Below are 72089 nucleotides of genomic sequence, written 5' to 3' on the forward strand. Positions count from 1 at the left end.
AGAAACATAAATCCAAACACCTCAACAGTGTAGACCACTCATGGTCACAATCATGATCCAACACAACAAAAGATCAACAAGGTTGCATCCATCAGGATGACTTATAGAAGTCAAATGGGAGAGGCACTACATCATCCCCCCCAAAGACTAGGCTTACTCCTGGAAGTTTGCAATCCAAGAATAGAAACCAAACACACCAAGAACAAAATCAAAAGTGAATGACTCAACAACTCTCTACAAGTCAAACCCAAATCACTCCAACATTCTCAAACTACCAGGTTAACCCCCAAATTGGTTAACCACAAGAGAATGGGTGTCACACATACACAAGGTCCTCCAACAAGGAACCTTCTATGCACTAGGAAAAACCCATCTAGCCATAAAGTCAATAATACAAGGTAAGGAAAAAGCCCACTCTACCTCGTCAACAGGTGCCCAACTAGGAACATGCACCAACTACATGACCACAAATCAAGGTCAAAACACAAAAAACTTCCAACAAGAGTTGGAATCATGAGGAAAAACCATCCCAATTTCTAAAGAATACTATCATGTCACACATGATCATTCTGGAATCCACGTAAACTCACCCTTAGAACAAAGAGGATGAAAGTTTACCAACAAAATTACACACACCAAAAGACTACTCACCACCAAGCGTAGGAGCACAACGCCTCACCAAGGCACAAAAGCTCAACTACCACTAGAAAATAGGGTAACACAACCCAACCAAACATGATATCACCTTTCCACAAGGTTGCACAGACTTTCGTTTGAGATTTTCATGAGCAATGTTTCCCTTGAAAAATCCTAGTTCATAATTCATTCCATGGCTTCCACTAGAAACCTGAGTGGTTGGTATGTTTGTAAGACATGTATATGTGATGCAAGTGTCAACTTATTCAAATAACTTATATTCAAGGTTGTATTATAGACAACAGCGAACTATAATTGTATATATTTTTGATAACTTTACTTTATGTTAGTTCTACACTTTTTTAGTTGTGAGCCTTAAATTGTATTTCTAAATCATTTTTAAACCCTAATTTATTATATCCTAACTTCAAAATCAAACCATAATCTAAGTTCTCAAACTAGATCTAATGTTACAATCCTAACTAAAAAATCAAACCCTTATCTATCTAGAAATGCCACCCTTTAATCTAACTCAAACTCTAACATGTAAGATTTCAAGTAATTGAAAACTTAAACCCTAATATCTTTAACTCAAAGTCTAATGTAATCCAGAACTGAAAACTCAAACCCTTTTTAATATAAATGAAATCTTAATCAAACCCAAATCTAACTCATTGAACCCTTTAAGTCAAACCTAGGTACTAATCTTTAATTCCTAATGTTTTGAAAACTCAAGTTCCCTTCAATTCTAACTCTAACTCTCATATGTATGTGATCATATAAATTTTATTGATATGTACATGTTACAGATTATCTAGACATGTTATGTACGTGATTACATATATCTTTTAATTTAAATAAAAATTTGTGTGTACTAGACTTAAAGAGACATGTGTATGTGTTATTGGATGTATTATATAAAATTTACAAATTTTATATAAAGTAGCTCCATCAAATGTTGTATAGATATGACTTCTCACAATCAGCTTGCTCATCATCTTGCTATGGCTCCTCCTATAGCTCCTTTTATAGTTCCTTCTATGGCACCTGATGCGGTTTCTATTGCGGCACCTGATGCAGTTTAGGTGTTCCAGCTCCTCGTGTAGCTTTTTATGTTGCTCGTGATTAGGCTCGTGATGCAGCTTGTGGTGGGGCTCTTGTTGTGCCTCGTTGTAGGGCTCATCATGGGGCTCATGTTGTGGCTCCTGGTGTAGCTCCAAGTAGTGTAGGTCTTGGCGTGGCTCTTGGTGCAGCTCCTTTTGGAGGCCCTGCACCTGAAGCTCCTACTAGAGGTCTTGCACCTAAAGGTCCTATTGGAGGTCCTACTACACCACCTCCACACATTGATATCAATGCATTATTTGCATTTTCAGAGCAGGAGGTTTCTAGATTACAATAGTCTATATTGTCCTCCAATGATGGTCTATACAGAGACATATGTGCTACCATATGTAGGAGTTTACAGGATTTGACTGCTAGATTTAGAGCTCACCATTCATTTACCCCTGACATATTAGCTTCCATATCTAGGGAGCTTAGGGCTAAGATTTTAGGAGATGCATCTTGTGATGATGTCAAGAGGGTGGCCCCCAAAGACATCATCAAATGAGATCTCTTTCCATTATATGAGGGTGCATAGGGTAGGGTGAGAGGCTACTGAGTAACACAATGCAAAGATCCTATTATTGCTAGCATGATCTATCCCCATTTTTAAGTCACACATGGTTGTTATCCTAATAATGAATAGATACCTCTTTATTTTACACATCAGTTGTACGCTGAGTTCTACATAGGGCTCCTACTTAGACATTCCAAATTATTGCAGACAGGGGCATGGTCAGATCACAGATTATGACCAGTATCACAGTGCACAATGTTTGCCACCTCCAGATGTGAGACAATTTTTTGAATAGAGATTACCTCCAGTGACTCCAACATTAGCACCTATTGCAGATAGAGTTGTCATTGCTTCCCAGAGGGGACCAATTGAAAATATTGGACACATTACATCTATGACTGCTAGTATCACATCTGATTCTCTTAGTCGTTATATTCACAGTTGACATAGTCATCTAGGTTGACCATCTTTAGAGGCATCTAGTAGAACTTCAAGCACCTCCTCTGATGAGGCATATAGAGTTGCTGGATTACCAGTACCAAGCGATGTTTGTGTTCTTTCAGGATAGCATACGCATATGGATTTAACACTATATTTTTTGGAGGATATGTTGCACAATATCAGTTATATTTCCGATACACAGGGGATGCCAGTTCACTTAATGATGGACACCATTAGACACCATCAGAGCCCCGTAGTTCCACAAGCACAGACCACACTAGTGATAGTCGATACACGTGTGCATAGCTCACAACATTCTGCACTAGGCTCATGAAACTCTACAGATGGTTCAGGCATATGAGTTGGAGATGTTAGGATCATAGCTGAGGGCCTTGATGATTTTGGTGAGTGGTTACGAGGGCTTTCTGAGATTGATACTAGTCTGAACATGGGATTATCATCATACATGGACATGTTATTCGGACCCAACACTGATTCTACACCATTACCAACTAGTTATACAACCCATTTCACTCATCATTACTAGCAGTTTGAGATTGTGGTGCTGAGGGTGGTTTAGTACGTGTCAGAGTTTCAGGAGATGATGCTAGAGTATTAGGATGCACTGATGTTTCAGACAGTAGAGGTGCATCGATAGATGATATGATGGAGTCTACTTTAGATCATCCTCCACCTCCGGAGACCCAGGTACACACACATATATAATTTATTTTTAAATTTAAATATATGAAATACTTTTTTTAGCTTAGATAGATATTTAATTTAAGAACTATAATAAATCATGCAGGCACAGGTCGTCGAGCACATGATTACATCTAGTGTTGGGTTAGGGCATGTACATCAGAGAGATGATTCTATTGAGGCACCCAGTATTGCTCAGCTACAAGTTTTAAATAGTTTGTAAAGTTATTTATGTTTCAAACTAGATATATGCACTTGTATTCAATTTGAATGTACACACGTGTATATATATATATATATATATATATATATATATATATATATATATATATATATATATATATATATATATATATATATATATATATATATGTTTAGATAGTTCTATTGTGTGTGTGTGTGTGTGTGTGTGTGTGTGTGTGTGTGTGTGTGTGTGTGTGTGTGTGTGTGTATTTGCAAGGCTCGGTTTATGCGTCTTAGCCACATGATGTACATGAGACTCAATCAGAGGGTCATTCTATTTGTATGCATCTTGAAGGGTACCTCTAGTAGTAGTAGATTTATATATTAGATGCATGCATTTATATATTGGAGACCTTGTATATATTCTAGAGACTTACATACACGTGTATTTTAGTACCTCGATGGCATACATACATGTTTCACTATTTATTTGACTATTTAGTACTTCAGTAGTTGGATGGTCACATGTATATGACTTTTTATATTTTGTTACATGTATACATGTTTATTCAAGACTTATAGTTTGCATATGTATACATTTCAATATCTAGTCTATATTAGATGTAGATGTTTATTCTTGAGACATACATGTATGTGTATTTAAAAAAAAATTTTAGTAGAACATTCTTCATCAATTAGATTATAGATTTTAAACTTTAGATTTTATTGTGATCATTATAAAAATTTATTGTGAACATATTTAAACTTTAGATTTTACATTTTATTGTGATCATTATAAAATAATCAAATAATCAAATTTGTTAAATCAATTACTATGAAGTTAGAAGGATGCATATTTGTTAAATTAAATTATCAATTAGTAGGGCTAAAGATAAATATTAGTTTTATGTAGATAAAAATATGCTCTAGAACTAGGTAAGTCAATACATTATTTTAAAAAACTTTTACAAAATATAATATTTAAAAACACATTAATAAACTAATTTAAACTAAGAGTATGACCCTACAATAAACTAACATTAATATATAGTTTTTTTAATAAACTAATGATAACTAAGAACTTATGATTGTACAATTTTAAAAACACATTTAATTCAAGATGAAATTCAATAGTTTGAAAAGAAGTTGATAAAAGAATTAGAAAAATAAAAATAAATTATCTTTGATACATGTCTATCTAATTATTGTGTAAGTTCCAACTAACTTACATAGATCAAGCCTATTTAGATCAAGTTATTATTAAATTCATCCATGGTATGTAATTAATATTATTAATTTATATAGTTTTTTAATAAACTAATGATAACTAAGAGTATGATTGTACAATTAAAAACACATTTAATTCAAGATGAAATTCAATAGTTTGAAAAGAAGTTGATATTTAAGAATTCTAACATATTAAATTATCTTTGATACATATCTATCTATGATTGTGTAAGTTTTGCCTATTTATATTAAGTTGTTATTATTAAATTCTTCCATGGTAATTAATATTATTAAAATGTATGTACATTTAAAAACACATTAATAAACTAATAAACTAAGAGTTATGACCCTATACAGTAAACTAACAACTTTAAATTAATTCAAATTATTATAAAATAAATCTCTAAGGTCAGTTCAACCATGATGTACACTTATAACATTTAATATCTTCTCATGATCTTCACACTCTACTCTCCACTTGCGATGTACATGCTTAAGTTTGATTGGATGTAGACAAAGCCTAGTAGCAATGACTAGGTGGCTGTATTGTAAAACCTTGTTGTTAAGTTGATAATCAACAAGGTGTATTCCATGTTGGACTATTTTTTCTTGCTTCAAATATGTTCCCTCTATCACAACAAAACTTGCACCACAAATTTAAATATTTTAAAATTTGATAGATATAAAGTTACCTAGATATATATATATATTTATTCATATATGTACGTGCACACATGTATGTATAATACCTATGGGGAACAACATTCCATCACTTTCTTTAGGATCATATAACTTTGTCCTCTCTACAGTACATCACAATAAATAATAACTGATACCTTCATGATTTCCAGGCTCATTAGTCACTACAAAGACATCTCCTGCATAACAAGTATACATACATGTGTACAATATATATAAGATAGTTCAAATTGATAATTAAATAACAAGTTGAGATTAATTGACAAGTTGAGACTAATTTTTATGATACATGTACCCACTTTTACCAATCCAGAGATATGATTATAATCATCAGAAATCAATGAAATATCATCAAAATTTTCATCATCTTTATCAAATGTATCGGTAACATCAAGTGGTACCAAAATCCATGCACCTGCATATCCACATGTTTGATTGATGCATTCTTGATAGTCTTCATCAATGCAACTGTCACAAAAACATGACTATTCTCTTGTCTTCAATGTCCAATTGGAATTATCTGTACTCATGACTAAATATAAGGAACATGTCTTTTCTAGCCTCTTGCAACCATGCTTGTTTTTTCTATTAACACTTGAAAGTTCATTAAATTGAAAATATGGACAAATTAAACTTAAACTTCAACAAATTGAAAGATAAAACTTAACAATAAAATTTTATAACTTAATTTCATAAAATTTAAACAGATGTACACATCCATACCTATTATCTCCCAAAATACTCTATATGGTACCTATCTACTCATTGTTGATGATGTCCTGGGGTGATCCCACAATAATGGGTTCCACTTGTTGACCAATTTTGACACTGAAACCAATATTTTTGAAACAAACCTCATGTTCGAGTGACTATATCTTTAAAACTATGAATAATTTGAAGATGACATAAACTAGTGATTTGTAGTACTCTATTCCTACTTTGTAACCATATTTTTTAATTAAAAAAAATTAAATTAATTATGTCAATTTTTTTTCTCCTCCGAAAAGTGGTATATGTTAAAATTTAATATTTTTAAAGAGTGATAGTCCGTTTGACACACATAACTTTTTTCTAGAAAAGACAATGAGGTAATTCTTTTGGCATTGGATTTGTAACATAAATATCTAGAGGATGCATTTGGTTTGATTCAATTTGGTTGAATATTGTATAGTTTATGAAGTTTTGAAGTGACACCAATTGTAGTTCAAACATATGTTCATTTTGACACAGATAACTTGAACTCGATTTATCATAAATCTAAAATAAAAAAATGAATAGAAAGCTATCTCAATAACTATTTCCTAGATATTTTTCAAAATTTTTTTGACCTAATTTACTAATTTTTTCGAAGTGTCGAAGTCAGTTGATGTTCAGTAATGAACCTATAATGAGTTAAACTCATATTTGAAAGTCTTAATGAATATAATATGTATTACAATTATAGTCATTGGAAAGCTTGCTTCGAGCAGCACAAATTGGCATTTTTTATTTTAGAGTAGGAGATCATTCAATCTCAATTTTACGGGTCAAAAGAGCCAATTTCATTTTTTTTTCCAGAAAAGAACAACAAAAATTTGTAATTTGACATGTTTGCACGAACACTATGTTTGTGCGAACATTTTACACATGTTCGTGTGAACATATGTTCACACGAACATATGAGAAAAATAATCCAACAGCCAAAAATTTAAGTTAACGTGTTTGTGCGAACATGAGTGTTCACACGAACATAAAAAAAAACCCAAATGTATCAAGATCTCAAACGAAAAAATGGAATTTTAATCACAAAATTTTTGTTAACAATATGTTCGCATGAACATATTAATAAGGTATGTTCATGGGAACATACCTTATTTAAACTCAATATGTTCGTGCAAACCTAGAATTGTTTCATGTTCACATGAACATAGTTAGTGTGTTCGTGCGAACATTTGCATAATTCTATATACAAATTTTTCATCCTTTTGTGATTTCCTTCGTCCCCCAAAAGTGGTACCCAACATTGTGGGTTCACCCCCCAACCTCGTCTAATGCAAAAGGTGTCTTACATCATTCAACAACATCATGTGCATCATTTACACGAACCTGCTGATAATTCATTTAATACTTTTGCAGAGCATGCACTAGTACATTTGAGGTCATTTTTTGACCATTTATTAAATTGGTCAGTATGGAAAGGGAAAATATGGCTTTTTTTTAATCTATGCCCATGTTGGTCAAAATTTTGACCAACATGAGCTTAATATGTAAAAAGGGCAAATGCCGCCCATTTCATTGTATTCTATTCAGCTTCAACGCGCATGTAGGAGTTGAAGAACCAAGGATATTTGACTAGAGAAAGAGATCCACACTAAAAATGTAGATTTATAGGTTAGTTTTATGATAGGAAGTGAAATCATCTTATTATGAGTCATGATAGATTTGCTGTGCATAATTATAAGTCCAGAAAACATGTTTAATAGTTTCTCTTTTGTGGAGGAATATGCCTGCACCAGATCTGTCAGCTGAAGCAAAAGATTCAAAGATAGGGGAGGGTACAGAGTCTTCATCTTCTTCTTTGAAGAGAATGAGTGCCAGAAAGAAGGCTGGTGTTGTTGCCGGTGTTATGTTCAGAGTAGCATTGGGTGGACTAGTGTTCGTGATATACAGGAAGAGGCAAGAGAACATACACAGAGCACAGTATGGATTCACAACATGCCAAGATCTGCTCTGATGGGTGTATTCATCTTGAATTTATTTCACTTCTTTTCTGTTATCATTTAGTTCTAGAGAAAATAGCATCAGGATAGGGTTTAAATTTGGTGGGAAAGATTATTTTGAGATTAAGTCTCCCTTAATTTTTTTTGTTTTTGTTAGTGGCAGACATGAAATCAAGCCAATTCATATGGATTTGTTTTTGCTCAAATAGGAAAGATTATTTTGAGATCCCATGGGCGAAGTTAAGATGCATGGTGGAGCCAAGCTTTGGGGAAAGAAGTGTGTTTCTACATGAGGAGTATTTGAAAAGTGGGAAGCTTGTCATATCTGCTGTAACAGGTGTTACAGAGGAGGTTGTCATCACTTTGTCAAGGGAACAAGTGAAGTATGATTATCTAGTGCTTTCCACTGGAACTACTTATGATGGCCCTCCTACAAAGGTAGAGAGGCTCAACAAGTTTAAGGAAGGTAACTAAATTACAACATTTAGTTAGTAATGTGGTTGAGTTTTTAGGAAATTTGATTTATGGGAACATATCATCAATCTTCAATTCACTCATCATCAATTTTCAATATAATTGTATAAATTATTTATGGACTTGATTGTGTATGTTTGGATCACATTCTATGATCTATCATCATGATAAGAGAATGTAAGAATCAAATTCAAAAATAATTCATAGATTTCAAAGGATTGTGGAAATCTGATACAATATAATTTACAGAAAATGATAAATTTTTAGATTTCAATTTCTAGACTACGATCCTTTCTATTTTTTTCGAAAGGAAAATAGATTCAAATGGTTTAAAGCAGGTATATAAATTACAACAATTGGTTATATATAGGAAACCTATTTCTTGCTAATACATCATCAATCTTTAGTTTCAACAATCATCAATTTTCAATTTGATTTACAACAAATGATTTTTTTTCAAATTTGAATTGCTGAACTACAATGTTTTTCTGCAAAACTTTGAAAAGCAAAGAGAGTCAAACGATTTGAGTGAGGAATATAAATTACAACATTTGATTAGTCCTATTCTTGAGTATATACAAGGAATTTTATTTTTTTAGCTGTCATGTTTTCCATTATGTCAAAAGATTGACTTGTTAACATTCAATACAATCACGCAACTTATAAAACATATGAAGTGGTTAACTCACATAATGAATTCTAAAGAGAAATGTTAGCGGTTAGTCAAATAGATTTGGAGGAACATATTGTCAATCCTCAGTCTCAGCCATTATCAATTTTCAATTTGATTTATAGAAAAATGAGAAATTTTTAGATTTGAATTGCTTAACTACATTTCCTTCTACAAAAAATAGTCTGGAGAATGTATATAAATTATAACATTTGGTTAGTCCTGTTCTTGAGTATATAGGGAATTTAGTTCATGTGAGCATATCGTCAATCTTCAATTTCATCCATCATCAAAATTTCAAAATGATTTATTTTATAGAAAAATGAGAAATTTTTAGATTTGAATTGTTCTAACTACTAAGCCTTTTGGACCTTTGGCACCTTAACTACTATTTTCTTAATTAATATTATCAGACTTTACTAATCTATTTGTAAAGCATTTTTTCCTGGATTCGACTATGTGTACTTTTTAGCATCAACATTCATCATCAGAATGAGAGAGTATAGGATTAGAAAAAGTAAAAAGATAGATCACGTAGTATGATCTAAAACATTGATGTTAAAAAATACACACAATCAAATATTAAAAAAACTTGCTTTATTGATTTTTTTTTGTACTGGATGAACAATAATTAGCTTAGCAGTTGATCACCCAGCCTGCCTCTTTCTTGTTTTTTCCAGCCTCTTATGTTTACCTAGAATCTCTTCCTTATTTATGACTCTAAAACCATCTGTCTTGAGCTTGGGTGATTCATTCCAAAGTCATTGTATCTTTTCTTGAACTCGTTATCTTTATGTTTTTGCTAAATTTCTGTTTAGCACTCAATGCCAATCAAAACATCTCATGGACAAATACGATTTGGATTTAGGGTTTAGAGGGACATACAGTTTTTTAGCATCAATGTAACAGATCACACTACTACATAAACCATCAGTAGGATGAGAAAGTGCAGGATTGGGAAGAGTGAAAAGATAGATCATAGAAACATTGATGCTAATAAAACACACCATTCGAATCCCAAAAAAATGACTTGTTTTATTGACCTCTTTTTATACTATGAAAAAATAATTAGTGGTTGATCATCCAGCCTGCCTATTTCTTGTCTTTTCCAGCTGCTTATGTTTACATAAAATATCTTCCTTATTTATGACTCTAAAACCATCTGTCTTGAGCTTGAATGGCTCATCCTATAGTCATTGTATCTTTTCTTGAATTCTATTTTGTACTCACTCTAAATCAAAACATCTCATGGACAAATATGATCTGGATTTGGGGTTTAGAATTTATAAATTGGGGGTTTGCATTCATGAGAAATCGTGGGTAATGAGAATTGTGGATTTGAATGTGGTTTTTTTATATTAAGTTTATTTAAATTTTCATTAAGATCTTGCTATTACAAAGAAAAGCAGTAATTGCCTAATTTGAATATATCTTTCTTGCAGACAATAAGAAGATTAAGGATTCAAAAATAGTCTTGATAATTGGAGGGGGGGCAACTGGAGTGGAATTGGTAGGAGAGATAGCGGTAGATTTTTCAAAGAAGAAAGTGGTCCTCATCCATGTTGGCTCTAGGCTTCTTGAATTTGTGGCAGAAAAAGCATCAAGAAAGGCTCTCTCGTGGCTCAAGTCTAAGAGAGTGGAAGTGCACCTCAACGAATGCATTGATTTGAACAACATTTCTAAGACCACAAAAATCTTTACTACAAGCAACAAGAAGATCATCAATGCAAATTCCCTCTTTGTATGCATTGGCAAGAGAATGGGCACATCTAGGTTCAAGGATTCAACATTTGCGGGTGTTGTAGATGAACATAGATTTATCAAGGTGGATAGCTCTCTGCCTATGGAGGGGTAGACTAATGTTTTTGCTGTAGGGGATATCATCAATGTCAAGGTAAGCATGATAGAATATGCTTGGTTCTAATTCTATTGATAATGAGGTTTAAATCAAATTAATCTAATTGGTAGGAACAATTTTTTTTAAAAAAAAGTTCTCAATTTAGATGTGTCATACTGAAAATGGAATAAGTTTTGAATTTTCATTTTGGTTCAAAATGAGGATATGTTAGTCCCATTCAAGAGGTGGAATTGAAATTGTCAATTGGAATCGGAATTGAATCAAATTTTCATTTTCATTTTTCTTGCTCAACAAAATCTAATTCCGAATTATCATATCCAACATCTGGCAAATTCTGGGTATAAGAAAAATGCAACATTTGCTAATGCCAACAACTAAATGGGTTCACTTTTGTTTGTATATCTATTTTTTTGACATTCCCATTCAATCAATTGATATATTATTAATATGTTCAAGAGAGGAAGGAGATACATAAATGTGATCCAAAATGTAGAATCTCCTCATGCAATCAAAATCTAGAAGCAAGTTAAAGATAACCTAATAGTTGTTGATGAGAGATGTTTGGTGATCAGTTTATATGTTGGGTCTCTAAAAGCATAGCCACTGTTCTTTTTTGTTTTTTTGTGTATGGATATTAAGGGCTTTGCATATTTTATTGGTCTTCTGTACAAGTGTGAATGCATTTGGAGCTACCTTTCTACACATCTTGAATATGAAAATGGTATTCTTCTAAGAACTCAAAAATGGTAGGGGATAGACTACAATCATGTTTAGCTTCTACATTATAGTACTTTTTGATGGGTTATATTTGCCAAATTTTACGAACATTGGATTCCCTATTAGCCAAATTCAATATTCATCAAGTTTTCTTGTAACATATACATATAATTAGAATTGTCAATTTGAATACATTTGAAACAATTTGATAGCCAATCTATCCAACAAACAAGTTCCAACTCCTTAAATTTATCTAGTATGTAATGCAGGTGGCTAGATCGAAGCCCACAACCGACTCTCATTGGCACTAGAGTCCAAATGGCCTGTTCCTAGCTGTTCTTGATGAAAGAACTTGTAATGTACCTATTGGAAGGTTATGCAATGCACACATGCCTATAGAAACTCTTCCTATTATGAGCCATGTGATTGTTGTATGTTTCGTTTATCGTCAATTATAGCAAAATTGTTCATTGTTTATGTATTCACAGAAAATCCATTGATGTTGAGATGGTTATTTTGACAATGAGGGACAAAGGATGTATTCCGAATCTAGTTACATATACCACACTAACCAATAAAACTTTTAGCAGTTACACTTGACAATAAAATTTTGGTCCAGAATATGAAAAATTTTTTTGTCAAATTTTTTTATTCTACTATTAATTAACTATCAATTTAGTCATAGAACTTTGTAGTTTTAATTAGTGGTAGAGACACATATCTCTTCATTAAATCCATGTCTGGGTTATGAGTATTTTTTTGGAATGGAATAAGCTTTGACACTACAACTTAAGAAGTTAATAATAGTCAATCATAGGGCATTCAATAGTCATTCCTTTGCTACGCTTGTAGGCAAGTTTTTTCTTTAAAGATCTATTTTAAATTTTTATCTTAACCAATGGAAGGCATCAACTCCTTATGGAAATTGCCTTTTAGGTGCCTTCCAAAAATGGTATGATTCTTCAGAATGATGGGGCTCTTGCACAAGCAACATAATGATCTCTTTATGGGATATATTGGATTTTGACCAAAAATAACAAGTCCCACAACCCAATTTATTTATAAATAATATTATATATATAAAATAATTAATTGTAATTCAATTTAGAGAAAATTGTATCAAGGATTTATGATCATTATACAAATGATATTGAAAACATAACACCCTAAATTCACTTGTATCCATTTCACTGCATACTTCTAATAGTTGACCATATTAGGAATTTGGTGGAAAAGCTTGATAGGATGCTGGGAGAGTTGAGACTATCCTCCTCAACTAAACTCAAGGGTGTTAGGAATAAGGTGTCTCAACCTTGGATAATTCCTATTCTTATTATTTGTTTTGTAAAATGTATTTCTTGCAAATAATGTTGATGTGTCAGCATCTTGAATTGTGTATAAGGAGATCATCACTAAAACGGTTATGACAGATTCCTATGACACGAAAGAGCTATGTTAGGAAGATTCAATTACAGGTGAAGACATGTGGCAACTGATAAATTTGAGTACTGTACACTCTACCCCAATAGTGGGGTTCCAAATTTTTTTTTGGGGTTCCTATTTTCTTAGAGAATGGTAAAACCCTAATATGGTTACCTTTGGGAGTAGCCCTAAAAGTGAAGCACATGTTATAAGCATTTTTAGGGTTGCGAAGAGGAGGTATGCAAAGTAGTGTATTGTTGGTACTATGAGTTGCTACTGGAGTCTTCTGTTGTCATTGTTGAACTTGCATTGCAAGTGTACTGTAACCTTGTGTTGAAGATAATACATTGTGCAGATTCTGGAGGGGTGGGGTTGTTTTACCGAAAGGTTTTTCCCCATCGAAAAATCTTTGTGTTATGTATTTCTTTCTCTGTCTATTTTCTTTATGCTTGCTTGGCTGAAATATTATTGTTTACATGATATTGAATCTGTAAGTGTAAAAGATTTTAATAGGATTTGCACCATACTTCTCTTAAGAGATTAGTGTAGGAAGCTATTTTCGCACCTGAGTTTCCTTACAAAGGGCACATAATGAGTGTCCAAGTCATATGGCCCCTTGGGCCATGAGAATGGCAAGATGTCTATCATCTTTTAGTTGTCATATTTAATGACAGAACCAGTACTGGTGCATCTTTCTATCAAACATTTTCAAATTGATCCCAAATATGATGTCTGATGGAAATCAGATAAATAATTATTAATCTTATGTTCCTTGTTAAGAGGATCAGAGATATTCTTCCTCAACCAAGGCCAAGGGCATGGAATGAGCCTATGAGCAGAACCCTTAGTCCATCCATCTCGCAATTGGCATACTTGACGAGGGAAGACCATTACTGCTGCACCTTCTTAACAAATTTATATGGAGATTAATAGAAGAATACTTGCATACCAGTTACTTTCTATTATATTCTTTATTGTTGTTATTTTATACACTAATTCTTTTCTAATTCAAACATGATAGTTTGATTTCCTCAATTAATATTCATTCTTATTTCTGCTCCATTCATGTCCTTGTTGGTCAGATTTATTATTCTTCAATTTTACTTGATGCTATCTACAAATGAACCACCTCTCTTTCTATATCCCTGATTGTGGGGAAATGTTACATTTTTCACTAGTATCGTCTCATTTTGAAGGATGCATCTCCTTATGATCAAGCACTGCCTTTGAATATTGTCTATTTAATCTGAATCATAGTTCATGAGGGATCATAGCCTGTAGATGCATTTAAGTAGTAGTTGATAATTATATTTTGTTTAAACTTGTAGCTAGCATTAATGTACCATTTAGTTGTAGTTGGCCCTTGTTAGAATTTTACTCAACCTTTCAAACTAGCATCTGCCCTTTTTCCTTTCTTAGTAGGGGCTAGCCTCTTACAATGGATTGTTATTAAATTTGATTGCAATGCCTAGTTTTTATATAATTATAAGTTTGCAATTTACAACAGGGGCTTGAAAATCAGCTCTTGATTATAGTCCTAATCTTCCTCAACACCTTACTCATCAAAAGGTGATTGAGGGTTTCCTCAATGCAAAATTAGGTGGTATAAATGGGTTTGTTGGTACCAGAAAAGTTTTATCAATTTCCTTCACAACCACAAATATGAAATTAACAAGTTCAACTCAATTCCCGAAATAGTAACTAAACCAAGGACTATTGACATTTGCGTCTAAACTATCCAACTAGCTTGAGGGTTTCCTTCCCTGTAAAGGTATTGTGCAAAATTGCAAAGACTGATATTAAAATTGGATGACCATAAATTTTAGAACATGCCCTCTCCATTTACATCTATTTCTCTTTGAGTACCAAAGTGTGCAAGTTGAAATCCCATTGAACAGATGCCCACTAGAGATGATGAGTCAAGCTTAAATCAAAATGTTCAGTCAAGTTTTATTAAAAATCTTTGAAACATTAGATACCTTGGATCATATTACTAGTATATCTTCACAAGTCCAATCTATCAGTTGGAATGCTAAATACCATAACTTAAATTAAATTGCAAGTCTCTCTTTAGTTCTCTCAGATGCATAATCTTCCTATATACCCTCCTGGAGGTCCAGGTCTAAGCCAACCAATGTTTTGTGGATAGGGGCCACCCACACTCATGCCACCTCAAGTAAATACGATATATATTCATATTTTTTGATATATTTGTTGCTGATGTTGTTAATATGTGCTAATCAATTCAAAGTTAATTTTGATACCTTGCAAATGGCTCTATGCTTGTCTTGAAGAAAAGGATGTGTCAACTTTTGTTTTGTGACTGATCTAAAATGAAAAGCTCAATGTTCATAAGCTTTTATTTGTTATGTTCTTATATAAGAAAAAATTGCCTTTTTTAGCATGTCATGCTTGGAAAACCATTCCAAAATTTTGCAAGTTCTTCATTTAGCATTGTTTTCGTTGGTAGTTTATGATCTAATGCCAATTTTGTCATAGGCTGGTAGATTTGGTTATCAGCAGCAACTTATCTCTGGTATTAGGCTAGGAAATGCACCTATTCCAAATTTCTATCTTCCTCTGGTTTAGCCACAACAAGGACAATGATCTAATGTTAGGCAGTCTAGAGCTACACCCATTTAACAACAACAACAGTAGTAGCATATGCCACTTATACCTCAACATGCAAAGCACACTTTATCTGTATTTTTTAATTGTTGTACATCAATCTTGGTTCTTAACTATTTTGCATAGCAAGTAAAATTGTGATATTATGTTTTACCTTGGAAAGAAAGCACGGAAAGGATAAGAATAAGATAGTGAAGTTAATGTCCATCAAGTACTAGGAGAAAGAAGAGAAAGAACCTTTGGGAAGATAAGACAATGCATGGTACAATCATGGATCCAAATGCTGTCATCTCTTACCAAACTCCACGAGGTTTTGCAAATCCTCAAGACCACAAGATAGATTAAGCATCAATAAGTAATTGTGAAAGATCCCCACCCAAACTCGATCCAATTTTTCCATTTTGTTTGGTTTGATGTATGTTTTGGACTCCCTAGAATGGTGATGTTTTTGAGTTCAGCAATTTTGATACGACTTTGGTTGAGTTCACTTTGATGCTTGTTTATGATAATACATTATGAATGATTAAAGGAAATGACTATGCAATGAATCAAAATATGTACAGCTAAATGATATGGCAAAATATGAGTTTATTGTTTACTGCTAAGATTGAAAAGAGAGATTACAAACCTATTATCAGTCACAAATCAAACTGTAACAATTCAATACATAGGTTTTAATGCCATATAATCAACATGTATCACATCCATATGTTAGCTAGCTATTGTAGGCTTTTGTAGACCACTTTTGGACTAGTAAATTACCACTTTAAGGTATGATATGAAGTATGATCTGCAACAGAAAGACTGATATTATCCTACACAGGTTTGATATGCAATTTCTAGCCATCATATTCAGTGCCACAAATCTAATATGCACTTTCAGCCATTATATCCCTTCAGATATGGTAAGTTTGAATGACACTGTAATTTGATTCCAATATTGAAAACTAAGAACTCAAATGACTAGTACATTGTGATCCTGTTACACCAAACATCTGGAACCAGATTACTTGAGCAGATTACAGATTCACACTGAATGATATTTCTCATCAATGCTTTGGCAATATAAATTGTAGAACTAACTATAAAGAATCAAAGATTGAGTTTCATAGTCAATATTAAGGCATTGTTATAGGGTATGTGCAGGATCACGGTGTGCCCAAAAGTGGCGATCTAAAAAAGCTGTAGTTCTAAAATATCTCAAACCATTTCAAAATCTATTCCAACTTTTTTCCCACCATCCATGATACTAAATGAAAAAAATTAATATCTTTGTAAGGTCTACTATATTTTTTGATACCAAACCTATATGGTCAACTTTAGAAACATCCTAAAAATGTGCTTTTGGCCTGTTTTTATGTGATTTTTACTTCAAACATGTAGTTGAAAACTTCTTTTTCACCCATATTTAATGAAATGAAAAGTGTTTCTTAAGAATGTTCTTATCTTTTCATAAATGTAAGGTTTGTCAAATTATGAGTTTAGTAATTATTACTTATTTTCTAATGGAGTTATGTATAAAGTGATGACTAACACACTACTTGAAAAACAACTATAACTTTCAAATGGTACAAAAAAAATTAAATTCAAAAGATGCATCACATTCTATGTTTCTTGTACTATAAGAAAAAAAATAAAAAAATTGAATTTTACAGAGTTTTGAATTAGTTAAGGTGGTCAGACATGAGAGTCTTTTTATTCCAAAAATACTAAAGTCAAAAATTAATTATTAATTTTTTTTTAGAGTAAAAATACCAAAAAATATGTGTCATATCCAAGCATGAGTCTACTACTTATATCTAGAATATTATTGAAAAATATTATCATTTGATTTTGATTAAGGTGGTCAGACATACGTCTACTTGGTTTTTTGTTCTGAAATTTTTATAATATTGCATTAAAATTCAAAATTTTGACCAATCAATTTTTTTTTTTTGAGATAAGTCCTAGTAGTTTAGAAACTAGATTCAGTTTTCTAGAGATTCTTTTCTCTCAACTTTTTGATATAAAGTTAATAACAAGTAGAAAATTGCACTTTAAGTTGACATAACCTTGATTTTTTGATTTTTTATTGCCACTTAAGGGCATAGTTTGGTTGACCATGATCCTGCACATACCCTATATCTCAAATCACATGTATAGGAACGAGAAATGTTATAGTTCTAGATCCACATTAGCTCTCTAAGCGGTAGGCAACAAGCCTCTATTTCCCATTGTGACTAGTAATTCAACTATGCTTTTCAAACCTTTGATTTTGTCATCTGGCACCAACCTTAAGAGCCTTCTAGGTGATCTATGTTGTTCAAATCTCTCTCAAATATTGCTTATTTATTTGTTGCTATTGTCAGTCCCAATTGTAGGGACAAATTTATCAATTCACCCCTTGTACCACAGTTATCCTAGTATAGGCATGACAGTCAAACAGTGAAGGTTGAACTTCTTTTGAGATTCTCATGCATGGCTCTAAATACATTCTTTTCACATTAAATGAATAGACAACTATTGTTGCTAAGAACACATTTTCAGTCTACTAGTCTTTTGTTTGTTTATGATCCATAGTGTTAGTTTATAGTTAATAAATTATAATATTAGCTTATCCACCACCTATGAGCATTATCTAATTGCAATGAGTGCTAAGTGTTCCATTCATTATGATGAGAGATGAGTCCTTGTGAACTATTACTCATGAAACATGGGTCAATGAGTTTGACTTAAAATCTACAAAGTTGAATCCACATAGCAATATCATAATTTGACTTGCTGTGGAAAATATCTCCTACTTACTAATAATATATTGCCTTGTTGGGTAGTTAATGGTTGGTTATTATGGGAAAAATGGTTTTAGAAGCTAAAAAAGTGAAGGCCTTTTGAAAAATAATTGAATATTGTAATTGATATAGAAAATATAAAAACAATATTATATTTGTGAAATTTTATGTTACTTAAAAATGCGATTCTATATTTTGTTTCCATTTTTAATCTTGTAGTCCATGTGTTCATCAATGTATCATCAATGGCCTTTAGCTATATAAGCTATAGTCTTATTCTAATATATGTCCTTTCCCCTTGCAGTTGAGCTATTGGGTACAGGTTTGGACTGCATCTAAATGAAACTATTCTCCTGCTTATTAACTATTGTAAAAGTGCATCTGAAGTTGATGAGGAGCTAAGAGAATATAGCTTGCAGGTGTTAAAAGAGTTTGGTTGTAGAGAAATTATGTATTTTCATCTCACACTATTTGTTAACGTTAGTGGTTCCATTTTAAAAGTTCATATCATCTATATTGAAAGTATATGTATGTTTTGTGAAATGCATCTTCAGATTTCATTCTTCAAATAGAAAACCCTGATTATTCAAAAATCTGTAAATAATCACCTTAAAGATGCAATTTGTAGGCATTGGAGAGTTTTGTCCTATGTTGTACCAGAGATGTGGCTATTTATTGTGATACGATTTTGGAACTTGCTCTGGACTACATAAGCTATGATCCAAACTACACTGATAATATGGAAGAAGATACAGAAGAGAGTAATGGAGATGAGGATGAGTATGCTAAAATTGCTTAAGAGAATTATTTTCTTGAGAAAATTTAATTTTTGCACAATGGTGTCTTTTATTTTCATGTAATTATGAATTTTATGACCAACATGTGAATACTATTCTGTTGATGTAGAGAGAGTGCTAATGAATATAGTGATGATGAGGATATTAGCTGGAAGGTTCAGAGGGCAGCAACTAAGTGTTTGTCTGCTGTGATAACATCTCGTCCAGAAATGCTATTAAAGTTGTATGAGGAGGCATGTGCTTTGAACCTTTCTCAATTGTTGCTGGGAGATATTTATCATTTTCATAAAAGTTGACTGTATTTGTCCTATACATTTGCCATGTTTTTTGACCTTTGTGTGCCCAATAATTTTGGCTTAGTGTCTCTTCAGAGTTTATGGTTTACCTCTAAAGAGTGACAAGAATGGCCCTTTGTCTTTGTTAGAGTCAAGAGGATACATAAATTCCATTCTCTTGGCATAACACTAACTTGCTAATGTTATGCACAAATAGGAATAAATTGAGTTTGAAATGATATATATCAATTGTTATCTCATTTCAAAATGTGGTTAGCTTTAGGAATTCTTTTATAAGATGTTATATGAAATGATTGCTAGCTAACACTTGCTAAGGAAACATAACTTGCTTCTTCCCACAGTGAATTCTGCTCAAGGTTTTGGCATTGTGAAGTGTAGCCCAGTTCTTTATGTGCCAATGGCAATACTGAGAATGCTAAGAGATGGCATGGTTACTCTCATTGATGTTATTTGTTTGTTGATAAATATGTCTATTGCATTTTCCTTGGTTTTTAAAATGGGAAGTAATCTAAGGGGAGAACACTTCGTTATTTTTCCAAGTAAGTGTTTTTATAAATATAAAATGATAGCATTATTTAGACTTGCACAATACACCAAATTTTTCTTTGCTTCAAGCGACTTGGAGGGGTGACTTGGTGAGCTGACTTGGCGAGCCGACATGGCGAGCGGACTTGGTGAATGAACTTAAAGAGTCAACTTGGTGAGGTGACTTGGTGAGCATACTTGAACAGTTGACTCAGTGAGTCAACTTTGGGAATAGACCTAGCAAGCCAACATTGTCAGTAGCCTTAAAGAGGCAACTTGGTAGGGTAGATTGGTGAGCCTATGTAGAGAGCCCCACTTGGTGAGACGAGATGGTGAGTCGACTTGGTGAGATGACTTTAAGAGCTAAATTGGTGAGTAGACTTAAGGAGTCAACTCATTGAGGCGACTCAGTGAGATGACTTGGTGGGTGGACTAAAAGAATCGGCTCATTGAGGCAACATGGTGGGGTGGTGACTTCGCGAGCCCACTTAGTGAGTCAATTTGGGGGAGTCAACCTAGGGGGAAAACTTGGTGAGCGAGTCCACTTGGTGAGGTGAGATGGTGAGTCCACTTTTTGAGGCGACTTGGTAAAGACTAACCTGGATGAGGTGCTTTGGTGGGGTGACTTGATGAGTGAACATAAAGAGTCAACTTGGTGAGCATACTTGAAAAGTTGACTTGGTGACATGACTTGGTGGGGTGACTTGGTGAGCTAACTTGGTGAATGTACTTGAACAGTAGACTTGGTGAGCTGACCAAGTGAGTTGACATGGTGAGTGGGCTTAGAGAAGCGACTCAGTGGGGCAACTTTGCAAGCACACATAGTGAGCCCACTTGTTGAGGCAAGGTGGTAAAATGATTGGGTGAGCTAACTTGGTGAGCTACCTTAAAGATTCAACTTATTGAGGTGACTGGGTGGGGGTGACTTGGCGAGATGACCTAGAGAGTTGACCTAGGGGGCAAACTTGGTGAACAAACTTAAAGAGTTGACTTGGTGAGCGTACTTGAATTGTCAGCTTGGCAAGTTCACTTGGGGAGCCGGCCTGGCGATTTGACATGGTGAGTGGGCTTAAAGTGGTGACTTGGTGGGGCAAGGTAGTGAGCTGACTTAGCAAGGCCACTTGGAGAGTTGACTTGGTGAGCTGACTCAAAGATTGACCTTGATGAGGCGCTTTGGTGGGGTGACTTGATGAGCGAACTTAGAGTCAACGTGGCGAGCGTACTTGAACAATTGACTTGTTGACATGACTTGGTGGGGTGACTTGGTGAGCCCATCTGGCGAGCGTACTTGAATAGTTGACTTGGTGAGCCGAACAAGTGAGCTGACATTGTGAGTGGGCTTAGAGAAGCAACTTAGTGGGGCAACTTGGAAAGCACACATAACGAGCCAACTTGCCGAGGCAAGGTGGTAAAACCACCAGGTGAGCTAACTTAAAGAGTCGACTCGTTGAGGTGACGATTACTGGGTGGGGGTGACTTGGTGAGTTGACTTAGGGGGAAAACTTGGTGAGCGAACATAAAGAGTCAACTTGGTGAGCATACTTGAATTGTCGGCTTGGCGAGATGACATGGCGAGTCGACTTAATGTGGTGAGTTGGTGGGGCAAGTGGGGATGACTTGGTGAGCTGACCTAGAGAGTTGGCCTAGGGGGTAGACTTGGTGAGCGAACTTAGAGAGTTGACTTGGTGAGTGTACTTCAATTGTCAGCTTGGAGAGCTGACTTGGGGAGTTGACCTGACGATCTAACATGGTGAGTGGCCTTAAAGTGGCAACTTGGTGGGGCAAGTTGGCAAGCCAACTTAGCAAGGCCACTTAGAGACGCGACATGGCAAGTTGACTTGGTGAGCAAGCTCGATGAGTATACCTAAAGATTGACCTTGATGAGGCAATTTGGTGGGGTGACTTGATGACTGAACTCAAAGAGTCAACTTGGCGAGCATACTTGAATAGTTGACTTGGTGGGGCAAGTTGGCGAGCCAACTTAGTGAGTCCACTTGGTGAGGTGAGATGGTGAGTTGACTTGGTGCGACAACTTGGTGAGCTAACTTGGTGAGCTGACTTAAAGACTTACCTTGATGAGGCACTTTGGTGGGGTGACTTGATGAGCGAACTTAAAGAGTAAACTTTGTGAGCGTACTTGAACAGTCAACTTGGTGACATGACTTGGTGAGCTGACTAAAAGAGTCGACTCATTGAGGTGACTAGGTGGGAGTGACTTGGTGAGATGACCTAGAGAGTTGACCTAGGGGATGGGCTTGGTGAGAAAACTTAAAGAGTCGACTTGGTGAGCGCACTTAAATTATCGACTTGGTGAGTGGACTTGGGGACTTGGTGGGACATGTGGATGAGCTGACTTGGCGAGCTGACTTGGTGAGCAGATTTAAGGACTGACCTTGATGAGGCACTTTGGTGGGGCGACTTGATGAACAAACTCTGAGTCAACTTGGTGAGCACACTTGAACAGTCAACTTGGCGAGCGTACTTCAATTGTCAGCTTGGCAAGCTGACTTGGGGAGTCGGCCTGGCGATCTAACATGGTGAGTGGGCTTAAAATGGCAACTTGGTGGGGCAAGTTGGCGAGCTAACTTAGCGAGGCCACTTAGAGATGCGACATGGCGAGCTGACTTGTTGAGCAAGTTCGATGAGTGGACATAAAGACTGACCTTGATGAGGCACTTTGGTGGGGTGACTTAATGACCAAACTCAAAGAGTCAACTTGGTGAGCATACTTGCACTAGTACATTTGGGTTCATTTTTTGACCTTTATTGGTCAAAATTTTGACCCAAATTTTGACCAAATTTTGACCAAATTCAACCAACCCATTGGTCGAAAATTTTTTGGTCAAAATTTTGACCAACTCACTGGTACATGATTTGTCTCAATCATATAACTAATTATATATTCTTCATATTAGTTACTGTCGGTGTTTTTCAGGTATTCTATAAAACAGTTCACATGCCTTGCATATGATATGACATTTTGCATGCATCTTGCACTCTCTCTCAACCGGCTAATGATGGATTACGTAGAGTGATCTGAAACCATGATACTAAAAAACACACAATCAAATCCAAAATGAACTTGCACTACAAATGGATTGTGGAAATCTGATATTGGTAAAATTGTATGCATGTCTACCAGGACAATCACAACTTAATCATATATTTGTCTTGGTAGAGATGCATGCAAAATTAACAATATTAGATTTCCACAATCCATTTGTAGTGCAAGTTCATTTTGGATTTGATTGTGTGTATTTTTTAGAATCATGGTTTCAGATCACTGCGTAATCCATCATTAGCCAGATGAGAGAGTTTAGGATGCATGTAAAATGTCATATCATAGGCAAGACATGTGAACTGTTTTATAGAATGCCTATAAAAAATTTACACCTAGCTGTTGGTGGAAATTTCCACCTTCATTGGTTGAAATTTCCACCAACGCCTAAATTTTTTTCTACCTTTGTTGATCGAAATTTCCACCTTCATTGGTCGAAATTTCCACCAATGCCTAATTAATCTACCTTTGTTGGTCAAAATTTCCACCTTCATTGGTCAAAATTTCCACCAATGCCTGAATTTTTTCTACCTTTGTTGGTCGAAATTTCCACCTTCATTGGTTGAAATTTCCACCAACGCCTAAATTTTTTTCTACCTTTGTTGGTCAAAATTTCCACCTTCATTGGTTGAAATTTCCACCAATGCCTAAATTTTTTTCTACCTTTGTTGGTCAAAATTTTGACCTTCATTGGTCAAAATTTTGACCAATTGCTGCATGAATGTAGACAATGGCTTTGGTAGGTTTTCGACCAATAGATTGGTCAAAATTTTGACCAAAAAAATATCGACCAATGGGTTGGTCGAATTTGGTCAAAAACTGAGTCAAAAATTTGACCAATAAAGGTCAAAAAATGAACCCAAATGTACTAGTGACATTTGATGTAAGCCCCAACACCATCATGTTCACCTTTTCCATGGCCACTCTTGAAGAAATTCCATATGTGTTTTATATTCTCATTGCAATGATATCTACATAATGCATAAAATGGTCTAGATGATTTGAACTGTGCATCACATCCATCAGACCAAACATAATATTTATCAACATTTATGTCTCTTTCATTCAAATAAGAAAAGAACATATTGAAGCAATGTTCTACAAAGTGAATGTCATGTTCTTTATCATCACTTATATAAAAATGATATTCCTTTTTAATTACTCGTGCTTGAACTGTACTTTGAATACCATCCAAATCTAACTGTGCATGTCTATAACAGATATGTACCATAATTCATTCAACAACATCATGTGCATCATTTACACAAACTCCCTGATAATTCATTTAATACTTTCACAGAGCACGTTTGATGCAAGCTCCAGCACCATCATGTTCACCTTTTCCATGGCCACTCTTGAAGAAATTCCATATGTGTTTTATATTCTCATTGCAATGATATCTACATAATGCATAAAATGGTCTAGATGATTTGAACTGTGCATCACATCCATCAGACCAAACATAATATTTATCAACATTTATGTCTCTTTCTTTCAAATAAGAAAAGAACATATTGAAGCAATGTTCTACAAAGTGAATGTCATGTTCTTTATCATCACTTATATAAAAATGATATTCCTTTTTAATTACTCATGCTTGAACTGTACTTTGAATACCATCCAAATCTAACTGTGCATGTCTATAACAGATATGTACCATAATTCATTCAACAACATGTGCATCATTTACACAAACTCCCTAATAATTCATTTAATACTTTCGCAGAGCATGTTTGATGCAAGCTCCAACACCATCATGTTCACCTTTTCCATGGCCACTCTTGAAGAAATTCCATATGTGTTTTATATTCTCATTGCAATGATATCTACATAATGCATAAAATGGTCTAGATGATTTGAACTGTGCATCACATCCATCAGACCAAACATAATGTTTATCAACATTTATGTCCCTTTCTTTCAAATAAGAAAAAACATATTGAAGCAATGTTCTACATAGTGAATGTCATGTTCTTTATCATCTCTTATATAAAAATGATATTCCTTTTTAATTACTCGTGCTTGAACTGTACTCTGAACACCATCCAAATCTAATTGTGCATGTTTATAATAGATATGTACCATAATAGTGACTTGCTTAGAAAAGAAATAATCTACTTGAATTTCTTTATGATGAACAAAGGAATAGTTCTCTGCAAAGTCAACAACTGATACAATCGTTCCAAGTGGGAAATTATCTCTCAAAGTTTGAAATTATTGTGCTTGTCACTTTGCAAAAAATGTGTAACAAATATAGGGTTGAATCGCATTCTTAAATTTGTCCATAAATGTTAGAATAGGTAACTGCTCTTCAACATATTCCAACCTTTTTGTCTATTTCCCCAACTTTGTTTCATTCTTCACATACTTGTAACTTTTGCAATTCAATTTTTTTTGCTACATTAATATTTTCAATTTTAAAAGGAAATAGAGCTAATTCACCATAAGTTTCACATAATTCTTTGATGCAATTTATTTAAGTAGTTGGATCATCTATTTTGTCACATAGAATGGATGATATAAACTCACTTCTCGTACTAGGAGGAGCAACATGAAAACCATATGTGTCTTCTACAAAATTTTGAAATACCTAATAGTGGAGATCAAACTCAATATGATGACGACAACATGATGTTTCAAACAATTTGTTTGACCTCACAAAGTATGGCTTCAATTTTTGAAACAACATTTGCCTAAATTTTACATAAGGATGTTCACTACAAAATGACACATATAACTCATGCTGTATTGTGTCCAACCAATGTTTTGTATGATGTTCATATTGACCAAATGCAATCCTATGCCTGATAACATCTCTACTATTTGATGAAGGATAAGTGTTATCAATCCAAAATGATATGACTAATTTTTTTAAGAACTCTTCAATTCTATTAGAATGAGGTGCTCTACACGTGATTGCCCAATTGCTCTCCAAAATACTTTCATCCAAAATTAATCTTCTCTTAACATATTCTCTCATTGTTTTCCTACTAAAATCCATTTTAGACAAAATTGAAGATATTTGTCTATTTTGGGTCATATTCTAATTTAAAACAGACATCAACATCACTTTTCTTACCACGAACTTATCTTTAGTTCAAGAATGTTTTCCTATGTTTCTCAAACCTTGTTTACATTTTCAATCACATCAGTTTGCATGCTAGAAAATCTTCTCTTCTTTGATGTTGTGTCTACACCTAACAATTTCAATGCCTCTTGCAACTTCTTTTGTGTAAGCAAAAGTGAAAGCAACTGAGCTTGTTCAAGTGTTTCAGTGTTATCAAATTTAGTCATAATTTCTCTTATCTTCTTATTCATTGACCTTTTCTTAGAAAAACTTAAGGGTTGAATAGTAGCTGCAAGTCTTCTCAGTTTATACACATCCATTTTAAGTAAATGATCTAATTTTTTATGAGAAATACCATTCTTTACAAATTGGGCAATATTTGGGAGTTCATCCATACCAGTTCCTACACCTGATCCCAACCCTTCTCTGACTTCTGTTACTAGAATTTCTATAGGGAGTGATCTTGAGCCTTCTCCAACATTCATTGTTTGAGATTCTGTAGGGAAAGATTCTGACCATTCTCCAACCTGTGTTATTTGAACCCCTGTAGGGAGTGATCTTGAACCTTCTTCAACATTCATTGTTTTAGATTCCGTACGGAGTGTTCCTAACCTTTCTCCCATATGCACTTCTTCTACTTCTATTGAGCCTTCTTCAACATTTCCTTCACCTTGTTGATTTTCTGCAACAAATTTATAAATAAATCAAATTAGATAAAAAAAAAGATTGAAACATAATTAAATTTAATACCATAAAAAAAAATTAATATATATAATTACATACCTTGTTTAATTTGATGATAACGTGCAACAATCTTCTAAAGATTTCTTTGTTCTGCTTCATCAGATCTCTTCCTTGCATATTTGTTTTGCCTTCCTTTCTTGTTTCTTATTATAAAATCATCAAATTTTTTTTTACCCCTTGCCTCAAGATAAATTTTGCGCAATAACTATATAAAAATGTCACAGTATGGCTTCACAGTATGACTTCATTATTTTAAAACTGACCTGTCTGCAGGTGACGTCAACATTTTTGAATGTTCGCATGAACATTAATAGTTTGACATGTTTGGGCGAACATGTTTAATTGAATTTACGACAGTAAGAAAACTTAGAGGTGTGTGCTCACACAAATACATGTTCATAGTGAACTCATTATGTATGTTCACTGTGAATAGTATGTTTGTTGTGAACAATATGTTTGCTGTGAATAATATATTTGTAGCGAACATGTCAAATTACAAATTTTTGACCCTCTTTTTTTTTTTTTTGGCTATTTTGACACCCAAAATTGAAAATGATTGATCTCCTACTATAAAATTAAAAATGCCAATTTGTGCTACTCGAAGCAAGCTTTCCAATGACTATAATTGTAATACATATTATATTCATTAAGACTTTCAAATATGAGTTTAATTCATTATAGGTTCATTACCGATTGAACATCAATTGACTTCGACACTTCAGGAAAATTAGTAAATTAGGTCAATTTTTTTTTGAAAAATATCTAGGAATTAAGTTGTCAAGATAGCTTTCTATTCATAATTTTTTTTTTTAGATTTATGATAAATTGAGTTCAATTTATCTTTGTCAAAATGAACGTATGTCTGAAATACGATTGGTGTCACTTCAAAACTTCATAAACTATACAATATTCAACCAAATTGAATCAAACCAAATGCATCCTCTAGATATTGATGTTACAAATCCAACGCCAAAAGAATTACCTCATTATCTTTTCTAGAAAAAAAGTTGTGTGTGTCAAACGGATTGTCAATCTTTAAAAATATTGAATTTTAATGTGTACCACTTTTCAGAGGAGAAGAAAAAATTGACATAAATAACTTTTTTTTAAAATTAAAAAATATGGTTACAAAGTAGGAATAGAATACTAGAAATCACTATTTTATGTCATCTTGAAATTATTCATAGTTTTAGAGATATAGTCACTCGAACGTGAGGTTTGTTTCAAAAATATTGATTTCAGTGTCAAAATTGGTCAAAAAGTGGAATCCAATATTGTGGGATCACCCACTATAAGTAAAATGTAAATAATTCTATTTGATATAAATATTTGATTTGACCATAGGTTAATTGAGAAATTAAGGAGTGCGCATGATTATCAAAGAATGTATTAATACCAATTAGTGCATTGAAAACTATAGTCCCCACCTTAAAAGGTAGGGACTAATTATGCCATAGGTGTTTGCCTACATGTAATGCAAGAGCTAAAATTTCAATCCCATGGTTCAAAACATGGAAGAGGTGTCAATGACCATAGAAGTCATTATGACCATCAAATTAATATTCTCCTAGTTTGAAAGTGAAGGTCTTAGATCTTGGTCTGTCCAAGCTGGTGCATGTAACATCAACTACACCACATTGAATGCTTGGTTATGTTGAGCTAGATTACCATTAGTCCTTTCAACTGATGGAGAAATCTGGCGCATTTAGCTTCTCTTTCGTTAAACCTTTGTTACCATTTAACCCCAATCTTTTTTTTCTTCCTCTATTCTAGTAAAAGCCCCCTATGAAATAAAATTTCTCTTCAGGTTAAGATAATATGGGTTTCGAAAGACTTGCAATAACTAGAATTTGAAGACAATATTTTGGAACTCATAGATAGTTTATTTATTTAAATTTTATGATTGATATATTAATATTGATTAGCTACTATATAGATATAATATTTAAATGTAAATTTAAAAAATGAACAATAGTGATTTATCTTTTTAATACTAATTGATTGTTAAATTATTCTTAAATCTTAAAATGGATTTAAAAAGAAAAAAAGATAGTACTTTTAAATCCTAGAAGAGAGCACACTCTTGAGTGAACATTATATCTTTACTACTTTCATGAATTTTAGAAAATTGTCTCTAGTTGAATGAAATTATAGTAAAGTACACCAAAATTTTAGACATAGTGAAAATATGAAAGAACAACAAAAAAACAATTTAACTATGACAACAAACCACTATTAATGAACTTAATAGATCTTTTAGCTTGGGTGAAGGTAGATATAGCTATCTTATGTTCTCACTTGTCATCGCATAATGGTGTGAAGAAGGGCTAAAATATTAAGCCCACCCATGGAATTCAATCAAATTCTTAAACATTCTATAATTTTTGTTGAACCAAAATTAGAACAAAATGCACCTCACAAATGTGAAAGAGTGCATTCTTAGATGGGTGTTTTCAAAGTCTAATATATTAAGTATTTGAATAAGGTTTATTATGATTCTTGGCTTCAAGTAATCTATTTATGGACTTGAAAAAATGCATCAACATTTTCAAATACACGAACTTTTTCATGATCTAAGATGGATGATTTTGTTCCATTTTTAATGTGATACATTTATCTTCTCAAGTCACATACTCTAGATGAAGATGGATGTTGATAAAAAAAACACTCTTGTTTAAACATCCATGTTTATTTCTTATAGATTTATTATAAAATAATATTTCTATATTTTGACTCAAGAAGTTAAATCTTGATTGATAAAATAGTTTGGGAATCATAACATAAAAAATTTAGCAAGACGACCAAATCTTCCTTTTACAACAAAAGAACACCCTCGTTTGATAAAAAAATAATAACTTTTATAATAAATTGACAATAAGTCCACTAATAAAAAAACTATATGTTATATTGATTATACTAACAAGCTTTTTTCATTATCAAATATGCATCAAATATAATTTCTTCTCCATATGGTATCTCTATATTCTCCAAACCTCAAATTAATATCACTTGTTCGGTATATTAAAAAAAATGTACAACCATTAACAATTTATAATTATCTGTATGATAAATGAATATTGAATTTTAGGAAATTGAAAAATGGTCTATACACTTTTCCTAATTTTTAATTAAGGGTCTACTAACTCTTTTACATATGAAAGAATGGTAAATATAAACAATTTTTGTGATGATATAAGGTTTATATTTTCAAAACATTTTACTAGAAGTTAGTGAGACTAATAAGAAAAACAATATACAATTAAATTAGAAACAAATAAACTCCTAAAAGACTTGCATAACACATCCTACACAATTAGTTTCATTCATATTATCATAACTTGCTAGGAGATATGCATTTACCTAGCACTAAGCACATAGTGTTTGCAAGGCCTAAAGTAGAATGAATGGGGTGAGCCAATTAGTGTTACACCTTATCTTTATATGATGTATGTCTATGTTAATGTTTGCAAAGCTCCCACTTTTTCACATGCTTTAGCGGTACAAAATTTGGTTGTAAATTTATGCATTGTATTACTGAAAGTTTACAAATTCTTTTCAACATTTTTTTTCATATCCTATAGACAAACAATTATGACAATACATTTATGAAAAATATTTTACGAAATAGTTTGCATCTATAGTTTTCCTTCTATATATTTGTAATTTAAAACCATAATATTTGACAAGAGTGATCATTTTGATGGAAGTCTATACTAGTTCTACAAACACTAAATTTTGGATAACTTGGATATGGGCAACCAATTGAAAAGAACCTAGTCAAAAATATTCCTATGGAAAAATGGTGGGTGGGAGAAACGATTATGAAAATTAAAATCAGTAAGTAGGTACTCTGAATGAGAGTTACTATGATGGGTAGTTACTATTAGCAAAAGCAACATCAATACAAACTACATTGGTCACTCAGCTTTGAGTGTGCTAGAACTAACATATGATTTTAAGAGCAGGGTAGTGAGAGTTTAACTGATGAAGCAACAAAAATAGTAGCAATGGTGACTGATCATATTTAAAATTGGTATAAAGTGACGAAGAGGTAAAGAGATGATGAGAAGGAGAGACACACAACTAAACAAAATTTAGTTAACCTTCCCCACCTCTATGGTGTATTCATTGCACACTAAGATGTGATTGTTAGCAATAAATATTATGATTTGTATGTTGTATAGACAACATGTGCAAGAGTGAATGTGCTTACTCAAAGAAATGTGAACACTTTAGATTGAGTCATAAGCATCATGCCTCTAGTCCCACTTGTAATTGTTGCCACTAAATATTTGTCTCAACTTGCAAATCATATCGTTAAAAAATTACAAAATCCTAAATTTGATCTAGAAGATTCCATGAACAGGTCTGCCTTAAATATATAATAATAAGGGACTTGAGTTGGCCTAGTGGTGGAGAACTTGTACTCTTGAAAGAGAGGTCACAAGTTCAAATCCCACTGGGTGGGGTAGGGTATGTATGCCTCGTTTGTAGTGCCAAGCGCCTTTCGAAAAAGAGTACGAGGTAGTCCCATATCACTGGCACCATATGTAAACCCAAAAACAATAGAATAGTGTCGTGGACTATAAAACCCACTTACTTTTTTTTTCTTACAGGTTTTGCATAGGCCACTTATTATTCTTTCTACTATAGACATTTAGACAGCATGGCTTACATGCTGGAAGAATCTAAGGTTTCGGGGTTTCCCCTAATAATTTCAAAATAGAGGTCAACACGAAAGAGGGGAGAAAGTGAAAAGAAGCGTAAAATGGAACCCGGACAGATGAGCACATCTAGAATGATGAAGTTTCAGCATTTAAATAATGTTTCCTTTCTATATCATCGCATGGGAGGAGTGTGACAGGAAAATAAAGATTACAATTCCAGATCAACGGATACAATCGAAAAAATAAAATGAAAGCATCAGCCAGGCTTATCCAGACGCAAGCAATTCAACATAATGTCTCTAACAAGGGCCCTCCGTTGTTTGAGATCTTCCACCCTCTTCCTCCAATGAAGACTGGGCATCATTCCAAATCAAGGGAATCCGCTCTTAATGAAAGATGATTATTGCATTATTGATGTAAACTCCATTCCCACTTAAAATGTTACCAAGAAAACCGTAACATTATATTGGCGAGAAGTCTCATTTTCTTATAAATTTAGAGATTTGTAAGTCTTTATACTCGCACTCAACCAAATCTGAACTGTATTTGTTATTCAATTCTATTCTCTTTCAAGTCCAAAACCTGAAAAAAATCAAAGATGGCTGAAGGACTTGCTCTCGCATTTGCCAACGGCGTGCTTGGAAAGCTTGGCGAGATTGTGGCTCAGCAAGTATTGAATGAGGCGTCGCTGGTGATCTACTTCAGAGATGACTTCCATTGGTTGCAGACGAAGCTCATTGACATTTCTGGTTATCTGCAAGCTGCTGAAGACCAAACCGCGCACAGTGCTTCTGTCAAGCGATGGCTATCAGAAGTGAGCGACATTGCTCTTGATGCAGAAGATGTTGTTGATGAGTGCGATGTCGACCATTTGTATAGGAAGCCCAGACAATATTCCTGTGTTTACAATTGCAGTCAATTGGGATTTCGATATAAGATGGGGAAGAGGATCAAAGATCTGAAAGGGAGGTTGAGCTCTGCTATGCAAAAGGCAGGGGAGCTCAATCTTGTTCGTCAGATGTTGAATTCAAGACACCCATCAATCAGTACTTCGGAAAGAGGAGCAGAGTTGAAGAGAGGAAGTATATTAGAGACCGACTCACGAATTGTGGCTATGGAGGACAAGGTGGAGGAAATAGAGGGATTATTAGAACAATATGCTGTTATTGTCATTGTGGGTATGGGCGGCCAGGGGAAGACTTTGCTTCTGCAGAATGTCTATGACAGAATCAAACAAAGGTATGAGTGTTCTGCCTGGATCTCTGTATCAAAAACTTGTTCTCTTAGAACATTGCTAGGTGACATAGCCAAGCAGATTAAGTTGCAAATAGAGGGTGGCATAAGTGATGTGCTGGTAGCTCAGTTGATACATGGGTATTTAGAGGATAAGAAATGTTTGATTGTTCTCGATGACGTGTGGAGGCGGAGTGTACAAGGCAACTTGATACAGAGGCTTGGCCTTCCCACTGGCACTAACGACCAATGTAAAGTTGTGGCTACTACTAGAGATAAAGTTGTAGCTGAACACATGAGAGCTCACTATGTCTATGAGATGCAACTTCTCTCGGAGGAAGACAGTTGGAATCTGTTTTGCCTCTTTGCCTTTCCTTGTATTGAGGGAAATAGGCCGCCCGAGCACCTGAAGAGTTTGGCTCGTCAAATTGTCAAGAAATGCGGCATGCTGCCATTGACTGTCAAAACAGTTGCGGCATCCATGGCAGGAAGATCTCTGGGCTTAGAAGACTGGAAGACAAAACTGGGGAAATTGAAAGATGTTGATGTAGGGGAAGAGGGCTCTACGATGCAGATCTTGAAGCTGAGTTACGACTCTCTTCCTTCCTCTCTTAAATCTTGTTTTGCTTACTTTTCTTTCTTTCCAGAGGATACACAGATCTATTTTTCTAGGATTAAGAAAACGGAATGGATACATCAAGACTATTTGATATATTTGTGGATGGCGGAAGGTTTTATCCCGCAAGGACGGTGGAACGTTGGGTTGAATTACCTACACCAACTTGTAGATCTACGTTTGCTGGAAGTAAACACAGCTCTTTCCTGTTACACTGTGCACGACTTGTTGCATGATCTGGCTATTAACATAAGTAGAGAACATAAGTGTGAATTTCATCTTCCCTTACAAGAAACAACCTACCGCCGGTTACTGTTGGGTAAGAAAGGTATAGCCAATGATGCAATTTCAGCTGGACGTGTTCATTGCCAGGGACTGCTTCGCACTCTTTCACTCTCTCAGAATCAAGAAATTACGGGCATTCCAGAACACTTGTTTGATCATTTGAAAGTGCTCCGTATTCTCGACTTGAGCAGCTCTGCCATCTCCATGCTACCAGAATGTGTTGGCAAATTGAAGCTTCTGAAGGTTTTGAATCTATCTCAAACAGAGATTACGGAGGTGCCGGATTGTGTTAGAAAACTGAAGAGTCTTGAATATCTTGATGTGTCTGGATGCAAGGGCATACAACGTCTACCTGACTGGATAGGCGAGGTTCAATCTCTTTCCCATCTCGATACAAGTGGCTGCTCAACAGAAGTTGATAGTCATATGCCCAAGGAGATATCAAAGCTCTCCAATCTGAGGACTCTGAGATCAGATCCCTTCCCACTGAGTAGTGAAGAGAATGAAATCTTAGATGTTCAAAGCGTCGGTCGTTTGACCAATCTTGAGGAAATCAGCTTTCTACTTGCAGACGGCGGTGTGTTGACAAGTTTAGAAGATGGTGCCCTTCAGCATCTGGTGAAAATGAGAATTCTTATGGTAGGAAATGTCATTCCTGCAAGGGAGGTCGATGTAGAAGAATGCAATCTTCCGGCATTCCCAGAGAATATGAGTGTATTCACAGATCTTCAACAACTTGGACTGCACCGTTTCTCCGTACCAAGTTGGATATGTGGTATGGTCAATCTCACAGAACTTTCATTGTCTCGGTGCAGCGGTTATCCATCGCTTCAAAAGATTGCCAACTTACGATCACTGGTGCTGGTTGAGGATTCGAGATACAAAGAATTGCCAGAGAAGTTTGGAGAGGGTGGAGGATTTCCTAAATTGGTCAGGCTGTCTCTTTGTAAATTTTCTCTTTTGGAGGAGTTGCCGGCGTTGGAGGAAGGAGCGATGCAATGCCTTGAATCGTTAGAGATAAGTAATTGTCCGCGGGTGAAAAAAGTTCCAGAGGGATTGGAGCGGTTGAGGAGACTAAAGAAGATAAGGGTTGATGAGCCAAGCGATGAATGGAAGGAGAGGTTAAAGGAAGGAGGGGATGACTGGAAAACACTCAAATCTCGAAATCCCAACATTCAGATAGAGGTATGGTAGCCGCAGTTCATTGATTCAGTTCCAGATGCAGCCTAATTTGTGTGAGAATTTCTCTACAGATATTTTATTTCTGAAGTTATAACTAACCATTTAGATGTAGACTTCGGTTATTTATTTTTAGACCGAGTGTTCCCATATATACTTGTTTATATGGTAAAAAGGGCCTACGCTGTTCATGGAATAGTCAATGCTATTACAAAAGTGATCTACTTAAAATTTTAATTTAAATACGCTAAACTGTGTTATTAATTTATTTAAAAATATTCTAATCTTTTATTGATAAATTAACATTATAATTAGGCTTTCAAAGTTTTTAAAATAAGAAATTATAATTATAACTAGCCTCTTTTTTAATAAACTTAAAGTATAATTGAATGAAATAAAATAAATAATTATACATTTTTACAAATATTGTAAATAAAAGTATTTAATTTTAAAACATTAGTATGGGGTATACATAATATATAATTATTAAATAAAAAAATTAATGGCAACAAACAATTAAGAGAAAAAATGTACATAACTATAATATGTATTGTCCAATATGTACTTGGAATAAGAAAAACAAGTTAGGATTGAACTAAATATTTGCAAACCTATTCACCTAGTGAACTCAAGCATGATAAATCACAAGTGATGCATTTCCTTCCTCTATTAATTATTTCTGGTGCTTCAACTGGGGGGGGGGGGGGGGGGTAATATTTGTAGTTGGTTGATACAAACTAAAGTTGTTTCAAATACATTGGGAAGTACACTCAAATATATGATTGGAACTAAAACCAAAATTAGTGAAGGATGTCATAGACTTTAAGTGGGAGAAATGCTCTAAGGGCATTTAGAAATGAAATTGACTAAGATGTGGAAATGTTATAAATTTTATGTTTGGATTTTCTAGATCCAACCATGCAAATGTCATATAAATGCTCAAATAGATGTATTGGATCACAAGGAATATTTTAATGATCTAAATGTGAAAATTTAAAGAATCCAAATCAAGCATTTAACTATGAAAGATCAGGATATACATAAGAGCATTTTTTTTGTCTTGGTAAGTGGGACTTGGACCAATGTGGCTCTTTGATTTTGGACAATCATGGCATAATTTTGGGTCATTGTTTCTATGCATCTTTTCAGTAAGCCACTTATGACTTGTGGTTTGAAATATTATTATTGTTATTTGAGGATGAAATATTACATGATTTGTATAAGTAAACTACAAGTGTCCTTGTGCTATATAAATTTATTACTTGGTTGTTTTAAAAGCACAATTATATTTTTCTTCAATGTTGAGTTTTTAGTCCTTGGCACAAGGGAGGAGACTAAAGTTTTCAACCTTTTCTTAAGTATTAGCTTATTGATTGGAGAATGTGCCTTTTTAGATTATAACATTTTAGGCTATAGTTTGTAAGATATAATGAAATGATTTGATATCAAAAATGAAAATTATTTTTTTCACATTGGCTTTTCTTATTTTTACCAGTGGTCTTTTTTTTTTGTTGTACAAATATTATGTGAAATATTTGAACATGGAAACTTTCAATTTTTCAAGAATGCTACATGTCTATTGTTGAAATTTTCTAAATACACAAAAGATGGAGAGAGAAAAACTTGTTCAATAGATATTCTTTGCATGTAATGAGTGTTGGAAATATAAAGAGTAACTGAGAGAGGAGGGGTGAATCAGTTACTACAAAAATAAATCCCAAATCCCTTAGATGTCAATACAAATCAAAACATAAACTTTGATTAAACTATATTCTACTATTACTTGACAAACACACAGACACTTGGTAAACATTAGCAAATACTACAACTCAACAAGCACTGAGAATCAGCTGTAACTTAGCAATAATTGAATATACTGATCTCAATGTGATTAACCTTAAACTTAACTTAGCTGCATATGCATAAAAGAAATAACATGAACACAAGTGACACCAAGATTTAACATAGAAACTCAATTTGGGAAAAACCACCAATTGCAACTAGCTTTTGTTTTCACTCTTCTGAAGTGAGCAGGCTATTAGGAGCCAACTTTGTTAAAGGTTACAAAAATACTGTTAGGTGTGACCCTATTAGAGGATTTAATCACCCTCTTAGGAGTGGTCTTGTTAGAGGTCTTCAAGACACTTCAAATAGAAATGCCACCTTGTTCGAGGATTTACAAATAGTTGTTAAGCCAAATCAGTTAAGAGATTTAGATCATTGCTACAATGGTTAGAAAGTAACAATGAGATGACCTAATTTCAGATGCAACTAAATTTTTGATTATAGATGTCAATTCTAGCTTTAATACTTGATCCTTACTGATCAAATGTATCTTTGCAGCTCCATAAGGATATTCTACTTATCCTTCAAATTTTCTTCCTGTTCGCATCTTTAAATCTTCTATTACTTGCACACTTTCATTCCTTATCTTGACCTTATATTTACATCTTACACATTGTTAAGTCATCTTGAATACAACTTAGAATACTTAATATTCATCTCATCAGTCAACTAGAACCAACAAACAGTTCAATTGAACTCAATATGCCAAAACAAGAAAATCCTTCGCTAGTCAACCCTTCTTGGTACACACTAACCAAAATAGATTTTTCTTCGTTAACCAAGTGAGCTCGATTAACATTGGTTCTCATGCCAACTTGCTTTGTCTCTCGAGTAAACTCGATAGACACTACCTTTTGGGAATTCTCTTTGGTAACCAAGTGAGCTCGCTTAACACTCGTTATCTTCCAACTTTCCTTTGTCTCTCTAGTGAAATCCGTAGACACTAACTTCTAAACTTGGCATACACAGGAATGCTTGACAAACATAGGGAATTGTCTTCATTGCCTAAGTGAGCTTGGCAGATTTTATCTGGTGAATGTATGATATTTTGTGTAACATCAAGACAATATAAATTGATCAATTATTTTTAATAATCTCTCTCTTTGGCATTGATGACAACACAAAATATCATAATACAGTGAAATTTTAGAGCAAGAATAAAGTAAGGAATATATCCTTAGTTTTATTATGATTCTCATCCATGAGGACTCCCTCTATTAGTGTGAACACCCAATGTCTTCAGTTTTCTGCCTCTATTAGCAAAACTTTGTCTTCAACATCTTCTTCTGATAGTAAACTCTCCCTTTATGATATCAAACCAAGTTCATCTCCTTTCTTTAAACAAAATTTCTATGAAATGCATACTCTTCCTCTTGATAAAAATTTTTGTTATATGATAGAAAACTCTCCCTCTTTGACATCTCATGCCAAAGATAATATTCAAAGAATATCAGTGTACCTTATGTATTGATTCATATGCAATGTGCCCTTTTCAATATTGCATCAACTAACTGATATTCAACATGCTCTGGTTGATGCATCACTAAACTTCATCTTGTGAGCTTCAAATAGGGGGATGACCCCTAACTTACCTCTTAGATACAAAAATGCATCCTTAGGTAATGACTTAGAGAATATGTCTACAATTTGTTCTTTAGTATTCATATATTCCAATCTTACCTCTTTATCTTATACCAATTTTCTCAAAAAGTGATATTTTATAGCAATGTTTTTGGTTTTGGTATGCATCACTAGATTCTTTGACATGTTGATTGCACTGGTGTTATCATAGAAGATAACCACTGAATCCTTGATTTCTATTTTCATACTTGCCAACAGTTGCATGAACCAAACAACATCAGGACAAGTAACTACTACTGCCACATATTTTGCCTTTGTTGTAGACTGAGAAATACAATTCTGCTTCTTGCTTGTCCAAGACACTAGTCTTTTACCAAGAAAGAATACCACACCATTGGTGCTCTTTTTGTCATCAATGCTTCCTACCCAATCAACATCAGTGAATGCTTGTAACTCTAGGTTGCATCCTTTCATGTATCATAATCCATAATCTTTAGTACCTTTCAGATACCTCATAATTCTCTTGATTGCCACCATATGATTTTCTTTAGGATTTGTTGAGAATCTTTCCATCATACCAACTGTTAATGCAATATCAGGCCTTCTGTGCACCACATATTGTAATTTTCCAATCATTGATGTAATGTCCCGCCTGGAGATCCTTGGAAACAAGGATGAAATACAAGAAAGAATATATTTTTTTCTTTAACCAAGTGTAAGTGCACATGATAACAACTTACACAGATCAATAAGATCGCAATGAAAGACGACAAACAACCTCACACCAAAGGATCTCCAAACGCCACTACCAAACAAAACATATGAGATCAATCAAGTTAAAGACAAAAGTTGACTCTTGAAAAGGATGGGCTAAGTCTAAAATCCTGAAGCCCTGAAATTTCCTAGAATCTTTATCTTAGCTCGTAGAGGTCTGGAACCCATCTCAAATGAATCATCGCATATATTAAAATATATCTTAAGTATAAGAAAACTTAAATGATATATTTAAAACCCCTTAGGAATTTTTTTTTGAACTAGGAAGATAACAAACCCAAAAGGGTATCCAAAACCAACTTCCAAACTTTTTTCTGACAAGCCTAAATAGCCCCTATTTTTTCCCGCGAAAATACATTTTAAACCCCTTAGGAAATCTATTTTGAACTAGGAAGATAAAAAACCCAAAAGGGTATCCAAAACCAACTTCCAAACTTTTTCCCAACAAGCTTAAATAGCCCCTATTTTTTCGTGCAAAAATACAAGACTGTAGAATTTTGCATGAAGAAGTTCCTTCTCATGCGAAGAAGTGCACAGACTCGTGCAAAGAAGTGCCAGCTCATGCGAAGACTTACATTTCTTTGAGCGAAGACTTCCATCCTCACGTGAAGACTTGCATCCTCTCGCGAAAAAGTGCAATCTCGTGCGAGAACACAAATCAACACACACACACAAAAAAAACAATAAAAGGCTAAGGAAACTACGAAACAAAGTTCCTTCACAACAGGGAGTACCAGATCCACATTTCAAGGCAAGAACACTCAAATCAAAGCTAACAGACAAAAAACTAGAAGCAAAGTCTAACCATCTAATCAATAGCAAAGGGAAGAATGAACAAGGAACATTGTAGTAATCTGAAAACAACCACATCATGTTTAAGCATAAATAAGATAGCAATAAACGAAAAAACCAAACTAGGTACGCGGTTCCTCCCAACTGTCAATGGCATCATAAGACCATCATGGGCCCTAGCCATCCCCCGCGCCTAACATTGCAAGCCATTGATCAGATCATTGGTGCTATCGTGATAGGGATGCCACTACTAAACATGCTACAATACAACAAAGAAAATCTAACATGCTAGTAGTAAGCATAAGATAAATATGCAAGCAGATAACATCACCTACCACATGCTAAAAATCATAATAAGGAATGCATTAAATCTACATCAATTAAACATGATAAACAACATTCCAATGAAAGCATAAGTCACAAGAAATCATACTCTTTAAACCAAAGTACCAAGTGACACATCCAACAACGGTTGCACTAGGATACAAGACCGTCTCTGTACGCTAGTCCCTAGCAGTGGTAAAGGTAGCTACACCTCCCAATCACATGGCACTTGTAGGTCCACACCCACCGTGTTGATGGAGATAATGATCCAACCACACAGACATGCGAAACGAACATCCATGGCTAACACTCACGCCAGACAATATGATGACTGAATCTAAGACATCAACAATGCATAACTATAGGTCCTAGTTAGACATCTCAATGGGCTACTATGTAGGGAATAACATCATGGAGAGTCGCTTGGCATCAAAAGCCCAAGCTAGGACTTTTGTAGATTCAACATCCCTCAACGGAAATGCTCTAGTACCCCAATCATTTTATTATCTTAAGATTATTACAACCCAATATTTTATTTAATTATTACTTAATTAAAGCTTCCTTTGCCAACCCTCGGGGCACAATGATCACCAGGCTGCGAGGTAGAAGCCCCCTCCATATGCTACCCTACCCTACCCATGCTCATCCAACGATGAGTGCCCTTAGGCATGCAAATTCCCAACCCATCCCAAATGATCACAACTTTCAGAAGTACCATGGAAGATTGAGCCCCGCAGGTCACCTAAAAAATGTACTCGTGTGTGGTGCACCACCATCACGAAGATCATACCAAAGGACTGGATGAGAACACAAAGAAAAAAATCCCTCAATCAAAACATAATCAAGAGGATGGGTGCATCACGCATCCCAATGCAAAAAAAAATGCAAAAGTGGTCTGACTGTTATCCAAATGGATCATCTAGGTCCATGAACCACAATGTGCTGAAAAACTCGAGAAAATAGGGTGACATGCAAAATGAGGTAAAAACCTCAAATTTTGGAAAAGTTTGAAAATTAAAACCCATTTGGCCTTTGGGTGCAAAAACCCTAAAAATCTAAAAATAAAAAAAATCGGACATCGTATGCAAAAATGGCCAGCATAACAGCTCAAAATCTCAAACCCCCATCCCAAAAATAGGGAAAATGTTCATACTCGACCAACTAGGCAGAACTAGCAAACAGAAACAGAGGGGAACACTAGTTCTCAACCTCCTAACATATTGCTACAAGAAATGAAAGCAGAAACAGATCAAAAATAGTAAAATGGGAAGGCCCTACCTGATAGCAAAAGGGGCCGAAACTGAAACCCGTAGAATAAAATAAATAATCCGTCGAAACTACTGAAACTGACGGCAAAGCAAGAACTCCTCGAGCTAAATCCAACAAACCAACCTCACAAAGATCCCACGTTCACAGCTCCCACAACGAACAAAACAATAATCCTTCAGAAGAGGATTTCCAAATTTTCTCTCCAAATACAATTTCCAAAATGTGAGAAGTGATTAATGAAATCACTTTTCCAATATTTATTCATTTTGAGTGAATAGTTGATTATCAAAAATAGCTAGCTGGAGTAGTTAAACTCTGAATCGACCCAAACAAAAATAGGTTATTATCCGTAATGGAAATTCACCTAAGGCAAAGTTGTCAAAAATTAAATCCAAAAAGATTAAAGACCCAAAAACTCAAAATCACAGAAAATCATTTAACACTTTCACGACAAATGTGAACTTCTAAATGCATAGACATGTTCACTAGTCTAATCACATAATGCAGATGAGTTTGGATTTACTAATCATCGAAAGGTTTTAATTAGAACAATTAAATAAGGATACGTCGACCATATAGGGATGATATTGGTAATTATGAACACCTGAATCACTAACTCCATAGGTCACTGCCAGGGATATAATTCTTGCACACTAAAACACATGATCACGTGCAATTGCATATAATATAATAGCCGAAGTAATTTAAACATTAATTAACTAATTAATCCATTTACATCACTCACGTTTGTAGAAAGCGTAAAGAACATAAAATGAAGTAAATACCCATAGCATAAAATCCATCTCATAACATAATCAACAAATATGTCCAATACATCATATAACCAGATATCATTATAGATCTACTATCCTCTCAAAATAGCATCAACATGCAAATATGATAAACTAAATAGTATAGAAGGAAAGCATCTATGGTACTAAATCAAAGTATAACATTTGACCCTCGGGTCAACATAAGGTACAAAATAAGATTATCAAGTATCTCTCGAATCAAATAGACAAGGTATAGATTGCAAAAATGAGAGGCACTACAATTGATCTGTATGTGGTTTGATTTACCTCTTTTGAATTATCATTTTTGGAAAGCTTATGTCTAGTAGACATAGGTGTTCCAAGTGGTTTTGAATCCTCTATCCCAAATTTCTTTATATCTCCTTGATATATTTAGATTGAGTAATGTAGATACCTTCTTTCTTTTGTTGGATCTACAATCCAAAAATAATTTTATCTTTCCAAACATGGACATCTCAAGTTCTGTATCATCTCTTCAAAAAATTATTTGCACAAGTCATCATTTCCAATAAATAATGTGTCATCCACAAAGATTTCTTCAAATACAATCTTCTTTTTTAGTCCTTCTTTGATATATAGGTTGTTGTTATCATTTTTTCTTTGAAAACCAATCTTTATCAAGTAGTTATGAAGTCTTTCATACCATGCTCTAGGAGTTTGCTAAAGACCATACAATGATTTATGCAATTTACAAACCATATCCTTTTTGCTAGGATCGATAAAACCTTCTGGTTGTTCTATGTAAACTTCTTTTTCAAGAATTTCATTCAAGAATGTAGATTTTAAATCCATATAATAAACTTTGAAACCTTTATGTGTTGCATATGCTAGTAAAGTCCTAACACCTTCTAATCTTGTAACAAGAGAAAAAGTTTCACCGTAGTCAATAACTTCTTCTTGAGAATAACCTTTGCATACTAACCTTGATTTTTTTCTGGAAACTTCGCAATCTTCATTCAACTTATTTCTAAAAACCCACTTAGTGTTGAAATTACATTTCTATCCTTGGGTGTAGGAACAAGAGTCCAAGTCTTATTCCTCTTTATCTACTCTATTTCTTTATTCATAGCTTCAATCCAACTTTCATTATGCAAAGAATTTTTTACTAATCTAGGTTCAAATTCAGTAAGAAAACATGTACCTTTCAATTTGTTTCTTATCATTGTTCCATCTAACTTGTCTCCAATGATTTGATTAGGTGCATGGTACCTTCTAACATATCTTTCTAACATAGGCACTATGGATTTAGAATTTGTTCCACTAACCTCACTATGATCTTTTCTATCAAGCTCGGGTCCCACTATCTATGACTTGGGTCCATTAGACCCTATTTCCTCTAGCAATAGCTTGGTAGCTTTTGACTATGATCAAGTCCTTCAAATTGTGACCCATTTTGCATTGGTTGTAACTCAGTAGCGTTTGGAGAGTTTGGGGACTAGAAGGTGAAGTTTGTTGACTTACAATTTGATTTGGGAATGTATCAGGTTCATAGTACACAAATCTTTTTTAATCCTTAGGTTCTTTGTTACTTTCTTCTTCACTCTTTTCTGTAAACTCATCAACTCTCACATGTTCACTTTCTATGATTTTATGAGTATTTAGATTCAAACACTTGTATGCTTTACTTCTACAGGAGTGTCCTAGGAATATTCCTTCATCACTATTGACATCAAATTTACCTTTCATAGATTCCTTCAAGATATAATGTTTTCTACCAAATACTTCCAAGTAACTTAAAGTAGGTTTGTAGCCATACCATTGTTCATTAGGAGTTTGAGTTGAGTCTTTCTTTAGCTGTACTCAGTTGAAGGTATGCACTACAGTACTGATTGCTTCCTTTCAATATTTGATTGTAAAATTCTTTTCTATCATCAAGGTTCTTGCACAATCCATGATAGATCCATTCCTTCTTTCAGCTATACCATTTTGATGTGGTGTACCAAGGGTTGATACTTGTCTCTTAATTCATCTTTCAATTCAGAATTCATTCAACTCATTGTAAATGAATTCACCACCTCTATTTGATCTCAAACACTTCAGCTTCTTTCCAGTTTCTCTTTCTACTCTTGCCAGATACCACTTAAATTTTTGAAAGGCTTCATATTTTTCTTTTAGATACATTACAATCATCATTCTAGAATAATCATCAACAAAAAGAATAAAATACTTATTTTCACTGTAACTCTCTATTCCAATAGGTCCATGTAAGTCTATATGAACTAGCTCCAGGACTTCTTCAAAATGATAGTCCTTACTTTTGAAACTTGTCTTTCCCATTTTACCAATTTGAAAATTTTTGTATAGACCCATATCAGGTTTCCTCAAACTAGGAATACCTCTTACTCTTTTCTTCTTGCTTATCTTGACCAGATTGTCAAAGTTCACATGACACAACCTTTTATGCCATAACTAGTTTTATTCTACTTGAGCAACAGAACTTGAACTTTCACTGAGATCTAGGTAGAATAGGTTATCAAGTTATTCTTTTTGCTAGAACCAACCAGATTTCCTTTTCCATCTAGTAGTTTGGCCTTCTCATTCATGAATTCTACCTTGAACCCAATGTTATTCAACTATGCCACACTTAATAGATTATGCTTTAATCCTTCAACCTAATAAGAATTATCACATCTCAGTTCATTGGTTAGTGAGATACAACCTTTTCCTTCTATGCAACAAGGTTTATTATTTCCAAATCTAACACTTCTACCATCATAATGTTCCATATGTTAAAAATTTGATTTGTCACGAGTCATATGATGAGAGAAGCCATTATCAATAATCCATGTATCATTCTTACTAACATGATAAATAAGTGCTATTTTATTTGACCCATCATTTGATTCATCTTTTACAACTATATATCATTTTATCATCTTCACTACTATCTAAATCTTTAGTCGTAAAACAAGATTTCTTACCTTTGTCCTTGTAGTCCTTGTAACTCTTGAATTCCTTCTTTCCTTTTTAATTTATTGCTTTTCTTTTCATCTTTTCCTTCTTTGTTGGGATATCTTGCAGTGATGTGGCCAACTTCTTCACATGAAAAATAGGTAGAGGAATCTTACCTTTTTACTTTCCTATGCCTTTGAAATATTTCATTGCAAATAGGGCTTCAACAACTTCAAGATCACTTTTTGAACTTTCTTTCTCTTCTTCACTTTCTGATTGTTTGCCTTTTGATTTTTCACCTTTTTTCTTGAGTGAAAGCTTGGCTTCAAATGCAGACTCAATACCTTTAGAACTTGGGACATAGTTATCATAGTTATCCAACTCAAAAGTTGTCAATCTTCCCACTAAAACATCCATATTTATCTTATTATTTGGATCACATATCATCTCTTCAATAGGAGACACTCTAATTTCATAGATAGGAAGAAGGGTTCTAAGTACCTTGCTTACAATTATTTTTTCATCAATGTCTACTCCAAATGCTTTGATTTCACTTACACTTGCTTTAATTTGCTCAATATATTTTACAATGTTTTCATCCTCTCTCATCTTCATTTGATCAAACTAGCTTCTAAGATTTTCTTCTTTGGCTCTCCTTATATTTACACCACCTCCATAGATGTCTTTTAGTTTGGTTCACATTTTCATGAGCAGTAGTGCAATCTTTGACCTCATCAAATTCATCATAATTAAGAGCTGATGCAATAACAATCATCATGATGTTATGATTTTTATTTTTAGTAATATATTCCATATTCAATGTTCTAGTAGGAGCTTTGTAAGATTTTTCCAAGTTTTTCAAGCCTGAATCACTAATGGTTTCCAAGTGCAACTTCATAAGTTCCTACATGCTTCAAAGTTGTCTTTTTTCAACTTGGGAATCTCTCTTTTGCAAGACATCATGAACTTTAACTTAGGTCCTTGAAACCTTCTTTGCAATCACCAAAAGCTCTGATACCAATTGTTGGAAATATAAGAGGAGTAAATGAGAGGAGAGGGGTGAATTAGTTACTACAAAAATAAATCTCAGATTCCTTCGATGTCAATACAAATCAAAACCTAAACTTTTATTAAACTGTATTTTGTTGTTACTGTGTAAAAGTACAAAGCTATGTCACCTTTCAGGCTAACATATCCAAACAACTAAATTTAAGTATTTCTATCTAAAAATTAATTTTGTTCAAACACATGATCTAGATAAATTCATTCTAGCTAAGTTATATATATGGTCTGCACTTTTCCAATTGGAAATGTCTATTAAATACATGTTTTATACTAGTTTATATATCCAATTACTAAAGAAATAAAATTATTTCAGAAAAGTAGTGTTTCAATAACTCTTACCATTTTATAGAGATCAAAGTCAAGAATATTCTCATGTAGAGTTTATAGTATTTTAATTAGATATAGTATACTATAATTAAATTTTTTTACAAACACATATTTTAATACTTGAAAAGATGTCAAGTTTAAGAAAGAAAAAAATATTAAATCATATAAAAAAAGATTAAAAATTATATAACGTTTTAGAGGAGATAGTCCTCTTCTAGAAAGTATATTTTTTCTCTAGGTCAGAATAGATTTGTTTTGAAAAATGTGGTTGGAGATGAAAACTATTGATTTCAAGTGAGTTGATATTTGAATCATTATAAAAGAAAAAATATAAATCTAAAGCTAATTTTTATTTTTGATTGTTCTAGCTATATATGTTATCTATAACATAGTCTGAGATCAAAGGGAAATAAATTTATTTCCATATAGTCTTGTGGTGGGAACTAGACCTCTATTTTTCAACATTATTCAACAACTAAAAAATTATCTATAAAAATTAGGAACATATATCAATTATTATTCCAAATAATTATTGAAAATTATAATCCTAAACTTCATCCATTTCTACACATTTCATTAGTTTACTTCATTTCCAAATTCAAAATAATAAATACTAATTTTATATCATTGAAGGTGAACATTTATACTTTTGTTAGCTTTTTCCTTTACAAAAGGGTGACATAGGTTTGTGCCTTTACCCTAATCAGCAAACACATGGGCACTCGGTTAACACTCATAAATACTGCAATTGCAACTCAACAAACTCTAATACTCAACTATAACTTAGCAATAACTAAATATACTCATCTCAATGTGATTAACTATGATTAACCTTAAAATTAGCTTAGTTTCAAACACATAAAGAAATAGCATGAACACAAGTGACACCAAGAATTAACGTGGAAACCCAATTTGGGAAAACCACCAATTGCAACTAGTTACTATTTTCACTGTTCTGAAGTGAGCCCTCTTAGGATCCAAACCTGTTAGAGCTTACAAAACACACTGTTAGGTGTGACCCTATTAGAGGATTTAATCATGTTGATCTCAGATTGGTTTTGACACTTGAGTGTCAACACACTTAAGTTATTAACTTAGTTCATGCTAAACAAGTAACATATGCTGAGCAAACCATAGACCATGCTGACTCATAATGAGTGCCAAGCCACTCATATGTTGAGTCACTCACGTGCCGAGTAGATAGTATATGTCAAGTGACACAACAACCGAGTAAACATTGGATGCTAAGAAATGCAGGTGTTGAGTCATAGAAGAAAGATTAATGCATGTCGAGCATCAAAGACTTCAGATGCTGAGTAACACAGTCTTGACATATTTTTTTGTAATGGCACAAACAATAGATGTAAACCATTTTAAAGCCAACTTAAGATTGAATTTTGATATTTTTTAGATAAGGATGAATCTCTAGTTGGGTTCCCTATGCAATTACATGTAGCCAATCAAAAAATGGGAAGGATTAAATGGAAAAATGGATGAATCTTAGCCATAGATTCATACCTAACACTAAGTCACTAAGTCTTCTTAAGGAGGACAAAACCATAAACTCTCTATGAGTGAGTGTATAAGTAATTAAAGGAGAAAAGAGAGAATTTTGCATGCACAAATAGAGCATTCATGGTGGCTTAGAAGTTATAAAGTGAGATTGAATTGTAAAATCAGTTAGAGCAGAACATAAGATGGAGAAGAGTATACAACATAGAGACATTTGATCAAGAAGGATCAAGAAGAGAAGTGTTTAAAGGTGATCCGTTATCAGGCAAGCAAGTACTAATTGTAGGATCAAAGCTAAGGCATTCTAATAGGTGATTTTTGTTGAGAATGGATTAAAGAAGTTAATCAAAGAGGGAGATTGTTAAGAAAGATTGTTGAAGAAGAGTATGTGTTTCAATCATTATTTTGTCAGTGATGTCAAAATTTTTATTTTCTTGTAAGACAATTGCTTATAAGATTCAAGTACTATCAACTTAGTTGATTGATGAAGAGGATTTGATCAATAAGACATAACAATAGCACCTAGAGGGAAGGTTGAGTTATGATTATGTAATACAGTATAAGGATTAGTTAAGACAGTGATGACATGATGTATTGATAATCTACTTAAGGTTACAAAAGTTGGTTACACTTGGGAAATTTTTAGAAGAACAAGTTACACAAAGTTTGTCTACCAAGCTTGACTGAGTCGATAGTAGGTACCGAGAAAAGTCAGTGCAAATCGAGCAAAAAATTAGTTAGAGCCAAGTAAAAAAAAATTCTAGTGGATGCTGAGCAAGATAGTTGATGCCAAGAAAAGTTTAGTTGATGTTGAGCATCAATAAGCTTTAGTTGATGCCGAGTGATTTCATAGTTAATTTCAAGCAACGCAGTATGTGCCAAGCATCAAAAGGTTGATAATGCCGAGCTACTGCATTATTTAAAAGATAAAAAATTTGCTAAATCTGAGCCGACAAGTTTTTTTTCTTAAATTTTGTGAACCAAGAGGAAGATAAGGTTGATGAGCTGGTGCACAAAATTTAATGTAAACCATTTTTAGGTGAATTCAAATGGATTATAGAAGAAGAATTTTCTAGAAGAGATATGAGATATGGAGTAGATACATTTTATCCTATCTAATCCATCCAAACCCTAAATTTTGATGATGGAAAATGAGTAGGAAAAATATCTTAATTTCCTATTTATAGGAATGTTTGGTCATGAAGCAAAGATGTCATGTGCAAGAACCTAAGGAAGAGAAGGAGTCAAGGGTTTTGCTTCATCAAGTGACCTAGGAGAAGAGTTTGTAATGGCATGTTAAGCAAGAAGGCTTAAGGAGATTAATGCTTGAAGGGTGAACAAGCTATTAGAGCTACAAAGTATGAAAACCAAGCATAATTGAGGATTGAATAGAGATCTATAATCTACAAGAGAAGTTGTAAGTTGTATTAGATTAAATCTCTACTATTACTCTCTAACAATTGTATTAGTCTAGGGTAAATCTTTGGATTAAGGTTGACCTAATAGTCATTTGTAAATTCTTTAACTGGGTGGCATTCCAAGTGAATAGCCTAAATCCCTCTAACAAGGCTCACATCTAATAGGGTGATTGAAATCTCTTAACCAGGTCAATTTAATAGTGTGTGTTGTAACCTTTGACATGGTTGGCCTTCCATAGGGCATCACTTTAGAAGAGTGAAAAGGAGTAGCATATTACTAGTGGTTTTTTTCAAATTGGGTTTCCACGTAAATCATTGTGTCAAGTGTGTTGATGAATCTATTATGTTTCATGCTTTACATTTATGCAAGTTGATTTGATAGTAAACTACAAGGTTTAGTGATTGCATAATCTTATGAATGCATGCATGGATATGAATGTTTTATGGGTTCACTAAGCTGTGAAATTTTTTATTTATACATATGGACCTTGGATAATTGATTCACACCCCCCCCCCCCCCCTCTCAGTTATTCTAAAATATTCCAACAATTGGTATCAGATCCATTTGCTTAAGAGGACTAGTTTGAAGGTACTAGAAGCACAAAGATCGATATGTCTAAAAGAGAAGTACCCAAGCTCAATAGAGATAACTTTCCTGCATGGAAAAGTCTGATAAAGCTACACCTTGAAAGACTTGGAGATCATGCACAATCTACCATTTTTGTGGAACATATTGATCTAACTAGAGTTCTAACTACTGAAGATATGAAGAAGAAGAAAGAACACAATAAGGTGATGTTGGAGATTGCCTCTACCCTAAGCTATGCCAAATTTGATGATATCAAAGGTCTTGACAATGCAAAGAAAGTGTGGGATACCCTAGCAACCATCTATGAAGGAGACAAAAATGTTCAAAGAGCCAAATTTGAGAGTCTCAGAGGTAAGTTTGATGATATGAGAATGGAAGAAGGTGAGGATATTGCTCAATATGTTGCTAGAATAAAAGAAGTTGTTAGTGCAATAAAAGGAGCTACTGGTTAAATAGATGATGATACTGTGCTAAGCAAAGTCTTGAGAACATCACTACCTATTTATGCTATTAGAGTTTTTGCAATTCAAGAACTGAGATGTATTCTAGGAAATAATCTAACCCTTGAAGGTCTGGTAGGTAGACTCACTGCTCTTGAGCTATATAACTTTGATAATTACAAACCTGAGAGTCTTAAATCTTCTTTCAAAGCTAAGTTGTTATTGAAGGATTTTGCTAAGAATAAGCATAAGAAGAAGAGAAAGATAAAATATGTGTCTAAGAACAGTGATATAGATGAGGAATATGTTGAAAAACTGGAAGCACTACTAGCAAAAAGATTCCATAGAGATAAAGGCAAGATCAAAGGTAAGTTGCCCATCATTTGTTTCAATTGCAATGAGGTTGGTCATATTGCTGTAAGATTTACACAGAAGAAGAACTACAGAGGTGGTGACAAGTACAAGATCAAAAGAGAAGATGATAGCAAAGATTACAAAGATAGAGGAAAGAAGTCATGCTACATTGCTGAAGAGGAAACAAGGGATGATTCTGATGAACATGATGATGAAGTGGTGCATGTTGCAATGAAGGATGAATATGATGAAGATGAGGCAACTGCACTTGTGACTTGTGTGAACAAAAATGATAGATGGATTATTGATAGTGGATGCTCACATCATATGACTAGAGACAAAAGTAAGTTCATTACCTTAAATTGTTATGATGGAAATAGTGTAAGATTGGGTAATGATGCACCATGTTTGATAAAAGGAAAAAGTTCTATCAAACTCATAGATAAGATTTCATGTGACAATTCTTACTATGTTGAAGGACTAAACTACAATTTGTTGCGTGTCACAACTGAACAACTTGGGATGCAAGGTTGAATTTGAAAACAAGATTGCTAAATATATATGACACAAATGGGAAATTGATTAGAAAAGGTTATCAAACTAGAAGTAATTTATTCTATCTTGATATAGAGGATGCTGCTTGTCTTATTGTAAAATTTGATGATGTATGGCTATGACAGAAAAGGTTATGTCATATTAATTTTGATAACTTGGTTAGTATCAGTAACATGATGAAAGTTAGAGATTTTCCTAAGTTGAAGAAGCTTGATAATGTAATGCACAAACAATGTCAGTTAGGCAAAATGACAAAGTCACATTTTAAGAGTAAAACTTATACCTCTAAAAGAATACTATGGATTTTTCAAAGTGACTTGTGTGGGCCAATTGAAGTGCAAAGCTACAAAGGAGATAAGTACATAATGCTATTTGTTGATAACTACTCTAGGATGATTACAATTATGTTTCTAAAACATAAATATGATGCTTTTCAAATGTTTAAGTGGTACTTAGCAAAAGTTGAGAAAGAAATAGGTAAGAGTCTGAAATGTTTGAGATCAGATAGAGGAGGAGAATTCACATCAAGTGAATTTGAGATGTTCTGTAATGATAGAGGAATCAAAAGACAAACATATGCCCCTAGAACCCCTCCACAAAATGGAATAGCTGAAAGAAGAAACATATCTATAATGGATTGTGCTAGAACACTAATGATGGAGAAGAATGTTGCTCTGATATACTAAAAAAAAGCTATAAGTACTATTGTATATACCTTGAACTATGTGCAAATCAAGAAAGGTACTCATTCAACACCTTTTGAACAATGGTATGGATATCCACCCAATGTAAAATACTTTAAGGTATTTAAAAGTAAGTGTTACATTCTTAAAGATGTTAGAAATGGCAAGCTTGATGCAAAAAGTGAAGAAGGTATATTCCTAGGATACTTCACAAGAAGTAAAGCTTATGAGTGTTTGAATTCTAACACTAACAAAATTGTGAAAAGTGCAAATGTGAACTTTGATGAATATATAGAAGTACATGAGGCTGAACCCATGAAAAGGTTAGAAGAATACAAATCATTTGTATAATTTTATGAAGGAATGCCTACTGAAGAAGATGTTGCAAATCAAGTTACAAATTAATAGCAAGCTACAATGACTACCAAGTCACACCCTATGAATGCCAAGTTGCATTCAGGAATCTTGAGTTGTTCTGTAATGACAGAGTAATCAAAAGATAGACATATGCCCCTAGAACCCCTCCACAAAATGGAATAGCTGAAAGAAGAAAGATATCTATAATGGATTGTGCTAGAACACTAATGATGGAGAAGAATGTTGCTTTGAAATACTAGAGATAAGTTGTAAGTACTATTGTATATACCTTGAACCGTGTGCAAATCAAGAAAGGTACTCATTCAACACCTTTTGAACTATGGTATGGATATCTACCCAATGTAAAATACTTTAAGGTATTTCGAAGTAAGTGTTACATTCTTAAAGATGTTAGGAATGTCAAGCTTGATGCAAAAAGTGAAGAAGGTATATTCGTAGGATACTCCACAAAAAGTAAATCTTATGAGTGTTTGAATACTAACATTAACAAAATTGTGAAAAGTGCAAATGTGAACTTTGATGAATATACAGAAGTACATGAGGCTGAACCCATGAAAAGGCCATAAGAATACAAATTATTTGTATACTTTTATGAAGGAATGCCCATTGAAGAAGATGTTACAAATCAAGTTACAAATCAATAGCAAGCTACAGTGACTACCAAGTCACACCCTATGAATGCCGAGTTGCATTCAGGAATCGAGCTGCATTTAGATGTCAAGTTGCATAATGAAGTAGATGCACATTTTGACTCTGAGATTAGTACACATGAAAGAGATGCTAAGATACATGATAGAGATATACATAGTGATTTTGAAGTTGAAGAACAAAATGAAGAAACAAGAGCTGAACCAAGATTGTCTAAGTATGTCAAAAGACATCACCCTGTTGCTTAAATCATTGGAGATAAAGATGCTAGCACAACAACAAGAAAAAAATTGAGAAGTGAATCATGTTTACTAAGCTTGAAGGAACCCAAAATAGTAAAAGATGCACTAGAAGATGTTGACTAGTACAAAGCTATGGAAAAAGAGATTGAACAAATAGAGAAGAACAAAATATGAAGTCTAGTACCTAGACCAGAAGACAAAAATGTGATTGGTACCAAGTGGGTATTCAGAAACAAGCTAGATGAAAATGGTGAAGTCAAAAGAAACAAATCAAGATTAGTTTACAAGGGATATGCACAAGAAGGAATTGACTATGGAGAGACATTTTCCCCTATTGCTAGATTGGAAGGAGTAAGAACTCTACTTGCTTATGCTGCATACAAAGGATTCAAAGTTTATTAGATGGATGTTAAATCTACATTTATGAATGGCATATTAGAGGAAGAAGTTTACATAGAACAACCAGAAGGTTTTGTTGATGTTAACAATAAGAACATGGTATGTAGACTATACAAAGCTCTATATGGTTTGAAACAAGCACCAAGAGCATGGTATGCGAGACTTCAGACTTATCTTGTGAAGATTGGATTTGAAAGGACTGATGATAAAAATAATATGTACATAAAAATAGGAAAAAGGAAAAGGTATTTTGTAATCTAAAAGATTTGTTGATGATATCATATTTGGAGGTCAAAATGCTTTATGTAAGGATTTTGAAAATCTGATGAATCAAGAATTTGAAATGTCTATGTTTGGAGAGATCAAATTTTTTGTGGATTTGCAACCATATCAAATGAAATATGGTATATAAATCAGTCAGTAAAAATATGTCAAGGAAATATTGAAAACTTTTGGATTATAGGATTTCAAACTAGTAAGTACACCTATGGTGACAAGACACAAGTTATCAAAGAATGATGATTCTACTAAGGTGAACCAAACAAAGCATAGGTCTATGATTGGAAAATTGCAATGTGTAGGACATAACATACCTGATATTGCATTATATGTAGGGATAGTTGCAATATTTTTTGCTAATCCCAGGGAGAATCATTTAATGGCTATGAAGATAATAATGAGATATCTAAAAAGAATAGAAGAGTTTGGTCTATACTATAAGAAGAATGAAAGGTTTAAATTGAGAGCCTAAACTAATGCTAATTAGGCTAGAAACATAGATGACAGAAAGAGCACCAGTGGAGGAGCATTTTTCTTAAGCAAGAGACTAGTTACATGGACTAGCAAGAAACAAAGTTGTACTTCACAATCTATTGTTGAAGCTGAATCTATTGCTGTTGTTGTAAATTGCACAAACATTGTATGGATCAAATAACTACTCAAAGGAATGAAGGAAGAAGTCATAGAACCAGTGATACTTTATTGTGATAATACAAGTGCTATCAATATATCAAAGAATCTAGCAATGCACACAAAGACAAAGAAAATTGCAATCATTACTTAAGAGAGTTAGTTCAAGATAGAGAGGTGAAGATGGAATATGTTAACATGAGGGAGAAAATTGCTGATATCTTCACAAAACCATTACCTAAGGATGATCATGAGTATCTAAGAGGTAAACTAGGGGTGATACCCCTATCAAAGGATATCTAAGTAACAAGAGGATTGCCTTGCATCAAACAAGCTGATATTCATATGTTACACTTTGATACAGAGGATCTTACTTTAGGAGTTGCCTGAAGTAATCAAAGTGTTGAAACTTCAAACTAGTCACAAGCAAGGTGACAGAGGGAGAAACTAAAGAAACTAAAAAAGCCTATATCTACATGTTTAAGATGAAAAGATGATATATCTTTGGAATTATTGTCAAAGAGGAAGAAAAGAACATTAAATTGATCATTATCAGAGAAAGTATATCAAAGGGAGATATCAAGAGATTGTTGTCAAAGAGCTAGAGAGTGTTACTGATCTTAGAGGGAGATAATTGCTTATGTATGATGAAAAAGATAGAGAATAATGTAAGGAAGAGGGAGAGATTTTGATACAAGAAGGAACTCAGAGGGAGTTATAAGGAGTTTTGTAACCTAATCAGAAGATGAAACTTGTTGATAGAGGAAGAAATTTTGATACAAGTTTTCTTTTTGGTATTGTCTTACTGTTTTAACCTAGTCAGTTTGGTTGAACAAGATGTTCATCATTTGATTGACTTAGTTGATCATTTTGGTTTTCCATCAATGCCAAAGAGAAAGACTTTTGAGAATGGATTGAAGAAGTTAATCAAAAAGGGAGATTGTTAAGAAATATTGTTGAAGAAGACTATGTGTTTCAATCATTATTTTGTCACTGATGTCAAACTTGCAATTTGTTGGTAAGACAACTGCTTATAAGATTCAAGTACTATCAATTAGTTGATTGATGAAGAGGATTTGATAAATAAGAGGTATCAATAGCACTTAGAGGGAAGGTTGAGTTATGATTATGTAGTGAAGTACAAGGATCAGTAATGACAATGATGACATGATGTATTGATAATCTACTTAAGGTTACAAAAGCTGGTTACACTTGGAATTTTTTAGAAGAACAAGTTACACAAAGTTTGTTTGCCAAGCTTGACTGAGTTGATAGTAGGTGCTGAGAAAAGTCAGTGCAATTTGAGCATAGTTGATGTCAAGCAAAGTTTAGTTGATGCCAAGCATTAGTAGACTTTAGTAGATGCTAAGTTATTTCATAGTTGATGCCGAGCAATGCAGTATGTGTTGAGCATCAAAAGGTTGATAATGTCGAGCTGCTTCATTATTTAAAAGATCACAAATTCACTAAATCTGATCCAACAAGTTTATTTTCTTGAATTTTGTAAACTAGGAGGAAGATAAGAATGATGAACTAGTGGCACAGAATTTGATGTAGACCATTTTTAGGAAAATTCAAATATATTCTAGAAGAAGAAGTTTCTAGAAGAGATATGAGATATGGGGTAGATACATTGTATCCTACCTAATCCATCCAAACCCTAAATTTTGATGATGGAAAATGAGCGAGAAAAATATCCTAATTTTCCTATTTATAGGAATTTCTGGTCATGAAGCAAAGATGTCATGTGTGAGAACCTAAGGAAGAGAAGGAGTCAAGGGTTTTTCTTCATCAAGTGACCTAGGAGAAGAGTTTGCAATGACATGCTAAGCAAGAAGGCTTAAGGAGATTAATTCTTCAAGGGTGAACAAGCTATCAGAGCTGCAAAGTATGAAAGCCAAGCAAAATTGAGGACTAAACAAAGATCTATAATTTGCAAGAGAAGTTGTAAGTTGTATCAAATCAAAGCTCTACTATTACTCTCTAAAAATTGTATCAGTTGAGGGTAAACCCTTTGGATTAAGGTTGACCTAATAGTCATTTATAAATTCTTTAACTGGGTGGCATTTCAAGTGAATGGCCTAAAGTCCTCTAACAAGGCTCACTTCTAATAGGGTGATTGAAATTCCTTAACTGGGTCACATTTAGTAGTGTGTATTGAAACCTTTCTTAGGGTTGGCCCTTCATAGGGCATCACTTCAGAAGAGTGAAAAGGAGTAGCATGTTACTAGTGGGTTTTTCCAAATTGGGTTTCCACATGAATCATTGTGTCAAGTGTGTTGATGAATCTATTATGTTTCATTCTTTACATTTTTGCAAGTTAATTTGATAGTAACCTACAAGTTTTAGTGATTGCATAATCTTATGGATGCATGCATGGATATTAATGTTTTATGAGTTCACTAAGATGTAAAAAGTTTTATTTATACTTGTGGACCTTGGATAACTGATTCACACCCCCCCCCCCCCAAGTTATTCTAAAGTATTACAACAATTTTAGTTGAAATCTCTTAACAGAGTAGTCCTAGCAGGCTGTATGAAATCCTTTAATAGGGTGCTTACTTAGTAGTAAGTTAAAGTCCTTTAACAAGGCACACTTCTAACAAGGTGTTGAAATCCTCTAAGAAGGTGAGACCTAATAGTCTTTTTAAGCCTTTAACAAGGTTGACCTTTCACAAGGTAGATCATGACTTGTGATCAAAACATTGTAACCTTCATTGGATACACTTTATTTTTGTAGTAGTGAATATTTGTGGGTGTCATCCCTACCCCAGTTTTACATTCTCACTTGGAGGGTTTCTAGGTAATCATATATGGTGTTATGTGTGTGAATGCTTACATGATTTATATGTATATGCTTTGCATGTTATTTTAGTTTACTCATTGAATGTATGAGATGAATGTGTGGTGAAAGTTTTATGGGTTCAAGGTTAAACTATTAATTCACCTCCCCCCAGAAGTTTGCCTTTCCTATTGTAATTCCAACAATTGGTATCAAAGCCTTGTTATCTGAATGAGAAGATTTACAACTTTGAGGAAAGATCTTGAAATGGAAGTCTACAAGTTGGGAAAGACTATTGAGAACCAGGAGATTGAAATACATCTCATACTACATCAACTGAATCAAGTGAGAGAAGATCTAAAGAATTCTTTGAAGAAAAGGAAATAAATTGCCATTGCAGAGAATGACACACAATACAAAGAGATAGACACTACTAATCTATTTGTAGATAGAGAATCAAATGAATTTGATGCAGTAGTTGTAGATCTAATGGAAAAGAATAGAGCCTAAGCTGAGGAAATTAGAAATCTCAAATTAGAGCAAGAATCACAAGCTATATTGCTATATGAAGTGGTTGAACAAAAGAAGAAAGCCATGGAAGACAAAACCATGATTGAAGAAGACAAAAAAGGTTTTGGCCAACAAACTAGAAGAGAAATCATCTTTCCACCATGAAATTGGATACTCTAAGTCAAATGATAAATGCCAACTACGAATTGAATGTCAAGGACATTAAGATAACTACATTGAAGTTGTAGAATGAAAAATTATTGAGTGGCCTAAAGAGGGAAAAGGAATTTGCTAAAAGTTTCAACAAACCAAATGAAGCCATCAAATACTTTGAGCAATTGTTGAGATCCCCTAGATCCACTAATAATACATCTGGACTGTGAGACACAAGTACTAAAGGAGGAGAGCCATTCAAAAGTGCAGAAGAAAGAAACAACAAAGGTAAGAACTCCAAACCTAGTTATCATAATTGTGGTAAGAAAGGACGTACTACTAATGTATGTAGGAGCAAGACTACAAATTAGAATGTCAATCATAAGAGCATGGTTCATTGCCATAAGTGTAACAAGTAAGGTCATCAGGCACATGAATGTAGAACCAAGACCATTTGATCAATTTTAGCTCACTTTTCATCATTTTGAATTTGAGAAAGAGTGAGCAAAGTAGAAGGCAATCTAGAAACACGTCCAAGTAGTTGTAGAAAGATCTAGGCAACAATTCTATGTCAATTCATTAGATTTCATAAGGCATTTATCAAGAGTCAAAATACATAGTTTTAAATTTTGTTAACACTAGTTTCTTATTATGGCATCTAGTTTGAAGAATGTAGAAGGGAAGGAAGTTTTGAATGTTCAGTTAGTAAGTAATGAGGTCAATCAACCCATTTTCAAAGCCATTCCTAACATTTCATATAAGCAATACCCTTTTGGTGCATTATTGATGATTTTGTCGAATATAATAATGGTGCATGATGTAAGAAAATGCTACAACTGCAAGATTTGTAGTATTGGTGACATGGAGATTAGGGAGGCATATTAAAAACTTTTTGATAATGGTGTTTTGAAGGAAGAGTTTAAAATCATTGAGAGAAAAGGATTAACACGAGCCCTAGATTTTCCATATGTATTCAAGATAGAGTGGATTAGGATAGTGCTTAGTCAAATCCATGACAATTCATTATGGCTATGCAATGGACCTATTAAAATAACTAAGAGAATAATCCATAGGGTTACTGGTTGCCCAACCCTAGATCGCCCTAAGACATTGAGAAGTGATTCTAAGGAGGTGATTGAGAAGAACATTGGAGCTGTCTAGAATAATAGAGGCATGACAATAAATACAATCATCGTTCCATTGATTGATTTTGCTGTAAGAGTAATATCACACAAGTTCCATCAATCTAGTAGATTAAACAGTGTGCATGTATAGCTATGGATGTGGGATATAATATTGTAAAGAAAGGTCATACATATGATCTAGCAGAGCTACAATTGCAAAAATTGATGGAAAACCTTAGACTAATCAAGAAAACTAAGAGCACATAGTGCAAATTTGGTTAAATTTTGATTTGTATATTCTTTTATGTGTAAAACACATTCCCTCATTTGTCACTGTGGGATGGAAAACCAATAGATTAGTAGCATTGTAGATTGGTGAGTATATTGAGCAACTAGGAGAATTTTGAATCTCTAATGACAAGCTATTTTGAAGACTTCAAGAAGTCAATGGAGGAAAGATTAAGAATACTAGTATCCTTAGTTGAAAAACACTATGATAAAATTTGTCTTCTTGTGGATGTTGACTATTCATTTGTGCCAGCTGCTTCACCAAGAGTAAGATGGTTGAGGTCACTTGGTTATGAAATAAATGTGGATGAAGCCTCTACAACCATCATAGCTTTACTATCAGAAGAGGTAGATAAAAATGCAAAGGTATTTGGAAACTATGAGATGGTAAAGTCCAAAATTACCATGAAATTGAAGACTTCTTCAACTTTGAAGAAAAATGAGAAGCTAGTAAAGAAGTTGAAAGCTATGTTCAGAGAGGGTACTAAGGAGGAAGAAGAAGAAGAGGAGGAGGATGAAGAGGAAGAAGAAACCCAAGCACAAGCACCTCTAGCTTTGACACAAGGCATGGGATAAGATCAATAAGAAGAGGAGACTAAAGGTGCCAAGGGAGAAGAAGTTGAGGAAGCACCTATTCCTACTGAGCCAAAGAAGAGGAAGGCCAAGGCACAACCTATGGCAAGGAAAAAGAAAAATTTAAACCAAGCCAAGCTAAGCCCACTACACCTACTACAAGAGCCAACACATATGCAACTACACAAAAGGCCAAGGAAAATACAAAACAAATTGAACAAGGAGGTCAAGGGAAAAAGAGACCAAGAAGAAAGTATGTGGCACAAGAAGAGTCTAATGAAGAGAAAATATAATTAGATGACAACAACCAATTTATGGTGGTCATTCATAATCCTCTTTCAAATCTTGATAATCTATGTGAAAATTTTAGAAATAGTGCATACCTATTAGGATTTGGTCATGTTAATTTTAATAAATTGGGTAAAGTAGAGAAAAATCAAGTGGAGGAGGCCATATATGCCATGATGGAAAAATTCAAGACAACTCCACAAGAGATTTCCAACTCAATGCCTAAGAGTCAATATGACAGAGTTGAGAAAAAATGGCACTATTCTCTAAACTTGGAGGAAAAAATAAGAGAAACATCTTTAGCCCAAGTGATGATAGAATTAACATAGGCACAAATTGCTAAGGCTGTGAAGAAGTATGCAGTTAGGTTTCTACCTAAATACAAAGCCTTCCAAATTTTGCAAAACAACATTGAGGATGTTGTCAAGAAGACCACTCAGATGTGGAAACTTACTTATGGGTTAACAATAGTAAGGGAAGAAGAAGAAGAATCCATTGAAGTAAAGGATGAAGAAGAAGCTGACAAGGCAACAAATGAGCCTGAGTAGCTAGAAGAATAGAGTGTGCAAGACACACAATTACTAAATGTTAGTCCTCCACATGTCACAAGTGAAACTTCTAAGACAATAACTGCCAAGGATGTTTTTGATCTATCAACTTAGAACACTAATCCACTTACTAAAGATGATTTGAAGAAGATCTTAGATCAATCTACACTTTAGGCTAAACTTTGTATCAATCCTATTTTGGTCAATGTGGATGAGCTACAGAAATCAATGATTGATGTTGCAAGGGAAAAGGTTAATCCACAAGAATCACCTTCCATCATCCCTCTAGTCACCAATGTAAAATGTTTGGTAAATATTCCAAAAGCTATATCAAATAAGGTTGATACAATTGCCAAGATTGATATTCTAGAAAAGAGTACAATGGAAGCACAAGTTGCTACTATAGAAATAGGTCAGATAGACTTATCTGCACCTACTACACAAGGACAAGTTGCAAGTTGGGTCATTGTGGTGGAAAAAGACAAGCCTAAATAGAGTGAGATGCCACCAAAACTGAAGGAGCAAACTGCCATCCAAGCCCTAGTAAGCTTACTAGTATCTAGCACTCCATCAAGTCATACTCTTTAGAAGTTGAGCATAGATGTTACTCCATTGTAGATCTCAATGCTGAGGTTGAGTTCATCAAATATTGAAGAAATAATTCAATATGGAGATGTGAGACTTGATGAAGAGATAATTTTACCAGTCTGATTTTGATACCATGACAATAGAACAAATGGGTATATTGCAATAGGCCCTAGCAAGGAAAAAGAATTAGGAAATGATTAGAAGGGAGCATAGGTAGATGTAAACACTTCCAGACATCAAAGACATCATTTTAGATGCATTTAGTCTGCCAACTCTAAATGAGACCAAGACACTAATGGATCAACTAACAAATATAGTGGAGAAGGTCGGTAATGAAGACTTGGATACAAATGTCAAATTACTTGAATGGTCAGAAAAGAAGTTCCAAAACAAAGTGAATGAGAAAATATCTACTGATATAACACTAACAGAAGTTGCATTGGCAACTAAGGTTGAGGATGTGAAGAAGGTACTTGAGAACATATTCTCATTGTACACAAAATTATGCAATCCAACACTCTTCACCCAAGTGACTAGAAGTCACATTCTAAATATAGACAACCAAATTTTTTCATCAGGTCCAAGACTACCAATGAATCTAACTTAGAGTGAGAAGTAATTTAGGAAATTTCTTCAAATATAGAGTCAATTAGCTGTATTGATAGTAGATGAGGCCAACATAAGGGACAAATTGACTAGAATCCAAGCAACCCTCACCCCCCTTATGGAAATATTGCACAAGGAGCCAGGCTATGCTAAAACACTAATGAAGAAAGACCCCAATCTTTCTACCTTAGATTGTATAGTTCACCTTGTTGCCAAGCTTGCAATCCAAATCAAGTCATTGGATATAGCATGTCAGAAACGGGATGCGGCTCTTAAGATGATATTAGACATCCATAAATCTTTTCTGGACAAACACACAATCAGTGTATAGCACATTGACATAAGTGTCAAAAAGGGGGGAGAATAAAATAAAGGGGGAGACATATTTTTGAGAATGAAAATGAAAATTAGGGAGAGAAAGAAAAAGGGGGAGAATAAGATAAAGGGGTAGACATATTTTTGAGAATGAAAATGAAAATGACATAAGAGGAGCAGAGAAAAGCCAGAATCAACTAAGGGAGAGTAAGCATCAAAATACAAGAAGTATCAGAAGAAAGCGAATCAACATGAAGTCAATGTGTATTAGTAGAGACTCATTTACTCAATAGGAGTACCCAATTTGGATATAGAATAGACATATCAACTTAGGAGGAGTTATCAAACTTTAAGGTATCTAAGTTATTGCAAAATTTTGGAATTTTGAAGTTTTGTATATAAGCCCAGTTGAGACATGTTATGCTCATAAGATTAAGGATGATAATGTATAATCAAGTGTTTTTGACACTCATGTCAAAGGGGGAGATTGTTGATCTCAGATTGGTTTTGACAAGTGAGTTTCAATATACTTAAGTTATTTACTTAGTTCATGACTAACAAGTAACATATGTTGAGAAAACCATAGACCATGTTGAGGCATAGTGAGTGTCAAGCCACTCATGTGTTGAGTCACTCAAGTGTCGAGTAGATAGTGTATGCCAAGTGACACAAGAGCTAAGTAAAAATTAGATGTTGAGCAATGCCGGTGTTGAGTCACAACATAAAGATTAATGCATGCTAAGCATCAGAGACTTCAGATGCCGAGTGACATAGTCTTGATATTTTTGTTTGTAATGGAACAAACAACTATGTAAACCATTTTTGAGCCAACTTAAGATTTAATTTCAATATTTTGGAGATAAGGAAAAATCTTTGGTTAGATTTCCTATGCAATTATATGCAGCTAATGAGAAGATGGGAAGGATTAAGCGGCAAAATGGATGAATCTCAGCTATAGATTCATACCTAACCCTAAGTCACTAAGTCTTCTTAAGGAGGATGAAACCTTAAAATCTCTATGAGTGAGTGTGTAAGGAATTGAAGGTGAAAAGAGAGAAGTTTTCATGTGAAAATAGAGCATTCATGGTGGCTTAGAAGTTATGAAGTGAGATTGAATTGCAAAATCAGTTAGAGCAGAATAGAGGATAGCGAAGAGTATACAACATAGAGACATCTAATCGAGAAGGATCAAGAAGAGAAGTGTTTAGAGGTGATCTTTTATCAGGAAAGCAAGTGCTAACTATAGGATTAGAGCTGAGACATTATAACAGGTGATTTTAGTCAAAATCTCTTAACAAAGTAGTCCTAACAGGCTATATGAAATCCTTTAATAGGATGCTTACTTAATTGTAAGTTAAAGTCCTTTAACAAGGCACACTTCTAACAGGGTGTTGAAATCCTCTAACAAGGTGAGACCTAATAGTCTTTGTAAGCCTTTAATAGGGTAGACCTTTCATAGGGTAGATCATGACTCATGATCAAAACATTGCAACCTTCATTGGATACACTTTATTACTGTAGTAGTGAAGATTTGTGGGTGTCATCCCCACCCCAGTTTTACCTTCTCACTTGGAGGGTTTTTGGGTAATCATATATGGTGTTATGTGTGTGAACACTTACATGTTTACATGATTTAGATGTATATACTTTGCACGTTATTTCAGTTTACTCATTGAATGTGTAAGATGGGTGTGTGGTGAAAGTTTTATGGGTTCAAGGTTAAACTACTAATTCAACCCCCCTAGAAATTTTCCTTTCCTATTGTAATTCCAACAAATCACCCTATCAGGAGTGGTCTTGTTAGAGGTATTCAAGACACTTCAAATAGAAATGCCACCTTGTTAGAGGATTTACAAATAGTTATTAAGCCAACTTTGTTAAGAGATTTAGATCACTGCTACAATGGTTAGAAACTAACAGTGAGATGACTTGATTTCTGATGCAACTAAATTGTTGATTATAGATCTCAATTCTAGCTTTAATACTTGATCCTTATTGATTGAATGTATATTTGCAGCTCCACAATGACATTCTTCTTATCCTTCAAATTCTCTTCCTCTTGGCATCTTCAAATCTTATATTACTTGCACACTTTCAATCCTTATCTTGACCTTATATTTATATCTTACACATTGTCAAGTTGGATTGAATACAACTTAGAATACTTAAGATTCATCTCTTCGGTCTTCAAATTCTCTTCCTCTTGGCATCTTCAAATCTTATATTACTTGCACACTTTCAATCCTTATCTTGACCTTATATTTATATCTTACACATTGTCAAGTTGGATTCAATACAACTTAGAATACTTAAGATTCATCTCTTCGGTTAGCTAGAACCAACAAACAAATCAATTGAACTCAGTATGCCAAAACAAGAAAATCCTTCGTTAGCTGACCTTTCTTGGTAGACACTAATCAAAACAAATTTTCCTTCACTAACCAAGTGAGCTGGTTAACACTGGTTCTCATGCCAAATTGCTTTGTCTCCCAAGTGAACTCGGTAGACACTACCTTTTATGAATTCTCTTTGGTAACTGAGTGATCTTTATTAAAATCGTTATCTTCCAACTTTCCTTTGTCTTCCAAGTGAACTCGATAGACACTGACTTCTAAACTTAGCATACACAAGAATGCTTGATAGACACAAGGAACTATCTTCATTACCTAAGTGAGCTTGAAAGACACTATCTGGTGAATGTATGATACTTTGTGTAACATCAAAGGCAATATACAATTGATCAATTGTTTTCAACAATGAGTTGTAGTATTTCTAAAGAGTTTTTCACCTAGATCTTTGTGCCAACCAAAAAAGAATCATACAAAACATTATAAGTTGGAAAATTTCAATAAAGAATCACTTGGATCTTTGTCACCAAGTGAAGTTGTGTGCTATATGAAGTTTAAAGAATTTTTTTAATTTTCTTTTGAGTAAGAATAATTTCTTATAACATTTTGTGAAAATTGAAAGATAGTTTAATTTAATTTTCATTGCAGGCTAATAAGATATTTTGGAGAGGTTTACATCCCGTGGAGTAGTGATTTGGTCATAGTTAGAGGTTAGGTATCATCTTCTACAAGCCTTCTATTTTTCATTACTTCTTAGAGTGGTGATGATCTTCCAACTGATGACTACAAATCATAAAATTGTCTTTTAGTTTGGTCTTTTTATCCATTTTTTGAAAAACATGGTGAAACCCTAAATTACCTTCAATTTTCTTCTGACATTTTCATTGGAGCATTCTAGATTTTAATTTTCTTTGTCATCAAAATTGAAGAGGGTTTGTAGGAACTTTTTTCAACTTTAATCATTTTTTCTACCATGAAATTATATAGATTCTCTTTCAACAAGTATGAGGACTTGTACATTTCCATTATTCTCCAACCCTAAATTCTTTTATGATGAAAAAGTTGCCTAGACAAGTTCTAGTGGAGATGAAGCACACATAAATTGTAGGTTTAGAAATTTCTTATTTAGAAAGGGCCATTCTAGAGAGAGTTCAACATAGTAGATATGAACGTTCCAAGGGGAGTTCCCCACATATAAATATATAAATGTTTGTTCCTTTTGTGTCTTCATGATAATCCTTCTTGTCATGTGTAATACAACCACTATTATTGCCCTTGTGAGGTTTAGCCATTGCGTCTAGAGTATTAACTCATTCCCATAATTTGAAAATTGTGCATGATATTGTGTTTACAAGATACTAGACTTTCATTAAATCTGCAAGCCTCAGGGAGTGTTAATCTTAGATTGGTTTTGACATATGTGTGATTACACACTTTTTCATATTCATAAAGTTCATGTCAAGTAAGTAGTACATGCCAGGCATAATATATACTATGTGTCGAGCACCAATATGTACCAAGCAAATAGTTAGTGTCGAGTCATTTAGAAGGCAAGTTACAACATTGAAGATGTAGTGGATGCCGAGCATCAGAGGCTTGATGTGCTGAGTAAACTATTTTTAAAATATATTTTTGTAATGGCACAAAATCCTATGTAAACCATTTTAGGGCTTACATAAGGGTTATTTTGCAATTCTAGAAGATATATGCATAGTTATATTATGAATCCCTATGCAGTACATGCAACTGATCAAATTGAGGTATGTTTTAAGTGGAAAAATGGGTGAATTACAATCATTGATTCCTACCTAACCTTAGGTCACCTAAGTCTTCTTAAGGAGGGAAAACCCTAAAGAGTTTAAGTGTGAAGAGAGAACTTTGCATGTGTAGACAGAGCATTCATAGTGACTAAGGAGTTGTGAGAAAGGATTAAATTGCAGAATTAGCTAGAGAGAACAATGGAAAGAAGAGAGAGGACATAAGTGATGCATTTGATCAGGAGGATCAAGTATAGACTAGTAAAGAGAAGATATGATATCTAGTAGACCAATGATAACTGAAGGATCAAGGCTAAAATATTCTAATAGGTGAATTAGTAAAAATCTCCTAACCAAGTAGTCCTAGCAGACTTTTGTAAATCCTTTAATAGGTTGCTTATTTTATTTTAAGTTGAATTCCTTTAACCAAGCACACTTTTAGTAGGGTGTTGAAATCCTTTAATAGAGTAAGACCTTACAGTCTCTGTAAGCCTTTAACAGGGTAGAACTTTCACATGGTAGATCATAGTTTGTTATCAAACATTGTAACCTTAATTGGGTACACTTTACAATATTGTAGTGAAGATTTGTGGGTGTCATCCCTACCCTATTTTTACCTTCTCATTAAAGGGTTTATAGGTAACCAAATATCTTATGTCATATGTGTTATTGTATTTCGTGCCATGGATGAACATGTTTAGCTAGCTATTTCTAATTAGATGCAAATTGTGAGATGGAAAGAGATTTTAGTTTAACTAGCTTATTGAAGAGAAGAAAAGAGATAACCATTGAACAAACTAACACTCATTACCAAGAGGAGGTCACTATTGGATTGTTTGAGAATGGAAACTCAAGACAATTTGATGTAGTAGTTGGAGATCTGATGGAAAAAAATGGCACTCTAACTAAAGAGATCAGAAATCTTAAGATAGAACAAGAAGTCCAATTAGTGTTTCTATGTGAGGTGACTAAGAAGAAAAATAATGCTGAGGAAGACAAAGTATTGATTGAAGATGACAAAAGGATACTGACCTAAAGACTAGAAGAGAAGACATCAAAGGTGAATAGGATTGCTCAAATACAACTAGAAACAATGAATCAAATGATGACTGCAAATCATGAATTGAATGGAAAGGACATTGAGATCACAACCCTAAAGTTATAGAATGAACAACTAAAGAATGAATTGAAAAGAAAAAAGGAATTTGCTAAAAGTTTCAACAAACCAAGTGAAGCCATCAAGTACTTTGAAAAAATGATGAGATCTCCTAGATCTAATGGTGATACTGTTCGAATAATTGATTAATTGTGTATTGTCTTTGATGTTACACAAAATGGCATACCATTACCAATTAGTGCATGCCAAGCTCACTTGGGCATTGAAGACAGTCTTCTATGTCTATCGAGTGATCCAGAGTTTGCCTAGTTCAAAAGGCAGTGTCTACCAAGTTCACTTAGGTGCCAAAGGAAATTTTGCAAAAGATGAGTGTTAACTAAGCTCACTCAGTTAATGAAGGAAATGTTGGATGGAACCAATGCTAACCAAGCTCACTCAATTACTAAAGGAACTTAGCAAGTATGCAGTGTTAACCAAGTTCACTTGGTTAACACAAGAAAATCATTTATGAGTTAATATCTATCGAGCAGGGTCAGCTAGTAAAGGATTTTCTTATTTTGGCATATTGAGTTCAATTGATTTATATGTTAGTTCTAGCTGACTGAGAAGATGGATATTAATTATTCTAAGTTGTATTTGAGCCAATTTAAAAATGTGAAAGATACAAATAAAATGTCAAGTTGAGGGTTATAATATATGAAGTGTAAGTCATGGAAGAGTTTTGAAGATCTAATGATGCTAAGATGAAGTGAATTAGAAGGATAAGCAAAATATCCTTGAGAAGCTATAAAGATGTATTCAATTACAAAGGATCAAATAAAAGCCAGAAGTAAGATTTGTAATCAATAATTTAGTTGCATCTAAATCATGTCATGTCATTTTTTCTCTCTAACCATTGTAGCAGTGATCTAAATCTCTTAATTGAGTTGACTTAACAACTATTTGTAAATCCTCTAACAAGGTGGTAGTTCTATAGAATTGTCTAAAGATCTTTGACAAAGCCACTCTTAATAGGGTGATTAAATCCTCTAATAGGTTCATCCCTAATAGTGTGTTTTGTAACCTTTAATAGGGTTGGCTCCTAATAGAGCTCGCTTCAGAAGGCTGAAAATTAATAGTAGTTACTATTGATGGCTTTTCCCAAATTTGGTTTCCACGATAATCTTGGTGTCAAATATGTTCATGCTATTTTTTTTATGTGTTTTCCACTAAGTTGAAGTAAAAAGTAATCACAAATAACATCTTAATATTTTCATGTTAAGTATTTGCTGAGCATTCCCAATATTTACTAAGTTACAACATTTTTATGTGTGTTTATTGAGCATTAACAGAATTTAATTTATAGAGTTTATCTTGTACTAACATCTAATGGATCTAGGATTTATTTTTGTGGTAATTGATTCACCCTTCCCCCCTCAATTACTCCTCCTACATTTCCAAAAAATGGTATCAGAGCTTTTGGTGCTTGCAAAGAAGGTTTCAAGGACCTAAGCTAAAGATCATGATGTCTTACAAAAGAGAGATTCCCAAGTTGAACTGAGACAACTTTGCAACATGGAAAGGACTTATGAGATTACATTTGGCAACCATCAGTGATTTAGGTTGTAAGTATCTTGATACTAAATAAAAGACTCCTATTGGAACATTATTAGTTGAAGACATTGCTGAAAAGAAGAATCATAACATCATGATGATTAATATTGCATCTGCTCTTAGTTATGCTAAATTTGATGAAGTAAAAGACTAAAAATATGCTCATGCAATGTGGACCAAAATAAAAGACATTTATGGAGGAGATGAAAATGCAAGAAGATCCAAAATAGAAAGTCTTAGAGGTCAATTTGATCAGATGAAAATGAGAGAAGATGAAAACATTGCAAAATATGTGGAAATAATCAAAGCAAGTGTGAGTGCAATCAAAGCATCTAGAGGAGATATTGATGACAAGATAGTTGTAAGCAAGGTATTCAAAAGCCTTCTTCCTATCTATGCAATTAGAATGGTTTCTATTCAAGAGATGAGATGCGATCCAAATAAAAAAAAATCTTTAGATGCTCTAGTTGAAAGATTGATAGTTTTTGAGTTGGATAACTATGGTAACTATGTTCCTAATTCCAAAGGTATTGAGTCTGCATTTGAAGCCAAACTCTCACTCAAGAAAAAAATTAAGAAATCAAAGACCAATCAATCAAGAAGTGAAGAAGAAACAAAAGAAAGTTTTGATAGTGATTTTGAAGTTGTTGAAGCCCTACTTGCAAAGAAATATTCCAAAGGTAGAGGAACATACAAAGGCAAGATTCCTTTAATCTATTTTTCTTGTGAAGAAATTGGTCACATTGCTGTTAGGTGTCCAAATAGAGAGAACAAGGATGAGAAGAAAAGAAATAAGTACAAAGGTAAGAAGGAATTCAAGAACTACAAGGACAAAGGTAAGAAATCTTCTTTTATGGCTAAAGATTCTGATAATAGTGAAGATGAAATGGTATATTCTGCTATAAAAGATGAATCTGATGATGAAAGTGATGATATGGAACTTAGCTTTCATGTTAGCAAAAATGATACATGGATAACTGATAGTGGCTACTCACATCATATGACTAGAGACAAAACAAAGTTTGAGCACGTGGAATATTATGATGGTGGTAGTGTGAGATTTGGAAATAATGAACCTTGTTTCATAAAAGGAAGAGGATGTATTTCTTTCACCAATGAACTTATATGTGATAATGCTTATTGGGTTGAAGAACTAAAGCATAATCTACTGAGTGTGGCATAGTTGAATAAAATTGGATTCAAGGTAGCATTTATGAATGGGAAGGCCAAACTATTGGATGGAAAAGAAAATCTAGTTGGATCTAGCAAACAAACAAAAGGTAATCTATTTTATCTTGATCTCAATGAAAGTTCATACTTTATTGCTCAAGTAGAAGAAAGTTGGTTATGACACAAAAGATTATGTCATGTAAACTTTGATAATCTGGTTAAGATAAGCAAACATAAAAGAGTAAGAGGTATTCCTAGCTTGAAGAAACTTGATATGGGTCTATGCGAAAATTGCTAAATTGTAAAATGGGAGGGACTAGTTTCAAAAGCAAGAACTATCATTTTGAAGAAATCTTAGAGCTTGTGCATACAGTCTTATGTGGACCTATTGGAACAGAGAGTTACAGTGGAGATAAGTTTTTCATTCTTTTTGTTGGTGATTATTCTAGAATGATGACTATAATGTATCTAAAAGAAAAATTAGAAGCTTTTCAAAAATTCAAATGGTATCTAGCAATAGTAGAAAAAGAAACTAGAAAGAAATTGAAATGTTTGAGATTAGACAGAGGTGGTGAATTCATCTCTAACGAGTTCAATGAATATTTCATTTAAAAAGGAACTAAAAAACAAGTATCAAGCCTTGGTACACTAGAGCAGAATGACATAGATGAAAGAAGGAATAGATCCATCATGGATTGTGCAAGAATATTGATGATAGAAAAGAATGTTGCAATCAAATTTTGGAAGGTAGCTATTAGCACTACATTTCATATTTTGAATAGAGTATAGTTGAAGAAAAAATCAAGACCAGTTGGAAGCCCTATGACTACTAGACATAAAATTTCCAAAAATGATGATTCCAATGAGATAGATTAGACCACATACATATCAATGATTAGAAAATTGTAGTATGTAGTGCACACAATGTCTGGTATTGCATTGGTAATCGGTATGGTGGCAAGATTCTCAGTAAATCCTAAAGAAAATCACATGATGGCAGTCAAAAGAATTATGAGATATCTGAAAGGTACTAAAAAATATGGCTTATATTACAAAATAGGAGGCAATTTGGACTTAAAAGCATGCACAGATGCTGATTGGGTAGAAAGTATTGATGATAGAAAAAAAACCAGCGTTGGAGCATTCTTTCTTGATAAGAGACATCTTGGACAAACAAGAAACATAATTATATCTCTTAGTCTACAACAGAGGCCAAATATGTGGTAGTAGTAGTCAATTGTTCTTATATTGTTTGGTTCAAAAAGCTATTGATAGGTATGAAAATATAAATCAAGGATCTAGTAGTCATATA

General features: G+C 33.8%; 1 protein-coding gene and 1 pseudogene across 1 annotated transcript; both read left to right on the forward strand.

The window, feature by feature from the left end:
* Positions 1 to 7988: 7988 nt before the first annotated feature.
* On the forward strand, positions 7989 to 27571 carry LOC149529239 (uncharacterized; annotated as a pseudogene).
* Positions 27572 to 32494: 4923 nt separating this feature from the next.
* On the forward strand, positions 32495 to 35224 carry LOC149529240 (putative disease resistance protein RGA3). Its single transcript, XM_089808125.1, has one exon. The coding sequence runs from the start codon at positions 32495 to 32497 to the stop codon at positions 35222 to 35224; it is 2730 nt and encodes a 909-aa protein (XP_089664251.1).
* The last annotated feature ends 36865 nt before the right edge of the window (positions 35225 to 72089 follow it).

The sequence above is a fragment of the Cupressus sempervirens genome, chromosome 11 (genome assembly GCF_028749045.1).
Source record: "Cupressus sempervirens isolate cs-2001-9-10 chromosome 11, ASM2874904v1, whole genome shotgun sequence".
Lineage (NCBI taxonomy): Eukaryota > Viridiplantae > Streptophyta > Pinopsida > Cupressales > Cupressaceae > Cupressus > Cupressus sempervirens.

Bases quoted from the DNA above. Each gene is read 5' to 3' on its own strand.
- LOC149529240 (XM_089808125.1), top strand. From the start codon at position 32,495: ATGGCTGAAGGACTTGCTCTCGCATTTGCCAACGGCGTGCTTGGAAAG.